The sequence below is a fragment of the Crinia signifera genome, chromosome 1 (assembly GCF_055691185.1).
Source record: "Crinia signifera chromosome 1, ASM5569118v1, whole genome shotgun sequence".
Lineage (NCBI taxonomy): Eukaryota > Metazoa > Chordata > Amphibia > Anura > Myobatrachidae > Crinia > Crinia signifera.
Window position 1 is genome coordinate 340,940,939 of NC_139217.1, and position 57,703 is coordinate 340,998,641.

The 57,703-nt window shown below is 43.2% G+C and overlaps 1 protein-coding gene across 1 annotated transcript; it reads right to left on the reverse strand.

The window, feature by feature from the left end:
* Positions 1-1,780: 1,780 nt before the first annotated feature.
* Positions 1,781-57,260, reverse strand: ANKRD13A (ankyrin repeat domain 13A). The gene is made up of 15 exons (XM_083146328.1): positions 56,669-57,260; positions 51,988-52,120; positions 50,740-50,864; positions 46,589-46,634; positions 37,792-37,935; positions 36,170-36,359; positions 35,497-35,563; positions 35,295-35,376; positions 34,433-34,494; positions 30,029-30,159; positions 19,129-19,286; positions 11,578-11,688; positions 10,707-10,867; positions 4,858-4,925; positions 1,781-3,592 (listed from the first exon to the last, which is right to left on the reverse strand). Exons 1-15 carry the CDS (start codon positions 56,762-56,764, stop codon positions 3,397-3,399), a joined length of 1,770 nt encoding a protein of 589 aa, XP_083002454.1. The 5' UTR covers positions 56,765-57,260; the 3' UTR covers positions 1,781-3,396.
* Between the last annotated feature and the right edge of the window lie 443 nt (positions 57,261-57,703).

Below are 57,703 nucleotides of genomic sequence, written 5' to 3' on the forward strand. Positions count from 1 at the left end.
GTGTGATCCGATGAGTCACTGTTCCAGTTGTTTTGGGTTGATAGTAGGGTTCAGGTGTGGTGCAGTCCCCAGTTGCCAATAAGGCACAGTGCAGGCGGATAGTAATTCATAATAGTGTTGGGTGTGTTCACGTGTCCTGGATTAGGTCTGCTTCTCCGCCAGAAAAGGTAATTGACCATTAACATATACATTGCAGTACTTGGTGACCATTTGGACTTGGTATACCCCACAACGATGGTATATACCAGAATTATAATTCACAGTGTCATCTGTCTCATGTTGACAGAAATTGAGTTCACGAACGTTATTGAGAGTTCAGATGAATATTGTGACCATCATGTTAGTTCCAACATGAACCCAACTGAGCATTTATGGGACATGGTGAGAGGTCCATTTTCACCCAATATCCTGCACCTAATAAACATCAAAAGGCATGGGCCAATGTACAGTATCTATAGAGATCATCAGTTGACGTGATGGCATGCCAAGCTACAATTCATTGTTGTAATGGGTGTCTTACACAATAGTAAGCACCTACCATATGACTTGGCACTTCATTGTATGATCCACTCTCTCTCTATATCTATCTATCTATCTATCCATACACACACCACATTACACGCTTCAGAAATCTACATACATCAACGTACACACACACACACACACACACACACACACATATATATATATATATATATATATAGACTGAGGCGTGCGGTCCGGCACTCTCCCCTCCTGCCAACAGCCCCGGTGCCTTCCAGGCATAAACGATATGAACATACAAGAAATAGGCGGCACTCCGAGGTCTTTGTAAAATAACTCTGTATTTGGATCAGGACACCAACGTTTCGAGGCTTACGCCTCTTTGTCAAGGTGAAGTAAAACAGTGAATCAGTGGATCAGTTCACTGTTTTACTTCACCTTGACAAAGAGGCGTAAGCCTCGAAACGTTGGTGTCCTGATCCAAATACAGAGTTATTTTACAAAGACCTCGGAGTGCCGCCTATTTCTTGTATGTATATATATATATATATATATATATATATATATATATATATATATATATATATATATATATATATATATATACACATATACATACACACACACACACACACACACACACACACACACACACACACACACACACACACACACACACACACACACACACACACACATATATATATACACACACACATACATATACACATACATACACACACACACACACACACACACACACATATATACACAAATATGCACACAAGTGAGATAATTAATATTTTGATTAAATACAAAATATTCATAAAAAAAAAAAAAACAATTTGGGCTGAGAATTAAAGGTGGTTACACACTATAAGATATTTTTAAACTACTGTATATTTCTTTTGTGTACAACCTGTATCTGTCACCTGAACATGCCATAAATTTTTGTCTATATTGACAACAACTGCATGATCAGTGTGGGCGTCTGGGAAGATTACTGAAAGATCATTATCAATACTGTTCAGTTTGTATGCACAATATTGTTTGCCTGGAGGTCCAGCGATATAGTTAACAATATCACTCAGTGTATAGAGTGAACCCAGCTCAACACTTGATCTGTTTGGGGACAGGAAGGGAAAGCATTTTACAAACTGGGGGTTGTAAGCCCGTGTGTGTGAGGCGTGCCAAAACCCATGGCTGCAACCATGCACACTCACCAACGTAGCTTTGGTAGGCACGCTAAGCAACTAAGCACAGGTATTCACAAACAGACACCGCGATATATAAAGAGGTCTGTAACACATTTTGTAGCTTTAAAATGTTATTTGTTTTATTTTCAACCCGCTGAGTAACAGAGTCTGACATTAAATGGGTTAATATGCATTGAGTCTTGCAAATATATAATAAGCTTCTCTTTTTCCCTACTTAAAAAGGTGCAATCCACCAGGATTTAACAAATGGAAGAAAAATAATAAGAATAAAACCTTCAAGGAATTGTAAAATATGTTCAAAAATTCAATCACTGAGATGAAAACATCTATTCTGTAGCACCACAAGTCAACAAGGGGGAAGCCACTAATCTACCCCCTACTTTTAAATGACAACTCCTATATATACACACCAGTGAGCGGTTAGTGGCAGAGCAGAAGAGCCACATGTTGGTGAAGCTGGAATACGTAACATTCTTTTAAAGGAAAAAAACAAGCAAATGGTATATGGCAAAATAATCCAATAATCACAATTTCATCTGGTGCTTCAGATAAAGGATAACAAACTGGATGAAAAGGTATTACAATCTACCTACAAAATAAAGCCACTGTGGTCGTAAATACTGCTGTAACTGGACCAGTAAGTAGTTGCACTCGAATAAAAAAATATGTAGTCCATTTGGGAATCTACATAGGTGAAACCACAGTCTACTACTACTACTGTACCTGAGGTATTCAAGGCGGCTTCTTTTATATCCACATACATCAAAATATCTATGAGACTTAAAGGATACCTCCATCCATCACTTAAAATTCTATGAACATGCCTAGTTAGACCCAGAAGTCAGAGGAGTGTGTGGCACACATGGGCACGTATCCCTCCAGCTGGCTTAGGTCTTATTCAGACAGGCAGTGGAGAAAGTCCACAGACAGGAACAAGGGGAGTAGATGTGGCATTATAAGTCAAGGCACCAGGCAGAAAGCCCAAATAGGTACCAAGGTTCATTGAGGATATTCTGCCTATAAATCAATTTCAATTTTAAGAAATGGAAATTAATATTTAAAAGAAAACGATATACTTCTGGCATGTTGTGTGCTCCACACTGAGTGAATGGTTTATGATCCAAAATAGAGGTCTGGAAAGATGTGCACAAGCCCCAGTATTATTCACAATGTGTCATCTATTTGTGGCAAGTTTTATCTCAATAAATACCATCCTTCTGCACACACAGCGGATATCTGCCAGTGCCTCAATACCGTAGGCATCCCTGCTCTGCATGGAGTGTTGGTGCAAAGAAAGTTGCTACATCTGTATTTAGAAGGTTAAACAAACAGTTCAGATTCACCGGGTGCTAAAAAGGAAAAAAAGAAAGTCTATATAACAAAAGTCAAAGCCATATACATCTTGAATTTTAGATCAAATAGTTGTTCATTACAAACTCGCTGACATTTACGATGCTGAAAGTGAGAGCCCAAGGCAGAGTACCTGGCTTGCAAGTCTTCTGTAAAGCAAAGGAAAAAAAATATATAAAATTAAATTAAACAGTATCAAAAGTTTATAGTTCTTTGGTAGATACAGAGTCTGTGGAGTGATCTCTTGCCCTCACATGGTGGTTTCACTGCTGGTATCAGAAAAATGAAGGCTAGACCCGTATCATAGGACATTCTTTAACCAAGGTGTGGTTCTTCACAACATGGCTTATTTCTCCATAATGGAAAGCCTCAGGATCTCTTCCAGCTCAGCCTCTTCCTGCAGACGTCGCTTTTCCTGCTCTTCTAGCTCCTTGGCAGACAGTTCCATGGCAAATTGTAAGTCCTTATCAAAGCTCTGAGAGTGGCTGCTGAGACTGGAGTGGGCACTTTGAGAGTTGGCAAGAATGCTTTCCTGCAGAGCCCTGGAGAAGGATGAAACAGGTTTGCCTTTAACTATTCAGAAAACCGCTATTTTGTCTATTATGACACGTAACATTAGAACATTTTCCATAATTGAACAATAGAATGAATGAAAATCTGTAAATTGTGTACCAATTGGCTTCAAGAAACCTTAATTCATCAGACACATAATTCATCTTTGGTTTGAATGAACTGGAATACAGATACCCTCAAACTTCTAGCCACAATACAACAAACAGCAACTAAGATGCATTTTTTGGAAAAAGAAAAGCCAAAAAGATGTCCAACCATAGCAGTCTAACAGGACTTGACAAGCCATGTGACGCAACTGCAGCAATGATGTACAAGGACATGCACAAATCAACCAACAGATCCTTGCTGAGAGAGGCAGCTTATCCTGGTGTTGCGGTGATGCACACAAGTCTGCCTTCCACAGCCGGCTGCCTGTGAATGATTGAGGGGAACATGGTCGACACAAGTTTTTCATGTTTTTTTTTTGTGCAGGTCCACTTGGTTCATACTTCACTATTCAAGTGGACAGAGTGAGTTTATAATAGTGTGCCGAGCATAGCGAGGCGCCATGCCTGAAGAATGGCAAGCTCAGACATCGATCTCTAGTCACTGTCTAACTAGACGCCTTCGACCACTAGTGGTTCACCTAAACATGATTCATCCTATAACCCAGAACTGACTGTATATACCAGGCAACTTGATCACGGGCCAGTATGGAAGAGGACCCATTTGCATATGTCTATGCAATATGGCACTGTACAACAGATGAAAAAGGCTATTAACCACTTCCACTGGTACAAGTTAAGTAGCCAGGAAACATTCCCTAGGGTTCCTAGCCAATAGACTACTGTACAGGCCATTCAAATGAGCGTGATAATGAGCTCATTAAGGAAGCATGGACTACACCCATTCATCCATTTTGGTAACAATTCTTATGTCACCAATATATATACAGTATAAGCTAAAACAAAACCAATAAGTAACCGGGGTACTTTCTACATATTTTTTTAAAATATTGCAATAATCCGACATGAAATAATAACTGAAAAATAAAACAACCCTAAACCCCAATTAGTGCTATAATAAAGTAAGCAGGTAGTTCAGGAGCACAGCATTTCGTACATGGTTGCATGGTCTTTGTATGCATATTACTTGGATCAGCCCTGCTCAGCCTTGTTATACAAGGTAATACATTTACCTAGAAGTCCAACAAAAATATTAATCCCATTGCAAATACATAAAAACACCCATTTACCTTTCATATTGAGCATCATAGACCTGATGTGAAGATATACTTCCATTTGAATGGCTTTGCGACATAGGCTATAAAGAAAACGAAAAAGGAGAGAAAACCTCCGAATAAACAAGTTTGCCCAATAAACATAGCCAAGCAATGTTAAATATTTATTGTTTCATAGAAGGTCTCCAACAGGTTCTGGACCAAAAACTCCACAACAATATAGAGGAGAAAAGGAGTTCTCATGTAACCTAGGCTGATAATAACAAAACTGCTCTTAAATAAGATGCTTATGTAACTTATTTTACTGTATTTTTGTTGAGTGGTACCACAAGCTTAAAAATAAAACACTAAACGTACAACAAAAGTTAAAGAATTCTGGACTAATGAAATAGAAGCACGATCACGAAGTGTAATAAACTCAATGTTGTTTAATCAAACAACATCCTAGTGCCCCAGCATCCTGACACTAGTACCCCAGTCTTTTGGATCCCACTGTCCCTAGTAGACCTATCACCTGGACACTAACTGCCATCAGGAGCCCTGACTAATGGGAGAGACTCTGCTTTAAACCCAGCAGCCAGGTGCTGGCTGATTGAAGCAGCTTCTTGGGCTAAGAAGCCTATAAGATCTGGTCTGGGCCCAATGGATGGGAACCCAGTCCATGCACACTTTCCATCTACCCCTGGGATCCTGTGAGTAGCTTCCAACAGGCACTCTATCAGTGGCACAGGCACTAGTAAGTCCCTAGGCTTGTTTCCAGGTGGCAAAGTACCTCTCCTGCCACAATATATAAAATTAATTTTCAGATAGAATATCTCACAATAATACACAATAATATATATTAAAAAAATTGTGAGGTGGTTTGAATTTTAAATATGAAAAAAAAGTTAAATATCAATGCATTGAAAAACTGTTTAAAAAAAAAATTCTGTTATCCCTCCTGATAGGATTATCCAACATTAGAAATGTCTTAATGTAGTAGTTACCTGTCCCGGATAACAATAGATATTTTGTGCTGGTTACCGTGCTCAATTGCAGGTGCACCGCTGGGTGGGAGCAGTAGAACTTGCAGTAAAAGGTGGGCTCTACATAGCTGCTGATCAGTGCTGGGAATGTGGGTTTCAACAAGTGTGGTTACAGACAGCGTGGAGTCCCGCTCCATGCAGAAGGGCAGCAGTACCCTGGAGCTCTCACCACCGAAGGAGCAGATGACCGTGGTGATGATAGGTGGACTGCAGTGGCTGTAATAAAGACCGCTATGGAGTGTCGCTACATGTAAGGGAGCAGCACCACTCTGGAGGAGCTTTTATTCGTCAAATATTTCAGCGTAGTGGATCTTTTAAATGAGCTTTATGAATAGAGATGAAGTGGAAGCTCTTAATGTCCGTAGCGATCAGCAAATTGAACCCAGCACTTCATATTCTGATAATATAAACATGGATTGCTGATAGCCGTGGACATTAAGCGCTTCCATTCATCTCTATTCATAAAGCTCATTAAAAAGCTCCACTGCTCAGATATATTTCTGGACGGCAACAGATCCAGCACACGGACAGTACACATCTGTACCTCCAGAGGTGAGTGCTCCTGGACGATTTGCAGAGTGGCAATTCACGGATCTAGAGTACTGCTGCCCCCTCTGCACAGAGCACATACATACACACACACACACACACACACACACACACACACACACACACACACACACACACAGTGGGTATCGAAAGTTTGAGCACCGCAGGCAAACATTTATTTTAATGTGCAAAAAGAAGACAAGGAAAGATGGAAAAACCTCCAAAAGGCATCAAATTACAGATTAGACATTCTTATAACCTGTCAAAAAAAGTTTGATTTTATTTCCATCATTTACACTTTCAAAATAACAGAAAATAAAAAATGGCGTCTGCAGAAGTTTGGGCACCCTGCAGAGTTTATAGCATGCACCGCTGAGACCTGGCTGTGTCATGGATTGTTCTCAATCATCTTCTGGAAAGACCAGGTGATGTCAATCTCAAAGGTTTTAAAAGCACAGACTCATCTGACCTTGCCCCAACAATCAGCACCATTGGTTCCTCTAAGCCAGTGGTTCCCAAACTGTGTGCCTAGGCACCCTGGGGTGCCTCAGGACACTTGCAGGGGTGCCTTGGGTTGGTGGACCAAGATCAATTCATATTATTTATGGACAATATACAAGGCAAAACTAGTGCTAGTGGCTGCCAATCATAATATATGTGGACAAACAGAAGCCAATCCTGTCCCTCACCAGATAACTGTGATATATAAACACAATGCACTTCATTTAATATATTTTTTCTGAATTTCTTGATAAGAAGCATTTGGCCTAGGGGTACCTTGAAAATATTTTGATGCTCTAGGGCGCCGTGATTCAAAAAAGTTTGGGAACCACTGCTCTAAGCAGTTGTGTAGAACACTGAAACTGAGAATAGTTGACGCTCATAAAGCAGGAGAAGGCTATAAGAAGATAGTAAAGTGTTAGCAGATGCCCATATCCTCTGTTCGGAATGTAATTAATAAATGGCAGTCATCAGGAACAGTGGAAGTTAAAGCAATATCTGGAAGACCAAGAAAAATATCAGACAGAACAGCTTGCAGGATTGTGAGAAAAGCAAGTCAAAATCCATGTTTGACTGCATGATCCATCCAGGAAGATCGGGCTGTTGTGGTACACTATTCCACTATAAAGAGATACTTGTACAAATATGGTCTTCATGGAAGAGTCATCAGAAGAAAACCTCTTCTACGGCCTCACCTCAAAAATCAGCGTTTGAAGTTTGCAAATGAACATATGGACAAGGCTGATGCATTTTGGAATCAAGTTCTGTGGACCGATGAGGTTAAAATAGAACTTTTTGGCCGTAATGAGTAAAGGTACGTTTGGAGAAGGAAGGGCACAGAATTAAATGAAAAGAACCTCTGTCCAACTGTTAAGCATGGGGGTGGATCAATCATGCTTTGGGGTTGTATTGCAGCCAGTGGCAAATGGAACATTTCATGAGTAGAAGGTAAAATGGATTCAATAAGATTCCAACAAATTTTGGACGCTAACTTGATGACATCTGTGAAAAAGCTGAAGCTAAAGAGAGGCTAAAGAGAGGCTGGCTTCTACAAATGGATAATGATCCACAGTGGATTACATCAAGAGTTGTAAACTGAAGGTATTGCCATGGCATTCACAATCTCCTGACCTCAACATAATTGAAAATCTATGGATAAACCTTAAAAGAGCAGTGCATCACAGACAGCCCAGGAATCTCAAAGAACTGGAAGACTTTTGTAAGGAAGAATGGGCGAAGATACCTCAAACAAAAAATTTAAAGACTCTTGGCTGGCTACAAAAAGCATTTACAAGCTGTGATACTTGCCAAAGGGGGCAGTACAAGGTATTAACTCTGCAGGGTACCCAAACTTTTGCAGACGCCATTTTTTGTTTTCTGATATTTTGAAAGTGTAAATGATGGAAATAAAATCTAACTATTTTTTACATTTTATAAGAATGTCTAATCTGTAATTTGATTCCTTTTGGAGGTTTTTCCATCTTTCCTTGGCTTCTTTTTGCACATAAAATTAATTTTTGCCTGGGGTGCCCAAACTTTCGATCCCCTGTATGTGTGCGTGTGTGTGTGTGCGCTGTGCTAGACCTCATAAATGTTAAGTCACATGAGTACGGTGCTGTTTTTTTCCAATTAGCCGATCCCACGGATAAGAGTTTGTATGCAAAAAGATAGGAGACAGCGCACAATAAGCAATATGTTCAAATAAATTTATGAATAAATAGCAGCTCACGTACACATTAAGTTTAAAATAAACAGCTTGCCAGCATGTATAAGGAAGGAGCAACAGGTGGATATCTTCTCACACAACGCTGAAGCTGCAAAGCCTCCGGCGTCCCATCAGTCAGACTTCCAGCTCCAAATATGTCACAGCAGGAACACGCCGAGGGTAATTAATTTGTGGCAGTCTTGTGCCATAGCTTTGTTTTTTTGCTTTAATGAGATTGTTTAGCGGGTAGCCTCTAAAGATGAATTTGTGGACCATATCTTCAATTTGTTTTTTCCCTTTCTGCTGGGTCATCGACAATGCGGCATACCCTGAGGAATTGGGAATATAGGAGGCCTTCAACTGTGGCTCTCGGGTGGAAACTATTGGTGTCTCAAGACCGTGTTTTTAGAAATGAAAAGTAGAAAGAGTCACAGTGGGCTATGAGTAAATACACAAATGTATAAAAAAACTTAACCCTACGGGCATAACAACGTAAATACAGAAAATAAAATAAATGTTTCAATACAGCATTGGATGAAAATCTTTCAGATGCTTAATATTTGTAGACTTTAAATGAGTATATCGAGTCCAACGCGTTTTGTCATCACTATGACTTCATCAGGGGAAGTGAAAGCATATTACAATGAATGATTTGTGCTGTAAATCACAGGTACTTAACCCAGCCTCACTGCGTTACCTGCAAGATATAACTGATGGCTCAAGGCACTTAACTCGGAAGCTAAAAATGCACAGCAAGTCCCAGAGCTAATTGAATTTCCCCTTGGTGGCAATAAGAAGTTAAATGTAATTTATCTGGGAATCATCTAGTATCCTGAATAGCATTTAACAAGACAACAGTTGTTAAATCAGAGACATTTTATAGAAATAGGATATTGCTAAAGAATATAAATACAACTCTTACCCTAATCATGACTAGACAGCTGATGGTGTCACATTCAGTGTAATTAATAATTGAATGTTTATGTATTATGCTAATCTACTTTTTGGCTGCTAAAAGCACTTAGCCAATAAGACAATTTGACATATTAGAATGTCAAATTGTGCTGATCGTTTAAGGTGTACACGGGATTGTGTGCTCCTGTGCGTTTCAAGCTACTGTACATCTTCTAGTAGGCTGTGCTGAGTAATGTGAGACAGTGAGATGACATTCATTACATTGCTTAGAGTAGAACAGCAATCTGGCATGGCCGTCCTGACCACTGGCCCAAATGCTGATAGTCCTAGGGAGTACCCAGCCGTAGGGGCAGCTGAACTAATGGGGCATACACACGGAGCAAATTTGTGCTATTTTCTAAGCAATATGACTAGATTGCTTAGAAAGTAAGCACAGATCTCTCCGTGTGTATGCTCCAAGAGATTAAATATCTCTTGCATACTAAGTCAGTGCATGCAGTCAAAATCTAGTCAGATTGCTTAGCAAATGACTGCAAATCTCTCTGGGGCAGGTTTATTAAGTTCGGTGAAGTGATAATGTGGCTGGTACATTATCACTGGCCAATCAATTCCTAACTGTGAAGTTACAGGCTTGGATTAAAAAATGAAAGGTACAAGCTGATTGGCTGGTGATAAAGACCAGACATTTTATCACTTCACCGAGCTTAATAAATCTACCCCTCTGTGTGTACAGAATGAGAGATACTGATAGCTATCTCTCATTCTGATCCACTACCCTGCTTTTTTTTGCTTAAGCAAAATTGCTCAGCACAGATCTCTACGTGTGTATGCTGCTGAAGACTCAACGGTGTAATAAAGTGGAGAGAGAATGTACAAAACAGCTTCTGTTAGTTTTCAAACAGTCTGATAAACCAACCAATTTGTCTACTAGTTGATCCAAGTAATCAGACTCCAAGGCTTACTACATCTCTGCCTTAATACCCTATTACCTGAAATATAGGTACATTTTACAGATTTTGTAACCCACTGAAATCTATTATGGAGTGCGGTCCTTCTTTGGTAAGGTTAACTATTATTATATAAAATCACACACACACACACACACACACACACACACACACACACACACACACACACACACACACACACACACACTAGGAGAAACTCACCTGGTTTCCACTGCATTCTAGAATACTTTGCTGAATAGCAAACTGCATGATTTCATCATCTTCATCACGAATATGCAGACTCCTCCCATTCTCCTGGATGTGGTAGGATGGTGGAATATCGAAGACTGACTGATCCACCTCAAATTTTGGTGCAGCTGTGGCTGAAAGCAAAAGCGTGGGGGAAAAGAAACAAAAGAAGACCCAATGATAATTAGGACATCATTTACAGTTTACGTCTACATAAAAATATACTTGTATTGTTAAGCACAGACATCAAAATCGGAATTAAAAAAACTAAAGTTCAGATGTCGATTTTTTCCACTGTAAGTCATTAAGCGATGGTATGTTCAGGTGGTGTGTGCAATGTGGCGTTACAAATGCGTATGTAAATGCTGTCAGAATGTGGAAGCCAGATCACACTGTGCCCCCTCTTATTCGTGGAAGATGGGAGAGGTGGAGTATGTCATTTTTAGAATTAATTTAAGTGTTAATTTGCTAGTCCTTACCATAATCATCTGAGAATTATTAAAGCAGCTTAGTCCATAAAGAACCCTTTACTACAGAAAAACTCGTGTGTGCCGACACCTATTTGCATTTATGTCCGCAGTCCATCGTTAAAAGTTCAAACCTTATTTTTCTAACAAATGATAACTATTTACAGAATTTTGATAAACTGTTCCCTTTAGTTATTTAGTAGAACTTTATTCTATCTGAAAGAGTGAAACTATAATTCTTAGCGGTAGGGTCATTTTTAAGTTTTTCTTAACAGGATGCTCAACACACAGACTGGAAGCTTTCAACCAGTTATATCATGAGATTTGTTTACTGACTATTTAATTTTAAGCAAGTTAGAGAATCAGTGAATACTCACCCTCATCGGGTGTCCCTTTTGGAGTGGTGGGCGTAGTCTCCTCTGCCCTGGTGCAAGTGTTCACATTCCCAAATGTAATTCTTGCATTCAAAACATGAAATAAGGGGATTTCTGTGGAAAGGAAAAAAAAAAAAAGTGATCAATATTTACGGACAAGTTTTATGCAACAATCCACGAGATGCCATACTGTCGCAATGGTCTGCATTTACTATAAACAAAAGTAACAGGTTTTCTGTATGTTCCGAGGGCTGTTTTGCTAAACAGGCCCACTCTGTACACTGTAGATCATCTCATACTGCAGCCCACAGTCTTTTTTACGTAAATCAGGATTACCAAATATTTACAAAATCCGAAGTTGCCAATCAACCCTTTTTTGACTTATGATTTGGCAACCCGGTCGGTACATTGTGTGCATGGCCGGCACACAGGTGGCTTGTCCAGGGACACGGTGGCACAACAGAATCATTGTGGCTCCGCCCCTCTTTTAAAGTAGCGAGGAAACAGGCACGGTACAGCTGGAGACGGGTCTATGACTCGATTAGCGCAGGGGGTATGGGAGACCTGCTTTTTTTCAGAACAAGTTATCATAAGCTGATACAAGGGGATATATATGGATGACTGGTGGTGGGGACTACAGCATCCCAATGGAGGGGTCTATACATTAAGCAGTGAAAAATTATAATCAAAGAACGAAAATAACTTGCCAAAATCTATTTACACTACAATTCAGATTTCAATATGAACACACCCCATCCAAATCTTGCTTTCTCTGCACAGGTTACATTTGCCCCACCTGCAGTGAACATTGTTTTGTCCACTGGAGAAAAAATGTGCATTTGCAATCAAGTCTGAATCAGGCCCTTAATGCAATGGCTATATAAATATACAAAAGCCCTATAAATATAAAAAAATGTGCATTTGCAATCAAGTCTGAATCAGGCCCTTAATGCAATGGCTATATAAATATACAAAAGCCCTATAAATATACAAAAGCCCTATAAATATACAAAAACTAGTGTTCCCGCTAGGCTGTTTTAGCGGGGCGATGTGCCCTGCCCGATTTTTAAAGGGCAAAATGCACCCTGCCCCGCTAGCAGCACCCCACTAAAACAGCCTGGTGCCTGCCCCAACTGTGTGCACGGGGAAACGCAGCGCCGCCTTAGACGGGGATTCCCGTCGCTTCCCCAGTGGCACGGCAACTTCGGCGGGGCCGGCCCGCCCCCTTTAGTGACAGCGCCGGGCCCGCCCTTTTTCATGTCGTCGAGGCCCGGGCACGCCCCTTTTGTGACGTCGGCAACCCAGGACCGCCCACAACTGTGATGTCGGCGGGCCCGGTCCGCCCCCTTGCGCTGCCCCTGTGCAGCAGCGCCCTGCCCGCATTTCTAGAGTGAACACTAAAAAACATTTTTCACTTTCGCATTCTTGCTCCTCTGCATCCAATCGGTGACATGCCACACACCAATTTCATAAGGCCTTTTGGTCACTACACTCTTTTCGTTAATGCAATTGAGAAAGTCCAGTTGGAACTTCCTGTTATGTGTATCACCTTCAATGCAACTAGATTGTTTTCTGCCAAATTCACAAGCAATATCCTCTGTCAAAGTCGAAATTATCTCCCTGTGTTAGAATGCATTATGGCGTTTGTTAGCAGGGTGCGTGCGTGCACATTTTGCACAATACGGTACTTTGCGCATTAGCGCAACCATTGCTTATTGCGGCAGAATGCGTACTTGCTGAGAAAAGCCATAATGTTACACATATTTACCTTCTTACATAACACATAATTTACACAGTCAGTCCATTCAGAGCACTGTCTTTGAAAACATTAGACTATCAGCTACAATTCAGCCCATTCTGTAACACATGATTAGAGTAACATAGGACCTTATTCTAGTTCACGCTTATGGTGTGTACACACGGTCAGATGCGCCTTAAGATCCTATCCATGATCCGATCAGATCGTGGATAGGATCTTAAGGCTGACCAATGTCGACATTAACACAAAAAAAAGTGAAAACCTCCTGTCAACCTTTTCATGTGCCGACCCTGTCTACCTTTGACTGTACCTAGACACTGTCTATATAATAATCCACAAAGATTTTTTTATTGGTAACCTACAAGGATATTTTCGGATTGTGGTAGGAAACCAGAGTACCCAGAGGAAAACCAAGTAAGCATGGGGAGAATACAAACTCCACACTGGTAAAAATGTAAACTATGCTAACAATTACACCATCTGCACTGCCCTTATGAATTCCATCCTGACCATGGGAGCATAGATAGGCCAAATCAGACAGCTTTGATCCAGACCCTCCACAGTGCTTTTCAATGCGAACAACTTATTGGGCTTACCATGACCTACTGGCCTGACACACATGATGACATTATTGTATTACTACTATACTGTCAGACTCCATTCTTTGTATGCATGATAAGTGCAGAACTGCTGTAGATCGCACATGGAACCTCAGGTATATCTAAGTAAAGGCTGGTTTTCCAACCTAATGCCTTGGGAAAAATCACCAGGAACTTCAGGAGAGACAGCGTTCCTGAGCCATCTCCTAGTAAACGGGGGTCAACACCCTGAAAATAAAAAACCTGTGTCCTGCAATTAGACTAAAGGACAGTAAAAGATGACATACAGTAGGTGTTCTTCTACACCTGCAGTTCCTGTCTCTATATGACATGAAAGAGGAGTGATTAACCCTATATCTGGCAGTGTGGTGGACAAAACAAACACATACAAAGCATTTATTTACAAGTATTTGTTGGTTTACAATAGACTATTGCCAGGCATCAGTCAGAAACATTACTATCTGCCTTGCTCCCTCAGTTCATTCCTCCAAGCATTTATGCTGCAGGATTTATTCATTACATGTAAGAAACTGGCACCAGATAGTACTGAGGCACTGAGCGCATCTATTGTAGTAACTGTAAAGATTTATAGTTGGGACCAGCTGTATAGGGGAAACTGGAAAATATTTCACCAATTACGCGCACCCAGTAAACTGTAAAAAAAAAAAAAAAAAAAAACACTTCTGCAAACCTCTTCCTGTCTTAACCAACAATATCTTGCCTACACAGACCAGCAAAAAAACTGAAATCTTTTTGCACCTAATCATTTTGATGCATTCTGAATGAAAAAAAAAAAAAAAAAAACAATCCTTAAATAGGCATATTTGTTGTCAAATGCTGTCAGGATACCAGAAATAAAGCTAGACTAAAACAGGAAGACAGGATGTAGCTATCTGTAGATTTCTGCTGCACGCTAAGCAGCCATCTACATGTATCCTCTCTGCAGGGAACGCATATTATATGTACAATACATATTAGCTTCAAAGTAAAAGAGGATTTCCCCAAGTACAAACTAGAAATCTTTAGGACATTTACTTACACAGCATTTGTTTTAAAACAATTTAAAATTCTGTAATACCCTGTTTATAATGTTGCCATCGCTATGAAGTTATTTTCACCTAAGCCATATCTGGTAGCATAAATAAAGGAAAGGAGCCTTGTATTTCCACTAAAATTAGCTTTACTACTGTTCTGACAGCATAAGCAGGGTTTATTGACCTTCTAATCTTTACATAGTTACAACCAGTCATTTGTCATCTGGTGCATCAGTCCCAGTAAATTGAGAAGTCATTCTTTACCCATGCCTAGTTCATACCATACTTGCCTATTTTTGAAAACCAGTTTCAGGGAGATTATAGTTGGTATTCAAAATCTGCTCAGCGCCCCATTGAAGGGGCGCATCATGCTCCACCCAAAGGGTGTGGCTAGTTACATATATGGAGAGATTGTAAAAAGAGATTGTGAATGTGGCACCTAGAAGCGTGGGTGTGTACTTCTACATCTGAGAGGAATCTTTTAAAATGACTTATATCCAAATGTAGATGAGCCCCAAAGCAGTTAGTAAGAGCTACTATACTTGGTAACGTGCTCATGATTCAATATAAATGTATCGGTCTCTAAATTCCTTTTTTCCCAAAAAATGTAACAGTGTAATGTGGGCTAGATGAAATGAGGGAGATAGCTAGACTAATGAGGGAGAGAGGGAGATTGCTGCTATTTCAGGGAGTCTCCTGCAGAATGCAGGAGGGTAGGCAGCTATGGTTCATACACCTCACTACAATCTGCCCATTTATTTCTGTCCCAGTCTGAGGGGCAATTTCAAAGTCACCACATATGCCAGACCTAGTCAGCGGGGACTCACTGGCAGTTGGTGCTGCTCCCCTATTTAAATTCTAGACTGCACTCCAGTACCACCTCTGGAGTCACCATTGGTCTCTAGGGAGAGTATGTCAGGGAGAGGGGATCGAGAGGGTGTTTGAGATGGAAGGCATGGGTGTCAGGGAGGGAGAGGGGAATGAGAGGGATCAATACCTATGACAGATGCCTCACTGTGTAGTAGCCAGTTGTTACCTGCATTGGTCTCTCTCTCCAGATGGACGCAGTTTGAGGGGTTAAGGGTATTAATACCATAGGAAAATTGTATAAAGCTCTTCTAGCCTTTATTCTTTTCTATAGCTATGGGATCTATCTTACTGTAGGTGTGTGATACTTTCTTTTTTCTTTCAGATATCTGCACCTTAGGTATCCAGTTTTCAGAGGGTCCTCTAATTCTAGTTTACTCCTCTAAAGCTTTTGCTCTTCCTAGGGAAAGAACATTTCCTTTATATAATTCTACCTTTGTGGAAAGTTTACATCCAACAAATATGGGTATACTGTCCACAACTTGGTTGCTGTTATCCTGCCTTTTGCCTGAATAGCTGTTCCGGAAAATTTCATTGGGACAATTGCAGTTAAATGTTTTAGAAGAATTCAGCAGTTTAAGGCAATACTAGAGCCCAGAATCACATTGGGATATGCCATTATACAAGGTGTCTGTATTACTGAGCACCTATAGGGACAGTGACACTGCAATGTTCTCAGTGCAATGCCGGGGCTCCTGCGTGGTCCCAGTAAACCCTCTCATGGCAATGTGTAGTCCATAAGTGGATGATGGCTGCAGCTATTTTACAGAATGCTTTGTGTTTTGAAAATTGAGAAATCTGGTAACATTCCATCCCCAATAACTATGGGGTTGTGGCTGACAGAAATATGGAGGGATATGTCAGTGGGAATTGGAGATATCTACTGCAGTCTCTCTGTAATACATTTAGGGGAAGCTAAATATTTGTGGCCAACCCTCATACATGTGTCTTCAGGGATTAAGCCGCAAATATTCAATGATAAATGAGCCCCTATAAAAGAGTTTGTGATTTTCTGCGAACATTAAAGAGAAGTGACTCTGGGGCAGATGTATTAAGCCTTAACAAGAGATAAATGCAAGGGTGATAAGGAGAGATAAACGTCCAGCCAATCAGCTCTTTACTGACTTTTTTCAAACACAGGCTGTAGCATGGCAGTTAGCAGGTGATTGGCAGGGCGTTTATCTCTCCTTATCACCCTTGGATTTATCTCTTGTTAAAGCTTAATACATCTGCCCCATTATCAGAACTGGTGTGTTAGTTCCTAGGACACGGTCATTGCATGCTGCTGTAAACTCAATACCACAGACCTTACACCCCCATTACTGCCAGTGCAGAGGGAAAAAATTAATACAAAGCATTTCTTTATAGGACTTTCCCCCTCATACAGTTCCTGATTATGCTCAACACCGTCCTAATGCCTTTCTTTATTCTTATATGTGAGTGCTGCTGTCCTTTTATTTTATTTTTAATCAATCCTGTAAAGGTATCCGCGTCCGCTCGCCACGCTTCGGGCTCGGTGGCTCGCTGCGCTCGCCACACTATTCTATTCTCAACTCCACGCCGACGTGGATAGTGGGGGTATGAAAAGGTCGTAGGACGCGTACCGCCGCGCTTCGGGTTGACGTTGATCGTGGGGTGGCGTTAACAATTGTGGGGGCCATTTCACACTTTACGGTGCCTATTTGGCCTCTGTGGGCCATTTAACATTGTTTCCTATGGAAAAATCGGGTCAATTAAGGCATTGAACTTACATTTCAATGCCTCAATTGACCCGATTTTTCCATAGGAAACAATGTTAAATGGCCCACAGAGGCCAAATAGGCCAAATAGGCACAATTGAGATCAATCGGGTCAATTGAGAAATTTAACATTGATCCCTATGGGAAATCGCGATTTTTAGTGCATTCAATGGCCGCGATGCCCGCGATTTTTTTACCTGCGATGCCCACGATCAAAATCGTGGGCGTCGTGCTAGGTAAAGAGTACCAACATGGATAAATAAAACAATGTGAATGAGCCACAAAGAATTAGGAAATGTGAACAAAGCAACCTCTGGATGGGTTTCCAACAATGTAAATAGAACAAAACAAGTGGAAAAACAAGAGCAAAACACAAATATTAAGTAACTAGTACAATAACCCTTTTTCCTATGTAATTACAGATCAAAGGTCTGCACAATGACAGAACAACGAAGTCTGATCTCAGATGGTAAACTAAATGTGTCTCTTGCCCAATTAGTAGTAGTTTGTTCGTTTATATTTGCAATTCATTACAAATTAATAAAAAAAAAAAAAAAAAAGGTACTTGTTTCCTAGCACGGCCACAACGATAATGATCTTGGGCATCGTGAGGAAAAATCGGGGGCCCGCGATTTCCCCATAGGGAACAATGTTAAATGCCTCAATTTAGCCGCGATGCCCCTGATTTCCCATAGGAAACAATGTTAAATGGGTCAATTTACCCAAATCATCATAGGGAACAATGTTAAATGGGCCAGAAACCCCCCCAAACACCCCTGAACAGTGAAATGTCCCCCCAAAAGTATTTTACGCCACCCCACGATCAACGCGAACCCGAAGCGTGGCGAGCGCAGCGTGCCCGCGAGGGGCGGCGGTACGTGTCCTCCGACCTTTTCATACCCCCACTATCCACGTCGGCGTGGAGTTGAGAATAGAATAGTGTGGCGAGCGCAGCGAGCCACCGAGCCCGAAGCGTGGCGAGCCCCGCGAGAGGACGCGGATACCTTCACAGGTAAACGCGTCCCTTCGCGGGCTTCACAGGTATCCGCTGCGCTCGCCACGCTTCGGGCTCGGTGGCTCGCTACACTATTCTATTCTCAACTCCACGCCGACGTGGATAGTGGGGGTATGAAAAGGTCGGAGGACGCGTACCGCTGCGCTCGCCACGCTTCGGGTTCGCGTTGATCGTGGGGTGGCGTAAAATACTTTTGGGAGGACATTTCACTGTTCAGGGGTGTTTTTGGGGGTTTCTGGCCCATTTACCATTGTTCACTATGATGATTTGGGTAAATTGACCCATTTAACATGGTTTCCTATGGGAAATCGGGGGCATCGCGGCTAAATTGAGGCATTTAACATTGTTCCCTATGGGGAAATCGCGGGCATCGCGTCGGGACCATCGCACCGAATTTTTAGTGCATGCGATGGCCGCGATGCCCCCGATTTTTCCTCACGATGCCCACGATCATGATTGTTGTGGCCGTGCTAGGAAACAAGTACCAAGATTAATTTAAACTCCCTCCCAACACACTTGCACGAAAGCCATGTAGACATACCTATTTTGACTGGAAATCCAGGAGGAAATTGTAGCGTGATGAAGTCTCGGAGATGGGCAAAGTGAGAGCTTGTTCTGGCCATTAGGTCTATAATGGGGGTAACTTGCTCCACAAGGGAGAGAGGAAAATCTTCACACATCCAGAGAGTGCCTTTAAATCTGTAGAATTGGTTGTAAGTTTTTCATTGCATAGTTTACATTTGATAGAGAAAAACATCATCATCAAAATATACTAGAAAAAATAAAAAAACACCATACTAATAATAAAAATATTATTATGAATACTGCTAATAGTATTAAGACTACCTAAGTACCTGTACTAATATAAAATATATTAAAAATACTTTGGGTACTTGTGTAGTTTCACAGCGCCACCGCGCGCACAGTCTGTGTCTGAAACTTGGCAGCCTGCCAGAGGCTCTGTTTAACTTTGCGCGTGCCGCTCTAGCTGTTCTCAGCGCAGTGCGTGGCTGCTTTCCTTATGTAAGCTATGTTATCAGCGCTGCCCAGCACTGACAGGTCACTGTGGTACTTGTAGTTCCACAGTGAAATAGGCAGTCCTGCGGACCGCTGACAGCGAGGGCACCCCGGCAATTTAGACGCTAAAGCATCTAAATCCAGACTCCCTGAACTGTACACCCTGGCGATTTAGACGCTAAAGCGTCTAAATCCAGACTCCCTGCAAACCACTAAGATGGGGCATCTAAATTTAGACGCTAAAGCGTCTGAATTTAGTAGGGTCTAGGGGTACACTATTACACCTGTTCACAATGACACTAGTCGACGTAACAGCTGTCGACCTTGTTAATTCCGCTATCCACGCCAACCGGAAGCGCGGCGAGCCCGCGCGGGGCGGCGGTACGCGTCCTACGACCTTTTCATACCCCCACTATCCACGTCGGCGTGGAGTTGATTTTATAAAGTGTGGCGAGCGCAGCGAGCCCGAAGCGTGGCGAGCCCCGCGAGGGGACGTGGATACCTTCACAGGTATCCGCGTCCCCTCGTGGGCTTCAAAGGTATCCGCGTCCGCTCGCCACACTTTAGAAAATCAACTCCACGCCGACGTGGATAGTGGGGGTATGAAAAGGTCGTAGGACACGTACCGCTGCGCTCGCCACGCTTCGGGTTGGCGTGGATAGCGGAATTAACAAGGTCGACCGCTGTTACGTCGACTAGGGTCATTGTGAACAGGTTTAATAGTGTACCCCTAGACCCTACTAAATTCAGATGCCCCCATCTTAGTGGTTTGTAGGGAGTCTGGATTTAGACGCTTTAGTGTCTAAATCGCCGGGGTGTACAGTTCAGGGAGTCTGGATTTAGATGCTTTAGCGTCTAAATTGCCGGGGTGTCCAGTTTACGTGCCCCTGTTGTCAGCGGTGCGCAGGACTGCCTATTTCACGGTGGAACTACAAGTACCACAGTGACCTGTCAGCGCTGATAACGTAGCTTACATAAGGAAAGCAGCCATGCGCTGTGCTGAGAACAGCTAGAGCGGCACGCGCACAGTTAAACTGAGCCTCTGGCAGGCTGCCAAGTTTCAGACACAGACTGTGCGCGTGGTGGCGCCGTGAAACTACACAAGTACCATACACAAAGAAAAAATATTTAGGACTTACAGTACATAATTCAAGTAAATGAGACAGGCTACAGCAAATAATTAACAAATACAATCATAAACCTAAATTAATACTAGGCACCATAAAAGAAAAGCTGGAGTATAATGCCCTAGGTGTTAAGGTGCCCATACAAGTTACAATTATTGTATACAATATCGCATCTTAGTTTTGCGATGAGATTTAGTACAAGGAGTAAAGGTGCCTGGCGGTGCGATGCTATGCGGCACCTCATCGCACAGTACAAAAAGTATGTGCTGCACATACTTTTTGTACTAGCTTTTTATCGCATAGCATCGCATGCACATGGCATGCACAAGGCATACGATGCGATGCTATGTGTGCTAGTTAAGCACAGAATGCACGCCGGGATCGATGAGTCTGTGGGCACCTTATGTGCTGCACATACTTTTTGTACTAGATCTCATCTCATAACCGAGATGCAATATTGTATACAATAATTGTAACGTGTATGAGCACCTTAAGGAAACATGGAAAGGTGCATGCAAGAATAAGCAGACTTCCAGATCAACAAAGGTCACATAAGAGTTTTAGCGCAAGAGATATCCACAGGGTAGGCAACGCATTCAAATAAGGAACCATGTGCTTAGCAGGTGATAATAAATGATCCCTATACTATTACCTAGGATACTCTATTCCTAACCGTGTCATAGGGTTGGATTTCAATCCCAGAAGCAGCCGTTTCCGACATTATCAGGTCGAACATCAATGTCAGGTAATTTCTTCCGACTGGCGGATTATTTCCAACAGTTGGAAAGGCCCTGCAATGTGTGCCAATAGTCTGAAACGGCAACGGATTCAATAATCCAGTGGCCGTTTCCGACAATACAGATCCGCCTCCATAGGGAGGCGAACCTGTACCAGGCGTGTCACAGCAGTGACTCAATACCGACGGACACTTTTTCTGTGATATAATGCATTTTTGTGAATTAAATTCCATCCTAGATATAAAATAAATGACACTCGCAGACCACAAGAACAAAGGACAAATTCGTACTACATGACAAATACGGATGACCGGCGGTCCGAATACCTAAGCTGGCATCCTGGAGGGAATTCAGAAAGGGGTCAGGTAAATATACGTACCCCCCATAACTCTCTCTCTCAAAAGAGACCACATGGGATATGCGCATGTGATCCTGGGCGGCTCAACAGGAATCGATTGCGACTTCTCCCCTCGTAGAAGTCTCCGTAATGTATCAGAGCCTTTACAGTGAACAATGTGCAGGAGAAGTGACCTATGATGTGTTGAGTACGTGGGATGTCCCGACCTTTCACCCCGAGAATGATGACCTTTAATGGTGTTGTTTACAGCAGTGATAAAGCCTTTTTCATTGTGAAACTGGTTTTTCATACTTTAATATCCAAGTGGGCAGCGAGTCATGGCAAGCACAGCGAGTCATGCGAGGGGGCACGGTACACTTATATGGTGTCCATGTCTACTTCAGTCAACACACAAAAACAAATAAACATGAAAATCTTAAATCAACCTTTATCATGTGTCGAGCTAGTGATGGGCATTAGACTGCCAACCCCGAAAATCCAGGATTGGAAACTCCAATTCCGGGATTGAAATCCAAGCGATTTTGGGGCCATCCTGCTCTGTTAATTCTCCTCTGATGTTTGGTCACAGACACTTGTGATAAGCACATGCCTCACAAGTGAACAAGTTATTAAATTATAGTTGCGGTGCATGAATACCATGGAATCACAGTATAAATGTGTTACTCAATGCCCGAAACATACTCTTAAAGATGATGGTACTTGTGTATTATCTGGGCGCCCGATATATCGCATCGCCACTAATTAAGGCATGCGATGCGACCCGATTTGAGGGTTTCCCAGGCGGAGTATAAAATTTTAATAATTATAATGGCATGCGATGCGACGCGATTATACCCGATATTACATTGTACAGGCACCCTGATTCCAATGTTAGATGCACCCCCAGACCCGATTTTTCATTGTACACCCACCCTGATGGGTGATTACTATGCGAAATGCCCCCCCATTGTTAACGCCACTCCAGTATCAACGCCAACCCAAAGCGAGCGCAGCGAGCCCGCGAGGGGTTGCGGTACGTGTCCTCTGACCTTTTCATACCCCACTATCCACGTCGGCGTGGAATTGATATTATATAGTGTGGCGAGTGCAGCGAGCCACCGAGCCCGAAGCGTGGCGAGCCCCGCGAAGGGACGCGGAATATATGTGAAGTAATCTGCGTCCCCTCGCGAGGCTCGCTACTACCCACTCGGCTTCAGCTGTGATCAGCGAGCCTTTGATGTTTGTGCGGTGAGCAGGTTGTAGCGAGCCTGCACTCGGAACATCCTCCCAGGCTACCGCAGGGATCATAAAACATACAAATAAGGAGGTATTGCCACAATTTAATACAAAAGTATAACGTTCTCTTGAGTGACTGAGGACAGTACCAATATTATGCAATAGTGGATCTTAACATCTATACACCCCCTGTGAAGGAAACAAAAGGATTACATTCCTTTTCATCAATTTATTCCATCTACCCTGGTTTGTACAGGGATTATTATTTACTTACTTTTATACAAAAATAAGGTCTTTTTCTTTCCACTAATCTGATATTTTGCAGGTGCCATACCAATCTAGAGCTGGGTTCAATTAATGTTTACTATTACTATTACTATTTACTGTTGCCCTTTTTTCCAGAATATACTGGGCATATTGGTCTTATGTTTATTGTTTATTTTTAATTCTAATTATTTTTAAGCTAATAAATCTTGAATAATTTTTTCAGATGTGTGGCGCTCTCTTTTATTCAGATATATATAAGTACATATGTGTATAAGATTGATTGGTTTCTATTATCCAACTATCTACCATTTTCATTAGCAATCTCCAGAATTGCTTCTGGGAGCAGCCAGTATATATTCTTTTAAACTAACACATGTTAGTATATTATATATTGAATAGTGGAACAAACACGTGACTATCGCGCCCGATTGTTTTCCTTATATTTTGTACTGTTATATTGTGACTTACTTTGCATGTACCCAGCAATGTCCTGATAGAGCTCCAAAATATTTATACAAATATATGCTTAATACCACAAATACCTCTTGAATAGGATATATTTAGATGCAATTGGATGTAGCTGATGATAATAAGAGGTCATAGGGCAGTGGTTCCCAAACTGTGTCCTGTGGCTCCCTGGGGTGCCTCGGGACACTTGCAGGGGTGCCTTGGATTGGTGGTCCAGGACCAATTCAAATTAATTATGGTCAATGTAAAAGGCAAACACGTTGCTGGTGTGCGGTCAATAATAAAAAATGTGTACAAACAGAAGTTAATCCTGTCCCTCATCCATATTAAAGCTGTGTATGACCTATAAAACAATTTGCTTAATCTTTTTCAAAAATTCTGAATAAGAAACTTTGGTACTTGTGTAGTTTCACGGCGCCACTAGATCGCATGCGATATTGCATGCGATTTACTATCCAGTTCATAACCCCACTATCCACTAGGGCAGGGGTGGCCAACCGGTCAGAGGTAAAGAGCCGAAAAATATCTGTAGTCAAGCTAAAGAGCCAACAACATGTGTGCGCCTTCGATGCGCGTGCCAAAAAAGGGGCATGGTCTATTGGGTGGGTGTGATACACATATGCCTCCAATAGTGCAGTGCCATATATACATAAGCCCCCAATAGTTCCAGATACACATATGCTCCCACGGTGCCAGGTATGCCCCCCACGGTGCTGGGTATGCCCCATGGTGCCACAAACTGCTATGCCCCCACAGTGCCAAAAAGCTGGTATGCCCCCACAGTGCCTCAAACTGCTATGCCCCCACAGTGCCTCAAACTGCTATGCCCCCACAGTGCCACAAACTGCTATGCCCCCACAGTGCCACAAACTGCTATGCCCCCACAGTGCCAAAATCTTCTATGCCCCCACAGTGCCACAATCTGCTATACCCCCACAGTGCTACAATCTGCTATGCCCCCACAGTGCTAATTTCCCAGCAGCAGCACTCACCATTGTTGCTGCTGCTGCCGGGCGTGGAGAGGACAGTCTGGTGTCCCCCTGCAGTCCTGTCATGTCACCGAGGGGAGGAGAGCACAGCACACTGCGCGTCTCCTTCCCCCTCTCACTTCCCTGTGACTGGGCCTTCCACCAATCAAAGCTCGCGGGCCGGCTCCTGATTGGCTGCCGGCCCGCGACCTCTGATTGGCGGATGACCCAGTCACAAGGATGCTCAGTGAGGGGTAGGAGAGATAAGCAAAGAAGGAGAAGGGATTCGAGGAACCAGCAGCGTGTGATGGGGACGGGGACAGACGGTGGGCGGCGGGCAGCAGTGGGAGCAGGAGCCACACCCCTGCACTAGGGCATGAGTTGATATTATATAGTGTGGTGAGCCCCGCGAGGGGACACGGATTACACTACTTGTGTTGTTTCACAGCGACTCCCGATATCACATTGCATGCAATTCCGTGGAATACATTCCGTGTCCGCTCGCCACACTATATAAAATCAACTCCACGCCCTAGTGCATAGTGGGGTTATGAACTGGATAGTAAATCGCATGCAAAATCAGATGTGATCTAGTGGCGCCGTGAAACTACACAAGTACTAAATCTTTTGACCTAGGGGTGTCATGAAAGAAATTCTGATGCTGTAGGGTGCCGTGATTTGAAAACATTTGGGAACCACTGCCATACGGTTTTCAACCTTTATTAAAGTACCTAAATATTATTACACAGTACACTGCCAGCCTGCCACCTAATTACTACTTTTTCTATTAATAAATCACATTGTTGCTTTTATATTTTGCAGTCTTCATCATTTCAATAAAAGTTTAATTTTATTATCCTGAGGAACACCATGTAAATTACAGCTTTCCCTCCCTTTTTTCTCTGAATATGGTTTGACAAGTAGACCCTCTAAATAAGGTATGACCACAATACCTTCTTTGTGCAGTAAACTTCCCATCAATAGGATTGAGGTGAAAACTTGCAAAGCCTTCCTTACTCCGAATGGTAATGCCTGGAATAAGTAGTGATCGGAACAGACTGCAAACTGGAGGAAATAAAGACTACCTGTCCAAATAAAAAAGTGAAGATATATGTCCCTGATGTCCACTGAGGCAATATATTTATTGGCCTAAATGCTGTGGATCACTGAGCTAAGATATTTCATCAGAAAATTATCTACTGGCAACCTAGTGTAATGCCTGAATAAACTGTTCAGTTTCTGAACAAGGAACAGTTTCTATACCAGTGGAGATATCAAACCATACATCTACAGATCGATTGTCAGATTGGTAGTATCTGAAAGGCAGTTTGGCGGTTTTCCAGCATTTCAAAGCAAATAGTCAACTGTCATTTGCTCTCATCCATTACCAGGATTTTGTTCCATCTAGCCCAATCTGACAATCGATCTGCCCTGGTGGCGTTCCCTGAGGTTGATGAAATGAGGCCTGCATCCAGGTGTCTGCAGGAAACTCCAGGTCTTTAAACCAGAGCAACCGTCTTCCGACTGAAGAGAATACTGGGGCAGAGTCTTGGCTCCTGAGTGACAAATGGATTTTGTAACCTAGGTTACCAGGAGCGCTGGTTCTACGTAATATACTTATAAAAATTATAACAAGGACACCTTTTTTCCCTAGGCACAGCTGCCGCCTCTAGTTGGAGGTTGTGAGCCGCACTCCAATTTAGACAGAATGTATAAGGAAAAGAACATGCAACCAAAATTGCATGTCCTTACCAAGAGGCGCTGCTGTGCTTAGTATATAGACAATAAATCATGATTTTGTTACAATAGCCAGTTTATTAAAAGTTTTTTAGCAGCATACACATAAGAAAAATTTTATGAAGTACACTGCAATTCACAGTAATAATAATATAACATACAACATAAAACATACAGAGGCTTCTATTTAGCAAATGGCTGGTATGAGGCTGAATATAGGCTTGGATCATATAGGCATGAGAATATTATATTATATTCATAGGGCATATAGTATATTTACCAGTCCCGCACACTTTATAAGGTCATCATTGGTGGCAATAAGATGGTGTTCCCCTGGGATGTCAATCCTCTATGATTGGGGTGAAGAATCAATGTCCTCCCTCTGTTTACCAGAGGTGCTTCTCCGGCCAGTTTGTATGGGGGAGGTGTCCACAGTCACAGATGCGTTATTAATTAGAGTCCTTACAGCGTTTCTCCGGGCGGTAATTGCTGGTATAAATCAGTGCAACCACAAGACGCGTTTCTCCGCTTGTATAAACTCTCGGCGGCTTCCTCAGTTGAGGAAGCCTATATTCAGCCTCATACCAGCCATTTGCTAAATAGAAACCTCTGTATGTTTTATGTTGTATGTCTTGTATGTTATATTATTACTGTGAATTGAAGTGCACTTCATAAAATTTTCTTATGTGTATGCTGCTAAAAAACTTTTAATAAACTGGCTATTGTAGCAAAATCATGATTTATTGTCTATATACTAAGCACAGCAGCGCCTCTTGGTAAGGACATGCAATTTTGGTTGCATGTTCTTTTCCTTATACCTCCTAAGTGACAGTTGGCAACAGCAAAGCTTCCCCTTGATGCCAACCTGCTTTCGAGGGAAAAAAAAAAAGTGGCCCCTGAGTTTAGTGAATGCTCTGTCACGAAAACAGAAGCAAAAAGCTTGGAAACAGAGCACGCTGATTAGGGACAGCCATTTGATGAAAAGTGTTTTTTCCTTCAGTAACCTGGGTAAGAAAGGTAGGGTCAAAAAAGAACGTCCCAATCAAACAGAAGAGCATCCAAGGAACTTTTGGTTCTGGAACCGCAGTCCAAACATGGAGCCAAATAGCCATAGCTGAATTTCTGGATGCTACCTGAGTGCCATCTTGCATAGCCTAACACACATTCAGCTGCACCATGAAGCTATTCCACCAAGTTAAAAATCGTTCTTTGAAGAATCGTTGTAAAGGCACTCAATTTTGTTGGCCGAAGACTCCACGGCTCGATACATGCAAGTCGATTCTAAAAAAGTTTATAATGACCCCAGAGCTTATAAAATGGTCTTGAAGACAACATTTTAACTTTTATCTAACAGGTCTTTAAAGGATGCAGTACCCTGAACAGGAAGAGCCATGTGCTTAGATAAACGCGCAAGCATCAACCTGGGAAGGCAGTTCCCACTTTGATACATAATCTAAGTGCAGTGGATAAACCTAAGCAAGTCCTCACCCTGTGGGATGACTTTATTCTCCTGACATTCACCCAAAGCTATGGATTCTCGAAAACACATTTAAATAAGAGTACATTTTTTCAAACCTTTATGCCTAGTACAGCGATTGGGGAGACGCCTCTCCTCAGAGCAGGTGACCAAGAACCGCGCACCAAGGTAACAGACGTAGTTCTTACTCCTGAAGTGCTACAAGCAAGTCAAGAGACCAACTGACCCATAACCTGTGCCCACGCCAGCTCCACTAGGATGGACAAGGAGGTCCTGGATGTTCGCACAACACTAGACTAGACCCTGCACAGCTCCCCCAAATCCACAATAATGTACTATTACAATGTGGGCAAGTGAAATACATAGTAATAGTAATGATTTGCGGGTTAACCTTTTTTTTTACTTTAGCCGTCATATTCCCTGCAAGAAAACATACGGTGGTCAGAATCCGGACAGGTTCTCGGTAAGTATACTTACCCTCCCTTCAAGATGCCTAACCCTAACCTCCTTTTTACAGACTAAAGGCCCCCATACACTGAGCCGATTTGGTCCAATTTCGACCAATCGGGCCCTTAAATCAGACCAAATCTGCTGTCCCTGACATGCAGTCGGGTCCGATGCCGGTCCCGTGTGCATCAGACCCAAGTAGGTGGTCGGACCTGCTGGCCTTCAGACCACCCATCCTGGGACCTACCTCCTGGAGGCGGGCGGGAAGCAGGGACACATGCGATCCTTCACAACAAATTGTGAAAGTCCCGGGTGGCTCGCAGGGTATCTGGTGTCCGTACACTGCTGCGAGACATTGCAGCAGTGTATGGGCACCTTGAGTTTAACCCTCCCTGCTGCTTAAAAATAAATAAAACACACACTAACCCTAGTGACTGAACCTAACTAAAAACCTCCCTCCCCACTAACCATCCCTGGCATACTTACAATAGGGATTCCAGAGTTGGCATTTCCAGTTATGTTGAGATTCAGATACTGGTGATGTGGCCACGGGTTGGGATTCTGGCACCTGGATTTCAGCCGCAAGGCGGACAATTGCTGAGGTACAGAATTTTTGGCACAGGTCACTGAGCAACTGCACAATTCTGTAGAACAGCAGATCACATGCAAAGTCCAACAAAGTTAGTTTTACTTCTCATGGAGATTAGGGTGAATCAGGGATATCTCTACCACTGCATGTTGAATAGTGTAGAAAAGCAGCGTTAAAGCTGTGACCCTGACTGCAGTATCTGAGGGAAAAGCACAAGGTATGCCCCAATAGTAAGGCTACCTGTCTGGGGCACACACTGATTAGTAAGGCACCCTATAACAAACGCTACAAGATGGCGCCGCAGGAACATGGCTGCCACACCTGCACCCTCTATAAGCTTTACAGCGGAAACGGTCTACTTTACAGCGGACACTGAAGGGAGTTCCCGCTGTTAAAACACACACACACTTACAAAAATGCACATATTCAGTGAATCCTGTGTTTTCACAAAAATAAGCCACATTTTCGCTCAAAACCAGGGCTGTTTTCTGTGATTTTTTTTGCCTGCTGGAGGCAGGAGAAATAATCCCAGATAAACCATGGTTTGTGGCAGCTTAACAATGATCGCTGAAATCCCTTGGCAAAGCAATTACCCGCTTTTTGATCCAATGAATGAGGAGATTTACTTTAGCCGAGGTTTGTACATTTCAAGAATTCAGGCAGCTACTTACTAATGGTTTATAATGTTTAAAGAAAGTGTTTAATGTGAATAGAATTTTGTTCTTTCATTCGTTGTTGGTATTCAATGTAATTACTATTTAATCACAGTGGAGGATATTCTTGGATATTCTCCCTTTGGTATAGGGAGAAAAAGTATTGTAGTCTACTCTTCTACCAACTACCAGGATTGTTAATTATAATGAGATTGTTCTGGCTACAAGTGGAATCACCAGACTGAACAGATAAGTTCTACCTGTAAGAAAAGGCTAAATAGCACACACACACCATATAAAACATTTGAATTTTAAATGTAATTTATTCGGAAACACTGCAATCTTTACACACACAAAATATACTGTACAGATTTTACTCACTTTTGAGTCCTGATGGCCAATTCCTTGGGCCTTCCAATATCCCTGTTTTTAAGATCAAAATCTGGGTTAAAATATTCCTCTTGAGTGATAGCTGTGGGATTGTTGGCTGTTGCAAACTCTGTGGTAAGGTCCTAATAAACACCAAAGAACAATAACGTTAGTCTAATATAATCTTTGCAAGCAGATGGGGAGAAATCTTGAAAGCAGACACATGCAGTCAAAGGGATCTTTCTTGGAGCATTAGAGTATTTTCAGGACAGTTGAGGTTAGCACAGAAAGTGTCACACTTTCTATTCCTAAAATTTTATACAAAAACTACATTTTCATTTTTTGGGTGGACATCCTTTTAGTGTTATAAAAGTATGGATCCTAAATGGTTACTCTGCAAACTGAATTTAACCCCTTCCCGCCGCAGCCAGTTTTTGCGTTCCTGACAGAGCCATTTTTTTCAAATCTGACATGTATCACTTTATGTGGGGATAACTTTTTTTTGCTTTTACTTATCCCAGTGATTTTGAGATTGTTTTCTCGTGACACATTGCACTTCAAGTTAGTGGTAAATTTGGGTCGATACAGTCTGTGTTTTTTTGTGAAAAATACCAAAATGTCGTGAAAAAATGGAAAATTTTGCAATTTGCAAAATGTCACATTTTCTGCTTGTGAGACAAATAAACATACCACTCAAAATAGTTAATAACTAACAAAGACCATATGTCTACTTTATGTTGCAATCATTATTTCAACCTCCTTTTCATTTTTTTGGACACTAGGAGGCTTCAAATATGAATAGCAAATTCTCAAATTTTCAAGAAAATTTCAAACACTGATTTTTTTAGGGACCAGTTCAGTTCTGATGTGACTTTGAGGGACTTGTATGTGAGACACCCCCATAAATGATGCCATTTCAAAAACTGCACCCCTCACAGTATTCAAAAAAGCATTTTGGAAGTTTGTTAACCCTTTATGTGTTTCACAGGAATTAAAACAAAGTGTAGGTGAAATTTCAAAATTTCTTTTTTTTTGCAGAGTTTCAATTTTAATACATTTTTCTAACGAATACAGTAGATTTTACTAGAGAAATGTGACCGCAAAATTGATTCCCCCAATTCTTTTGTTTTCATAAATATCCTATACGTGGCCCTAGTGTGCACGTTGACCAAACCACAGGCTTCATAATAGAAGGAGCACCTACTTGATTTTGGAGCCTCCTTTTTATGAGATTTTTTTTTAGGCACCATGTAGGTTTCTAGGCACCATAAGTGCTAAAAGTTAGGAACCTCCCCCACAAGTCACCCCATTTTGCAAACTACACCCTTCAGGGAATTCATTTAGGGGTATAGTGTACATTTCAAACCCCCAGGGGTTTCACCAATTTTGATACAACTGGGCTGTGAAAATGAAAAAAATTAATTTTTCATTTTCACAGCTCAGTTGTATCAAAATTGGTGAAACCCCTGGGGGTTTGAAATGTACACTATACCCCCTGATGAATTCCCTGAAGGGTGTAGTTTGCAAAATGGGGTCACTTGTGGGGGGGTTCCACTGTATGGGTGCTTCAGGGGTCATTCAACCAGAATCTGTGCTGCAAAATCCAAAAATCACTCCTTCCCTTCTGAGTCCTGCCATGCACCCAACTGGTATTTTTTGGTCACATGTGAGGCATTGCCATACTCGGGAGAAATTGGGGCACAGATTTTGGGGTGCTTTGTCTCCTTCATTCCTTGTGAAAATGAAAAATTTTGAGCCAGATCTGCATTTTTGTGTAAAAAAATGTAATTTTTTACACAAAAATGCAGTTCTGGCTCAAAATTTTTCATTTTCGCAAGGAATGAAGGAGACAGAGCACCCCAAAATCTGTGCCCCAATTTCTCCCGAGTACGGCAATGCCTCATATGTGACCCAAAAATACCATTTGGGTGCATGGCAGGACTCAGAAGGGAAGGAGTGATTTTTGGTGGTGGAATGAATGGTGGGTGCTATGTCGCATTAGCAAGACCCCCGAAGCACCAATACAGTGGAACCCCCCCCACATGTGACCCCATTTTGCTCACCAGCTTTGGGAGGGGGGCTGGCGCTGCGGCTGGTGGGGGGGTGGGAGGGGTGCTGGCGCTGCGGCAGCCGGGTGGGTGGGAGGGGGGGCTGCCGGGTGGGAGGGGGGGCTGGCGATCGGTGCTGTACTTAACAGCACCGATCACTGTGTGTGTGTGTGTGTGTGTGTGTGTGTGTGTGTGTGTGTGTGTGTGTGTGTGTGTGTGTGTGTGTGTGTGTGTGTGTGTATATATATATATATATATATATATATATATATATATATATATATATATATATATATATATATATATATATATATATATATATATATATATATACATATACATATATACACACACACACATACACACACATACATACATACATACATACATACATACATATATATTTCATAAAAAGTTCATATAGTTCATAAAAATAAATGCTGCTGCTGGCGGGGGGGTGGGAGGGGGGCTGGCGCTGCGGCTGCTGGCTGGGTGGGAGGGCGGGCTGCCGGGTGGGAGGGCGGGCTGCCGGGTGGGGGGGGGGGGCTGGCGATCGGTGCTGTACTTAACAGCACCGATCACTGTGTGTGTGTATATATATATATATATATATATATATATATATATATTTTTCATAAAAAGTTCATATAGTTCATAAAAATAAATGCTGCTGCTGGCGGGGGGGTGGGAGGGGGGCTGGCGCTGCGGCTGCTGGCTGGGTGGGAGGGCGGGCTGCCGGGTGGGGGCTGGCGATCGGTGCTGTACTTAACAGCACCGATCACTGTATGTGTATGTATATATATATATATATATATATATATATATATATATATATATATATATATATATATATATATATATATATATATATATATATATATATATTTCATAAAAAGTTCATATAGTTCATAAAAATAAATGCTGCTGCTGGCGGGGGGGTGGGAGGGGGGCTGGCGCTGCGGCTGCTGGCTGGGTGGGAGGGAGGCTGCCGGGTGGGAGGGAGGCTGCCGGGTGGGAGGGCGGGCTGCCGGGAGGGCGGGCTGCCGCTCGGTGGTGATCGGTGCTGTACTTAACAGCACCGATCACCACTGATCTCTGTGTTACCGAGCGGCTTAGCCGCCGGTAACACAGAAAACGCTGCAATTGGCTGTTCACTTTTGAACAGCCAATCGCAGCGATCGCCGACCGGGGGGGGGCACCCCTGCCCCCCCTGGGCGGCGAGGGGGGATGTCTGCTGTCAGGGACAGCAGACATCTCCAAACTGTCACCGCGTCTATAGACGCGGTGACAGTTTAAATCCATGACGTACATTTATGCCATGTGTCGGGAAGTACTTCCCGACCATGACGTAAATGTACGTCAAATGTCGGGAAGGGGTTAAACCAATTTAAAATAGTTCTTAGATAATTTCATTGCCTCTTCTAAAGTGGAGGGTTGTAGACACATTTGAATTATACAACGTTTGATAAGCTAAATGGTACATTTTGACAAGACTCTTGACAAATATGCCCCATCATTTGTAATGTAATGATCTCCTAAGAGTTGTTTAGATAGCACTAGAAAACTTGTCATCTTCATATCGGTCTCCCAAGTTGTTCTCATTGATCACCTGTATTTTCAAAGCAGACGCTCACTATCTAATACCCCTTTCACACCAGAAAATGCAGGGACTTACCCAGGAATACAGTCCAGGGATCATGCAGGGACATTACCGGGTTGGCCCCTTTCACACCAGCCCAGTCCCTGCATTTTCTGGTGTGAGGGGGAGAGTAGAGGCAGGGTGAGTTGATGATGCTGGCTCGGCCGGCCTGGGATTGGCTAGGAGCTGTGAGTGGGCTGCGGGGGGAAGTTGTGCGAGTGCCTGAGATTGGTCGGACCACCCGCCTCCTACAGGCTACCCGTCCCACCCCTACACGGACGCGATTCATGTGGACACCGGGGACTGCCTCCAGGCACCAGGACCGTCCCTCCTCCTTCCTGCCGAAAGGGGAGGGGGGGGGGGGGGGGAGGCACACTTTATCCCCAGCACTCACCGACTGCTTCCTCAGTGGCACAGAGTGTGAATCACCCACTTTCAGCACTGCGGCCAGCGACAAAGCCAGGTATGTAGTCTGCAAAGGGCCTGGGAGCAACCCTGCTAGCTAGGGTTGAAATCCCGGCCCAACCCGGGAATTTAGGCAGGAGTGGAAGGGGTATTGGTTGTAGTTGAATTATAGGAACAATTTGGTTTGACTTGCGTATCTACACCTGAGCTTCTATGCACCTCCCCAGCAAATAACATTCCACAATTACATACAGTATTGATACACTGCAGATATTTATAGAAACTTATATTGGGCAGTCAATATTAGAAGAAAAACACACTTACACCTTGGGCTCCAAATTGGTGCTCCACAGTGCCCAATAAGGACTCCAAGAAGTTCCTGTCAGCTAAAGAAACACAATAAGAACATTAGAAATAGGTGTCCTCTGGTCTGACATTAATTTCCTTAGAACACATTTATAACCAGACTATACAACCAAAAAATTAAAAAGATTTGGAAACATTCAAAGTGGCACTCTCAACAAATGCAATACTACCAGCACAGGCACACAGCCACCCACAGGTTTGGTTTTCATCCAAGACTCACACAGGAAAAAAAAAACACACCTAAATGTACTCCAAAAAACGTAGTCTCATCCAACTTTGCAGCTTACCAGACGTGTTATAATGCATGGATGTCAAGGTAAGGACGTTGTGATTTATTTGCCATTCCCTGTTACCCCCTGTCATCCCAGACTCTCCCAGGTCAGCCACTGTGTAATATTATTTGCTGTCAGAAAGGGTCTTGGAGCCAACTATTTAGTTAGAGAACGACTGGTGTACACAGTAGGCCAGAGTGCTCTGGGGATTCTGATGCAGCTGAATTCAGCAAGATGATCCAGCTCACACCGCTGCAGCAGATGTGTATTGCTGAAGCAGCACACAGACATTAAACTAAAAATGTTAATAAAAAAAAATTACATACATGTAAATATATATATATTATACATACACATACAATTTAGAACACTGGAATTCTGAGGTTGTATGGGGGGGACGACAAGTTTACTTTTAAAGCTACAGTTTAATTTAGGTGCCAGCCCTAACCTTCAATCCATAATCAAGCGTTCCCCAGCCTTGCTGAAAGCAAAATGCATTTGAACGCGACAAATAACCATATAATAAATATAAAACTGCTCATAATTACCTTTATACCGAGACTTTTCATCTTCTGTCAAATGTTCAGTCCGCGTTTTAGTCACAACATTAACATTATTTGCAGAATAAACCTTGGGGATGGAAAAGAATAAACAAGCTATTTATGCACCGGAAGTAATTCAGATATCACAGAATAACGGAACACAAAATGCTGGTGTAAATACTGAATACAGACTCCTCCTAACACCTACTTTTGCTTCATAATTATTCACAGCTTCTGCTTTATCAGTCCTCCAGCCCCAAAAACCAGACTTCGTTCTGAAAGATGTACAAGTAGTAAAAATCAGCCACAAACACCCATAATGCCCTGTTTTACAAAGATAATGGCAATACATGTGCCCACTTTCACCTCTGCTCAAATCATGCCAAAAAGCCTTTTTTTCAAAGCCACAGACTTTGCGATTTGAGGTGCCCATACACGGTGCGTTTGCGCGATGCGCGCTCCCACGGGCATCTCATCGCACAGTACAAGAAGTCTGTGCTGCACATACTTTTTGTACTGCCTTCTGATCGCATCACAATGCGTTGCAATGCGATCCAGCCCATAACGGGTGCGATCATCGCACTGTGTATGGGCACCTTTAGCTACATCAGTATATTTTTCATTAAATCCGAATCTTTGGTGCATCACCAACTAGGGCTAGTAGTACATGTACCTTAGGTCACAAATCTGGGTACAAAAGTTAAGACCCAGTACCAATATATGAAGCCTCGCCACGTATTTTTATACTGATTCTGCCACTGTATACACACTACGTGCCAATTCCTATGGTGCTAAATTGGTGTCCATCGTACACTGTGTGGCCCTGATACGACCAATGACACACGCGTGACAGAATATTGCTACCCTTTTGCTGGAAATACCTTTCAAATGCAATGGAGGTCGTATCCAAGGAAGTGTTGATAACGGGAGATGTGAGCCTCTTGCTGACTTCCCGATCTGCTGGCTGCATGGAATCCAAAGAGATTCCCTCTATCTCCTGGGAGATGTCAAAGCGCTCCTTTGTGACCGTCTTGTCATCATGGTTTATCTCCATCAGCTCAGCCCAGTTATCTGTGGACATTGGAAATCCATTTATTTCTACATAGCATTGACTGGTAAATTAGATTTAAGAAGCTCTTCAACAAGCAAAATGTCTTTATCTAGAATGATTCATCAGCCCTGAAACCGGATTTCTGCTTTATTATAAGCAATAAACCAGAAATAAAATAAAATAATTTTTCTAGGTGACATTACATCTTAGAATGGGTGATAATGCTACACTGCATCCAATGCATTGGGCCTACCACTGAAATAGGTCAAAATGGCTAAGGTCGACAGGGTTGGAAGGTTGACACAAGCATTAGTTCGACAATGAGAAGGTCGACAGACAGAAGGTCAACACCCCTTTCAGTTTTTCGCCCTGTGTTGACATAGTTGACACCGTCAAAGTGTACTGCGTCCCCTCCCATGCCTCGCTGCGCTTGGCACACAATTATATTCTCCACGCCGTAGTGCACGAATAACGCCTGTCAGCACGTTGGCTAAAAAAAAAAAGTGGAACACTCATGTCGACCTTATGACTGTTGAACTTCCCGTTATTAACCTTCAGTGGTCGACCTAAGCAGGGTTGACCTAGTGACGTATCGTGCCTCAACATGTGTGACTGACATTAAGGGGGTATTCAATGTGTCGCCGCTATTTCCGACGTGGGAAATAGCGGCGGCTCCCTATTCAATGCTGTCTTTAGCGACAGCATTGAAGCGGGATCACAGCAGAACGGGCCCGACTTCAGAAGCTGGCAGGCCCGTTCTGCTGATAACGGCCGTGGATTGTCGCGATCCCGGCTGCAGATCGACAATCCATGGCCGTTTTCGCGGCCACGCCCCCTTTGCGCCGATCGGCAGGCGGGACATTGAATCCCGCCTGTCGTTCAGCTGTCAGGCTGACCGCAAACGGGCCAGGATCACGGCTGTCGGCAGGGATCGACAGCCATGATCCTAGATTGAATACCCCCCTAAATAGGGAGAACGGATCGACTGAACATGCAGAATATATTGGGCCAGAAGCACTAAGCTTCAAAAGTGATAAAATGTATAGTGATCAACAGCCAGCCAATCAGCTCCTGCCTGACATGTTTCAAACACAGTATGTAACATGGTAGGTAGGAGCTGGCTGTTTATCACTCTCCATTTTATCACTTTTGAAGCTTAGTACATCTGGCCCATTATCAGATGTACGGTAAAAATACGTTTGGAAAAAAAAAATGAAAAAGTGTTTTTTTTGTAGATTTAGTACACTAACAGTCCACATATACACATTTAATTCATACCAATCTAAAACTATCTGTACTGAATGCTTTCCCAATGAGTGTACCCTTGCATAAACTGGTAAAGCATTTGCCCTCTGTGCCCACTACACAGAAGTTTATTTCAAATATTGAATTCTCCTGGAGTACATTATAATTATGCCACATTTGAACTCATACAGTGAAACGATTATTCACCTTCTTCTTTAAATATAAAGCTATGCTTCCCTCGGATCCAGCTCATATTCTCAAAGCCTAGCAAGGTGGCATCAACTCGAAGCTTGGCACCACTTTTCCATATACGGCAGACATCACTGGGGCACACCCTTGACAACAATGGAACTGCAAGAGAGTAATATATGTATAAGTTTCTCACTTTTCATACCACTAAGACATGACATGACATGACCGGGATCACCAGGAGGACACTGCAGATTTCTGATAAACAGTAAATGCTGTGTACACACGGTGAGATTCCCTTGCTCTTCAACTTAAGATGCTATGTAATCTTTGCCAACTCTGTACTCTTTACATACAATTCATACAATTCATACAATCTGCATTAGATTTGCACTATACAGTCATTGCTGCTCTGTCTATCTGGGTTTCGATTTGTGCTGTCACGGGAGCGCGCATCGGGATCGCAAGTTATAAAACCTGTGCGATCTGTATGCGATTTTGACTATATAGTTAAAATCTAATGTCAAATCTCACCGTGTGTACACAGCAACACTTGAACATTTGTGTATAGAGCACAGCAGAAGTAGTAATGCAAAAAAGCTGCAGCTGACACATTGTAGTACTTTATATAGATATTCAGAGACCCAGTTACACTCAGATATACAATAGACCCCAGACATTTATACGATTTGGGCCAACTTCACCAGATTCCGATGGATCAGACCGAGAAGTCGGGGTGAAACTGGCCCAAATTGCATGTGTTTCAAACTGCATTTGATTTTGATGTGCGGTCCCGTGTGCATCGGATCGGAGGTCGGACATGCTTGCGCATCCGAAATCTGAACCCCTCCAGGTAGCGATATATGCCCGCCTTTACACATCCAATGAACAAATACAACATACTGTGCAACCTTGCTGCACAGTGTTGGGCCTAAAAGCCCACAATAGACTATGCGATTTAGGCCCAATTACATCCGATTCCAGTGGATTGGGTCATGAAATTTCACAGCCCAAATCGCATGTGTATGAGATAGGATCCGATAAGCGGTCCCGTGGGCATCGGATTGGAGGTCAGACGGGCAACAAGTAAGATTAAACTTATGTGCAGCTGTATCGCATAACATGTGGAGGGGGGACCCCAAGATCCAGGCAGGGGAGAACGCAGAGAGGCAAGCAGAGAGAGCTGGGCATCAGGCGAATTAAAACAATCCAACAAACAAACCAAACAGCCACATACAAATGAACTGGCAGTCACTGTTTGGCTGAGAGCTCTCTCAGCCAATCAGTGGCTGCCCATTCATTTGTATTTTTTTTTATTAATTATCCTGCAGCCTGGCTCTCTGCCCCCCCCCCCCCCCCCAAACCAGTTACCGGTTCTCTGCAATTTATCACATGCAAAACTTCACATCAAGTACCTAATCATATTTGAGCCCCCCCGGGGAGCTGTCGAGGAAATCAGGTCCGACTTGTTCTTCAGACAAGTTGGCCTAATATAGAGGGGCCTTAAGACACATTACAAAAAAAACCTACACCTGACACTAGCAGAGTCTCGAGGAACCTGAAGCACAGAGATGGGCTACAGTAATGGCTTATAAAGACATCTGCATAAACCTCTCTGAAACAGTTCTGGAATTATCTAGTTTGCCTTAATGATGATCCTTTAAATCGATAAAATAATCTTTTTTTACCAATTAGGTAGGTTAGCAACAATATAAAATTGTATTGTAGAAGTACACAGTGTGAGACAGAGGGGTATGAAATCTGGTATAATAGATGCAATGCAGACTGCCCATCAAACAACCTACTAACGCAGCAGTGCACAGCAGTAACCTGATAGAGAACTGTGGCTGAAGAAGGTAGATACGTAGGAGAAATCAGAAATTGTGCTATGAGGATTGAGGAAACACTTCATAAAATGTATAACCTACTCTACAGTGGGCCATATTCAATGAGAAAAATTCGCCGTGCATGGCGAGAGATTTTTTTCTCTCACCATGCACTCGCCCTGTTTCGGAGGGCTCGCTGCCACTCCTGCTCCCACTATGCAATGCGGCGAGTCTTAACCCCTGCAGCGGACGAGCGTCCGCGGCAGGGAGCTGGGGGACGGTGGCAGCCAGGGAGATTAAAGTCTTCCTGGCTGCCCCAGAACATATGTGGAGGGGAGGAGGGCTCCCAGGGACCCAGGCAGCACAAGCTGCCCCCCCCTATAGCCAGCGGGGGACCCAGTATTCACTGCACCCGATCGTGCATATGTAATGATCGGGTGCAGTGAATATATGAATATCTAATGAGCGGCTCGAGAGCTCCGGCCCCCTGCTGGCTGCTCTGTGTAAATAATAATAATAAATATATATATATATATATATATATATATATATATATATATATATATATATATATATATATATATATATATATATATATATATATATATATTTTTTTTTTTTTTTTTATTAACCCCTTCCCGACATTTGACGTACATTTACGTCATGGTCGGGATGTACTTCCCGACGCATGGCATAAATGTACGTCATGACTTTAAAGTGTCACCGCGTCTATAGACGCGGTGACAGAGGGACGATGGCTGCTGTCCCTGACAGCAGACATCTTCCCTCGTGGCCCAGGGGGGGCAGCGATGCCCCCCCCATCAGCGATCGCTGTGATTGGCTGTTCAAATGTGAACAGCCAATTGCAGCGTTTTCTGTGTACCGGCGAATAACGGCGCTCGGTAACACAGGGATCGGTGGTGATTGGTGCTGTTAAGTACAGCACCAATCACCACCGGGTGTAAAGGGGTCACTGGTGGTCACCCCACCTGCCCCCAAGGCTGTGATTGGTCCGTCGGACCGACGGACCAATCACAGCCATTACACCTCAGAGGAAATAACGGAGACAGCCCTGCAGCCGCCATTCCGGTCAGGAACAGCGTGCAGAGCGGTCTCCGTGCCCAACTGTCCTCTTATACTGACCTGATCAGCGTTGTGGTGTGGTGGCATCCGTGCTGCCTGCTGCTGGTGCTTCCTGGTTGTTGGTGCTTCCTGCTTGTTGTGCTGCTGCTTGTTGTGCTGCTGCTGCTGCAGCGTCATTGTGTCATATAATATAATATTGTGTAATATAATTTTGTCTCTGCTGCCCCCCTTTTGTGCTGATCAGTATAAATTAACTGATCAGCAACTTTTTTGGGGTGCAGGTTTTTGTTTTTTTATATATACCCCGTCAGGTTGCACCAAAAGTTGTGTGCCTGCTGCCCCTCACTGCTAATCAGTGTTGCATCACTGATCAGCAGTTTTTTTTTTTTTTGGAGGGTGCTGTGGGGTCTTTTTTAAAAAAAATTTTTACACCCACGGTGATTTTGTGGGTGTCCTGTGGCCGCTGAGCGCTGATCAGGGACGTACATCACTGATCATCATTTTTGGCACAGGGTTGATCTAATTTTTTTTTTTTTGGATCAAACTCCTGTTGCCTTTGACTCATCAGCAGTTTTTAAAAAAAAAAATTTTTTTGGAGGGTGCTGTGGGGTCTTTTTTTAAATTTTTTTTACACCCACGTGATTTTGTGGGTGTCCTGTGGCCGCTGAGCGCTGATCAGTGACGGACGTTACTGACCAACATCTGTGCTCAATTTTTGGCGCAGGAGCTTTTTTTTTTTTCTTTTAACCCCTTCAAGGTTGTACCAAAAGCTGCTGCCCCTTAAGTGCACTTACACGTGTTAAAGCACTACATACACACTACATACGTATATAGTGTGTATGTAGTGCTTTAACACGTGTAAGTGTTAGTGTAGGGGGGGTACAAACTTTATTTCAACACGGGGGGTGTTGAAATAAAGTTTGTACCCCCCCTACACTATACACGTGTTGAAACACTACACTTACACAAACACAAAAATAATAAAAATGTCCCAATCATCCCAAAGACTGTTTTCAGCGGAGGAGGCATATGCCCTTATTGCCTCTGACACTGACACAGCCAGTGAAGTAAGCGATGAATTTGCATTCGTCTTAAGCTCCTCTTCCTCCTCTAGTGATGAGGGACCCCCTCAAAGACGCCCCCGTAGAGCAGCTGAGACCCCCCCCCAAATGATTGATCCCGTATGGACCCCACCACCAGACAATTTTGAGCCCCAGGTTCCTGAGTTTTTGGCCAACCCAGGAATCCAATTTGATACTACAGGCCTCAAAGAAATTGACTTTTTCAAAGTCGTTTTCTCTGATGATTTTATAAATTTAATGGTGGACCAAAGTAATTTATATGCCCAGCAGTTTATTGCCCAAAACCCCACGTCATCATTTGCTAGGTGGACTCCTGTAGATGCAGTAGAGATGATGACGTTTTGGGGTCTGGTGTTACATATGGGCATAGTTAAAAAGCCAGAAATTAGGCAATATTGGAGTACATATGTTCTGTACAGCACCCCACTTCATCGTATGGCCATGACCCGGACTCGTTTTGAGACGATCCTTAAATTTTTGCATTACAACGATAATGCACAGTGCCCACCCAGAGATGATCCCACCTTTGACCGGCTATTCAAAGTCAGGCCGGTCATTGATCATTTCAGCGCCAAATTTGCTGAGATGTACATCCCCGAAAAATTCATTTGTGTAGACGAGTCACTTATACATTTTAAAGGAAGGGTTAAATTCCGCCAGTACCTTCCCAATAAGAGGGCAAGCTATGGCATAAAAATGTATAAGCTGTGCGAAAGTACCTCAGGGTACACCCACAGGTTTAGGGTATATGAAGGGAAGGACACAAGAATTGAACCGCCAGAATGCCCCCCCTCCCTCGTAGGTGTTAGTGGAAAGATTGTCTGGGATTTAGTGCACCCCTTCCTGGATAAGGGTTATCACCTCTATGTGGATAACTTTTACACCAGCATCCCCCTGTTTAAGGCCCTTGGTTCAAGAGGTACAGCAGCTTGCGGTACTGTGCGCAAGAACCAAAGAGGCCTCCCAAAAACGCACGTTGCCCAATTACTGAGAAAGGGTGAAAGCAGGGCACAAGCCACCGAAAATATGTTGTTGGTCAAATATAAGGACAAGAGGGATGTCCTTATACTGACAACAATTCACGGAGACAGTACCACCTCCGTCCCTGTACGAGGTACCAGTACCCACACCTCAAAACCGATTTGTATCCTAGATTACAATAAGTACATGGGCGGAGTGGATCTTTCAGATCAGGTACTGAAGCCGTACAGTGCCCTGCGGAAAACAAAAATATGGTATAAGAAGCTGGCCTTGTATATCATCCAGATGGCACTGTATAACGCTTACGTACTATTCCGTTCTACCAGCCAGACGGGGACATTTATGCACTTTCAAGAGTAAGTCATAAAGGGCCTAATATTTGGGAACCAGCAGGCAGAGGGCCCCAGTACTTCTAGTACTGGCCCCAGTACTTCTAGTACTGGCCCCCGTATTGTATCAGGGCAGCATTTTCTTAACGAAATCCCCTCCACTGGAAAAAAGGGCAGGACACAAAAAAGGTGCAAAGTTTGCTATAAAAAGGGAATAAGAAAGCAAACTATTTTCCACTGTGAAACTTGCCCCGACAAACCCGGCCTATGTATGAAGGAGTGTTTTAAAATATACCACACATCTATGGATTATTAGGTTCATCATTTCACCGTGCTTCGGGGGTCTTGCTAATGCGACATAGCACCCACCATTCATTCCACCAGAATCTGTGCTGCAAAATCCAAATATCACTCCTTCCCTTCTGAGTCCTGCCATGCACCCAAATGGTATTTTTTGGTCACATATGAGGCATTGCCGTACTCGGGAGAAATTGCGGCACAGATTTTGGGGTGCTTTGTCTCCTTCATTTCTTGTGAAAATGAAAAATTTTGAGCCAGAACTGCATTTTTGTGTAAAAAAATGTAATTTTTCATTTTCACAGCCCAGTTGTACCAAAATTGGTGAAACCCCTGGGGGTTTGAAATGTACACTATACCCCTAGATGAATTCCCTGAGGGGTGTAGTTTGCAAAATGGGGTCACTTGTGGGGGGGTTCCTAACTTTTAGCATCTTATGGTGCCTAGAAACCTACATGGTGCCTAAAAATAATCTCATAAAAAGGAGGCTCCAAAATCAAGTAGGTGCTCCTTCTATTATGAAGCCTGTGGTTTGGTCAACGTGCACACTAGGGCCACATATAGGATATTTATGAAAACAAAAGAATTGGGGGAATCAATTTTTAGTCACATTTCTCTAGTAAAATCTACTGTGTTCCTTAGAAAAATGTATTAAAATTGAAAATCTGCAAAAAAAATGAAATTTTGAAATTTCACCTACACTTTGTTTTAATTCCTGTGAAACACCTAAAGGGTTAACAAACTTCCAAAATGCTGTTTTGAATACTGTGAGGGGTGCAGTTTTTGAAATGGCATCATTTATGGGGGTGTCTCACATACAAGTCCCTCAAAATCACATCAGAACTGAACTGGTCCCTAAAAAAAATCAGTGTTTGAAATTTTCATGAAAATTTGAGAATTTGCTATTCATATTTTAAGCCTCCTAGTGTCCAAAAAAATTAAAAGGAGGTTGAAATAATGATGGCAACATAAAGTAGACATATGATCTTTGTTAGTTATTAACTATTTTGAGTGGTATGATTATTTGTCTCACAAGCAGTAAATTTAACATTTTGCAAATTTTTCAATTTTTTTACGACATTTTGGTATTTTTCACAAAAAAACACAGACTGTATCGACCAAAATTTACCACTAACTTAAAGTACAATGTGTCACGAGAAAACAATCTCAAAATCACTGGGATAAGTAAAAGCAATAAAAAGTTATCCCCACATAAAGTGATACATGTCAGATTTGAAAAAAAGGGCTCTGTCAGGAAGGCAAAAACAGGCTGCGGCGGTAAGGGGTTAAATATATATTCATGTGCTATAAGCACATGAATAAAAATAACATGCCCCTTCACAGAAAAAAAATCCTGATTTTTTTACACCAAAATTAAAAAAAAAAAACCTTTTAGTTTATAAGTTCACATTCCAGTTCTCCATGAAAAGATGGAGAATTGCTACACGGAGAGACACGGCGAAAATCACTTAGAAAGACGGCGAAAATATCACATTGAATAGGGTGGTTCACTTTTGGAGAGCAAAATGCTCCTTCCAATGCGAAAATAGCACAAACTCGCCATAAAACACAGTGAATTTTTCTCATTGAATATGGCCCAGTATGTAGGATAGGACCAACACATCAGGAGGCTGTATTCTAAAATGTCCTCTCCCTAATAAGGAAAGCTTTAGAAAACATCATGTTTATAATGTATTTACAGTGTAGGATAACAGGGGCGGAGACAGGAAACTGTGGAGTGTATTCTGTGCCCTGGCATATATGTTCCAAGGAGCTATTATGTTCACCTTATACTTGCACACTGGAAGAACTGCAAGCCCCAGATTCCTGTCATATAGGGGTAGGTGTAAGAAGCAGCAATCAGGGGAATATACGCTATTCCTTCCTTGTACAGCCCCCTCGCCACATTTTTCTGGCACTGCGGTTCTGCAGCCTTCTAATGCTCCGCCTGCTTGCTGGTCTTTGATGTATTCAAATGAAAAAAAAAAAGTGCTGTTTTAATAAAGACGCTGGAGACCAGCAAGCGAGACCAAGCAAGCGGTACGAAACATTAGAAGGTTGGAAACCCAGCCAACATCCGTTATGGGTGGGACACATATCTCAGACGGGGGAGGATAACGCACTCTGGTTGCTTAAGGAACATTAAAATGATGATAAATCTACAACATAGTCCCTTAACACACATCCCTTGTAGTGATAAAGAGATTGCAGTGGCTACAATTGTCATAAGCAGGGGATAAACAATGGATTCTTGGAACATTTATTTGCAGATCACAGAAAGCGTCTCTCTATATACTGTACACAGGAGGCTAAAGGGTAAGACCTACACAATTAGGGGACCATTTCTCAAGAACAGCATATGCAATAAGACCTGGGTGCTATTTTAGCAAATATCTGACTCTAACAGTGGAGCCTGTCACTGATGTGTTTGGAGTGCTGCCGGGGGACCTGTGCATGCCACAGTCATGCTGGCTGCTCTACACACGGCAGCCACTGCCGAGATCTAACTATGCGAAGTGTAGCCTACAACGGGCTGCCGTACCCCTCCTCAGAGAGAGAGAGAGAGAGCTGAGGGGGCCAATCTATGGAATGAACTTGGTAAATCTGGCAGCTTTGCATCCCCCTGTAGAAACCTATGGGGGTTGAAGCAGGAATGGAGGAATCGCAACAGCTACTGAAGTCCCTTAGTGCTACATTTGAGAGCAAATATGCAATGAATTGGCCTCTAAAAAGACATACCATGGACACAAAGTAATTATTGAAGCACTTTGTTATGCTGGGTATACATCAGATGATGCTCAAGCAATGCAAATTAGTCAAGGATTTCCCCTATACTCCCAGAATAACCTAACAATAGATTGTGCATAGTTAGTTCATTGGAGCATTAACGATCTATCAGGTAATAATGCAGGTAATGCATACACACTGTGCAATGTGCTGTAAGTCATTGGCAATATCATTAGATTGAGCTGCATAGAGAAATAACCTGAAGATGATATGAATGACTCAGGGGAGCATGAGATAGTAGATAAACACTTGATGATGTGAACAATTGTTAAAGACCCAATCCATAGGAATCAGGATATAGTTTAAAAAAAAAAAAAAAGTCTGATGTGTACCCAGGCTAAGTACAATTGTTTGATATCCTCCTGTAATACATTTACATATTCTATTATTATGCTTAGGACTCCTAGTAAAAAAGAAGGTTTCAACTCACCCCAGCTCGTAAACTCCCACTTCATTTCCACATAAAAATCAGATGCCTATCGCAAGTAGAAAAAGAACATGCAACATTAAGGGGATAAATGTGCACACACATATGCACCCACACAATTCTGTGCAAACATTTGAAGCAGGTGTGTAAAAATGCTTTAAATAAAATAGAAGTGTTAATAGTCTATTTTATCAATTAAAACGAAAAGTGAATGAACAGAAGAAAAATCAATTCAATATTTGGTGTAACCAGCATTTTGCCTTCAAAACAGCATCAATTCTTCTAGTTACCCTTCCACAAATTTAAGGACTTTGTAGGATTATAATTGGGAGTATGATTAACCATTTATACCAAACAAGTGATAATGATCATCCTTTTCACATGTAGGTTGAAACAGTCACTGAACCAGAAACAGCTGTTTAAGAGGCTTAAGACACAGCCAAACTCTGGTGAAGGTGAAGTTGTGGAAGACAGTTTCGAGTCAGAAGTCATACCCCATGGCAAGACCAAGCATGTCAACTAGCCACAGCGTAGGTATACTACATCAGCAAGGCCTATCCCAGGCAAAGATTTCGGTACTTGTTTCCTAGCACGGCGCCCACGATATTCAGTCATATGGCATCTTATGCATTGTATCGCCATATACCCGCATGCGATGCGATGTGATTTTAAATTGTATAAGCACCCTAATGGGTTTTTTCAATGTTAAATGGTCCCCCTATACGATTTTTAATTGTATAAGCACCCTAATGGGTGCTTACAATGTTAAATGCACCCCCACTATAAACGCCAACCCGAAGCGTGGCGAGCTCAGCAAGCCTGCGAGGGGCGGCGGTACGTGTCCTCTGACCTTTTCATACCCCCACTATCCACGTCAGCGTGGAGTTGATTTTACATAGTGTGGCGAGCGCAGCGAGCCCGAAGCGCGAGGGGACGCGTATTACTTTACATGTATTCCGCGTCCGCTCGCCACACTATCTAAAATCAACTCCACGCCGACGTGGATGGTGGGGGTATGAAAAGGTTGGAGGACGCGTACCGCGTTGATAGTGGGGGTGCTTTTAACATTGGACACAAGAAAAAAGAAACTCGGGTGGGGTGCACGCTTGACCCCTGGAACTTATTGCCTACTTGCAGTTAAAACATTTTATTTAGATTCCTTTCATATATGTATTCCCACACAAAAAAGAAAAAGGAACATTTTTTTTCCCAAATATTGATACGCCTGCCTTGCGTTCGCAAAATATTTAAATGTTTTATTTTTGCCGGTCAGATCATCAATTATGCACATTCCCACATCCAATTATTGTACAGGGTTGTGCAGAATAATGTGAAAAGTGTGAAAAATGACCATCATATTTCCTTACACCCGATTAACCATCGGAGCTTTTTATATTCACTCATTAGATGGTGGTAAGGATTACTGTGCTTACACAATTAATAATCTTATAGGGGGCCCATTTAACATTGAAAACACCCATTATTTTATATATGTGTATATGGCATACAATGCGATGGCATACGATTTAAAATTGTATAACATCGGCTGCCATCACGTAACATCGCATACCATAGTATGGCTTATGGTATGCGATGGGCGCCGTGCTAGGAAACAAGTACCAAGCCCTTTCAAAGCACAAAGAAACAGGTGATGATGAGTGGTGTAGATGCGTTGTCGGTCAAGGAAAATAAGTAGTATCAAATGAAAAGACATCATACTAACTTCCCATTCAAACACAGGAAAAGTCTATCAGTGCCATCAGCTCAGAAATGGCTGAAACCAGTGGGACCCAACAGTTCTGAAAAGTTGTCTTCATAGAAAAATGGCAGCCAAAAAGCCATAGCTTCAATGTAGAAAGAAGGCAAAGTGACTCAACTTTGCACAAAAACATGGAAACTGGGGTGCAGAAATATGGCAGCAGCACAAGGGAGATTCTTTGGTTAAGGGCAGGAGAATGGTTCAATTTGAAGTGTCTATAGGGACCAGTGAGGCATGGTGGAGATTCTTTGAAAGTTAAGGGTTACATTTCAGCCAATTGGGGGTTTGGTCAGGATTAATGGTGTACACAATGCGGAGAAATACAAACAGGTACTTATCCAACATACAATACCATAAGGAAGGAGTCTAATTGGCACCAAATTTATTCTACAGCACAACGACCCCAAACATACAGCCAGTATCATTAAGAACTATCTTTAGCACAAAGAAGGAGTTCTGAAAGTGATATGATCACCACAAAGCCTTTATTTAAAATAGAGTCTGTTTGGGATTACATGAAGAGGCAGGAAGATCTGAGCAAGCCTACATCCACAGACAATCTGCGGTTAGTACTCCAAGATGTTTGGAGCACCCAACACAAATACCTTCCAGAATATACATTAAAAACTATTAAAATTTACAGGTCAATTTGCATACAAGATCAGTGTTAAAAGTAGCAGGGTCCATGCGAATTGTATACAGTATACACAGATATTCCTCTTTGTGTATCATCTCTGCATCATCACTAGCAAACAGTGGGGTATAACCACTACTATTAAGCAATAGACACTTATTCATAAAGATACAACTTTTTTTCCTGCACAATATTTATATCTTCCGAAATCCTGTGACCCATAGATATTAGCTATCACTCTAAACTGTCACTTGGCCAGTATGTATTGAACCCAATGCCCTGAGTCACCAGTATGCCTGCTACCCTGCAATAGGTGATCCTACAAGTAAGCAATCAGGAGAAAGCAACCCCAGTCATGAGCATAAAGAAGCTGCTGCATCTACACACAAGACCCAGAAGACCCAGGTGGGGAAGCAGCATGGTTGTATAAATGGGACAAGGTGGGAGAGTAATCCAACCGGTGACAAGGATTTAGCCATATATACAAAGAATTGTAAGTATGTTCCACTTCATCCTGATTGTATCGGGGGATTGGAGGAAAGTAGGCCATGAGACGTAAAACATAAAAAGTGATAAAGAAAAGCTTAGACCAACCAAGGCATTCCTTGAACAGAATTGTGAGAAAAGCCAGGTAGTCAATGTGCAAATTCACCATGTGCAATTGACTAATGTGTACTTGTATAATAGCACGGTGCCCGTTACGTAGTTAGCGTAGCGGCCCTGTCAGAATCAGCGTAGTGTTTGCGCGGCCAGCGTAGTTAGTCAGAAGTAGCGTAGTGTTCCCACTAGCATAGTCAGCGTACCTGTCAGAAGTAGCGTAGTGTTCCCACGGGCAGCGTAATCAGCGTCCCTGTCAGATATGTGTTCCTGAAACACCCCCACTATCCACGCCAGCCCGAAGCATGACGAGCGCAGCGAGCCCCCCCCCCGACCTGTTCATACTCCCACTACTATCCATGTCAGCCCGTAGTTGATTTTATAAAGTGTGGCGACCACAGCGAGGGGACGCGGAATACATGTAAAGTAATCCGCGGGGCTCGGTGGCTCGCTGCGCTTGCCACACTTTATAAAATCAACTCCACTCCGACATTGATAGTGGGGATATGAACAGGTCGTGGGGATGCGTAACAAGCCCGCTCGCCACGCTTCGGCCTGGCGTGGCGTGGATAGTGGGGGTTTAAAAAGGAGCCTCTACCTGAAGCGGACACGGGCAGGGTTGCCGTACCCTGACGCAATAATACTGAGACGCAGAAATGTCTGAGACGTGCCTCTCCACCGGCACCCGCATGATCCCCTCTCCACCGGCGTCCGCCAGTGCATGGGATCTGGCGGTTACCCGCGCTGTGTGAGAGGCGCTCACTAAGCTTGCCATGGATGCCGGGGACAGAGCTGGGCTGCCGAGGAGTCACTACACTAACTACGCTAGGCAGCCGTTGGGCTGTCGTGGAGTCACTATGCTAAGTACGCTAGGCAGTCGTTGCGCTACGCTAACAGCATAGCCTACGCTGAAAAACGTAGCGTAGTCGAGTGCCGCGCTATTACACAAGTACCGATTACTGTAATAACTTTAAATCTATAAACCTAATAGGATTGCCCACAAAAAAATATTGGCTAAACCTCGAAAATACACAAAAGAATACCTGATGATTTTGCAACAATAATTGGATACCCCCTTCAATGTTTGAGGCTACCAAAGGTGGCAAAGTTTAAAATATATGCACTTAAGTCTATAGTAAAATGTTAAGAATTAGATTCAGTCACCTCCAATGTCTTCTTAAGCAATTCAGGAACTCCTCCTAGTGCTGTTGCTGTCTTGTGAAACTCTCGATACTGCAGGACCATCTGAACCATCTCTGGGTCCCCTGTGCTGACTGCCTCATGGAGAACTAAATAAATGAACACAAAATGATTGACTAAATGACATTTAAAGTCTTTTTAAGCTGAAAAGGAATGGTGACACATTTAGCCCATTAAATATAAAATTTTAAAGAGGTGTAGAATGAGATCTCACCTACCTCCATAAGAATAGATATTGAAGCACCAAAAAATATATAGTATTTGCCACTACCATCCCTTTGTTCCATGATTCTTCATCAAATGACCAACTAGTGTTTTTGGACATTTTAACACCCCGTCCTTTTCAACTTACCCTTTCCCCCCTCAAATAACTCTCAAACACACACACCACTTATTTTTACCTTTCTCTCTCCAAACAGGACACATAATGGTTCAATGAATACTCTTCAAACTCCTCACCCTCACATGCAAGGCCCTCTAACGCCACCACTCCCTACATCTCCGACCTTATTTACTTACACACTCCCTCCTTGCTCAGCTAATGGTCACCTCTCCTCTACCCTGTTCACTGCATTGCATTCGCATATCCAAGATTTTGTCCATGCTGCCCCCTTTCACTGGAATGAGCTACCTCGCTTTATTACTCTCCCGACCTTGCAGATCTTCAAACGAGCACTACAAAAACTACCTGTTCGTGAAAGCATACCCTTCTGCTTAACCTAGTACCGAGGCTGCTCTCCCTACCTGCCTCCTCGTGTCCTGGCCATTCCTGCCTTCGTGCCTCCTCCTCTGCACCTCATGTTGCCTCTCTGTCTCCACTGGCCTCTAGCTTGGAGCAGGATCCTCTTCCCTTCTGTTCTCATAGCCCTCCTCTCTTGCACTTCAATTACAGCTCTCTTACTTAGCTACCATCTATATCCATACCTTTCTAAGTTCTGTTCATTCATCTTTACCAACAACAACCTGTCCCTGGTAGAAGTGTGTACCAGTGTCAGTAAAATAGCCTCTAGTGTAGCCAAACACAAAGTTTTCTGAAAATGCTCTGTACTAAAGAAAGGTGGCATAATGTATTGTACAGATCTTACTTTTCATTGACACCCAGATAATAGAACTAATTTTTCTTTGTTTAATACATTTTACATCATGAGTTAAAAGGGCAGCAATTCCAAGGAATGATCTATACCATGGTAAAAACATATGAATGAGGTTTACCAGTCCATCCATCCTTATTTTCTTTTGTGACATCTGCCTTGTGTCTTAGAAGAACCCTGGCCGATTCTAGATGTCCTAAGGAAACGGCAAGATGCAATGGGGTCCTGCCCCGTGGATCTAACTCTTCAATATCCTACAAGAAGATAAAATAGTTGCATTTAGTAACGTTCATTAGTAGACTAGCATTTGCCATAGAGTACTCAATTCTTTTCTAAAAATAATGTGACGTACAGTAGTTGGATGAGAAGTATGTTCTAAAAAGCTCTTATTTACACCCTCTTGCTTAGTACTACCCACCTACCAATGCACCAGACACAGATGTTCTGTGTGTATATCGGGTATGCCTACACCCAAGTATACCAACACCCAACCAGCTAAAGTACATTTGGTTTACATTTGTTCTGATCACAACAAAGTTAACACAACTGGCAGTGTGTATTTGCACCAGCTCTCTGGCACCTACAATTGTTGCAGCCTCATTTATAACCAAGTTAACACGTCCTTTCTATGTGCTTCTACTTCCCTCATTTCACTACTCCTAATGTAAGAAGGAGCAGGCATCAAACCTGCAGACAGACATAGGCACACACCATTACATTTTAAGTTTACCAATTTTCATTAAGCAAATAGGCATACACCCAACACAACTAGTGTGATTTTGCAGTGTAAATGATTGCCGCTTTAAAAAAACCTGGAGCTTTCTTACCAAATCTCTCACTTTGTGATCCTCTCATCCCATTACATTTTACCCATCAAGTTGGCCGATATATTGGCACATCTGGCTGTTTGTATGGGTGGTCAGACGATCGCCCGTACACTTACTGCTAGGGGCCGATGCCACAGCTGGGCGAACAAATTCAAATGCCCATCCAGCTGGCTGTCCTGGTCAACACATTAAGTGGCCGATCAGTAACTGTGTATACTTACCTGGATTGACTGACATGTAGGTCAGGTGTGTACCTAGCCTTGGTGTGAAAATATATTGTTTGAGTAAAAGGATAGTGAAGAGACAACAGCGGCACTCTGGGGATTTTTTGAAAAAATATATTTTCAGCAAAAAAGCTTCCAACGTTTCGGGGTATATGACACCCCTTTGTTTGAGTAAAAGGTATATTGTTTATCAGATTTTCAGTGTAGGAAAACTATTGTCGCCATTATATTGTATTTTTTTACAATTCTTTACAATTTATTTTTCACTTACAAAATAACTGGACAGTGGCCAGCACTGAAGTGACATGCTTGCCAATTAGAACTAGAATGGTGATTACATGTGGTTAATACAGAACAATTAAATGCTTTTTAATTATAAGAGTATTACAATAAGTAGGAATATTACTGCAAGATTATACAGTAGACTTGAGGAAATTTTTTTTTTTTTGCTTACAGAAAAAAATAAGTCAGTATTCACATTTACATACAAATGTAGTTAATACTCTTTCAGAAGAGGCCTGGTATACCAGGTCATGGCTCTGATGTAACAGGAATCATTGTTATCATCTGGAAGCGACCAATGCAGAAATGAAATAATGGCACATCACTCCAAAATTAAGTGGATACCATGTATGTCAATGTAAGTCTTCTTACACAATTCATAAACATTCCCCCACATTTCTCATGCCCCCTTTTCGAGTGAGCGCCACATGCATGCTGCCCCCTGCCGCACCCACATCAAGGATGACACCTAGACAGCGAGCTTGTGGGAGAGGGTTGATTGATCAGCACAGATGGTGTAATGGTTAGCATTACTGCCTCACTGCACTGAGGTCATGGGTTCGATTCCCACCATGGCTCTAACTGTGCGGAGTTTGTATATTCTCCCTGTACTTGCGTGGGTTTCCTTCAGATACAAAAATATACTGGTAGGCTAATTGGCTCCCAACAAATTTACCCCAAAATGTATGTGTGGTAGGGAATATAGATTGTAAGCTCACTGGGGCAGGGACGGATGTGAATGTTCAAATAGTCTCTGTAAAGCGCTGCGTAATATGTGTGCGCTATAGAAGAAACTGTTAATAAATAAATCACCAGTGGTAGAGATATCAGGTTGGTAACTGCTTGTGGAAATATTATGTTTGAAGTAGCCAGATGAAAGCCAAGATAAAATGGCAGAAAAGTTACTTGTGATGCGGACCAATACAGATGGGGATACATATTTCCTCTTCTCATTGCCATCCACCTTACAGTGTATTACAAAATCAACAAAAATAAATATTCATTCATATCGCAAATGTCGGGTCGCAACGTGAATTGGACACGGGTCGGTCCTGGGAGCATGTCAGACGGGGACAGGGGAGGAGGCAGAACGGAGGTGATGGTGCTGTCTCCTTCATCGAAATGAACGGGACCTGGGAATAACACTTCTTTTATCTCGGGTCAGATTGCTGGGTAGCTGGACCCGGGATCGACATGGCACTTTTACACAGCATTAACATCAGCTTAACTATACAAAAACAACATCATCATCATCAGTTCTACAGTATCTATGTTCCAGCCTGGGTGCAAATTAAATTATTTCAATACCATGGACAGTATGAAAGATCAAAGATTATTATCAGCAACCTGAACTGATGTCCATGGTGCTAATTATTGTGCAACAGCCTACAATTCCTATAGCAGGGTTCGCAGAAAAAAATGCATTCTGGAATGCAGCCAGGCATCAGATTTGTGGTCATGAAGGAACACCGCTACTTTAAAAAGGGTGAAAGATGCATCCACAATATATACACACACACACAATAGAAGCCACACTAAGTATATTTGGTATGATCCAGCTTTTCTGAGTTATACATGTGTTTAAATTTATTAGGGATCCAGCTTTTTAAAAATATACTTACAATGGATTGTTCTATTACCCTCTTCCCTTTCAGAAGGCTGTCAATGAAACCGCAGAACAAGCCGTTGCTTTATTTTTGATATTCTGTAAGACTACCAACACATACACAGTGCTATAGAGGGATGGGTAACCTGGCACAGCCACACATACACAGTGCTATAGAGGGATGGGTAACCTGGCACAGCCACACATACACAGTGCTATTAGAGGGATGGGTAACCTGGCACAGCCACACATACACAGTGCTATAGAGGGATGGGTAACCTGGCACAGCCACACACGTACACAGTGCTATAGAGGGATGGGTAACCTGGCACAGCCATACATACACAGTGCTACAGAGGGATGGGTAACCTGGTACAGCCATACACATACACAGTGCTATAGAGGGATGGGTAACCTGGCACAGCCACACACATACACAGTGCTACAGAGGGATGGGTAACCAGGCACAGCCACACACAGTGCTACAGAGGGATGGGTAACCAGGCACAGCCACACACATACACAGTGCTATAGAGGGATGGGTAACCAGGCACAGCCACACACATACACAGTGCTACAGAGGGATGGGTAACCTGGCACAGCCACACATACACAGTGCTATAGAGGGATGGGTAACCTGGCACAGCCACACATACACAGTGCTATTAGAGGGATGGGTAACCTGGCACAGCCACACATACACAGTGCTATAGAGGGATGGGTAACCTGGCACAGCCACACACATACACAGTGCTATAGAGGGATGGGTAACCTGGCACAGCCATACATACACAGTGCTACAGAGGGATGGGTAACCTGGTACAGCCATACACATACACAGTGCTATAGAGGGATGGGTAACCTGGCACAGCCACACACATACACAGTGTTATAGAGGGATGGGTAACCTGGCACAGCCATACATACACAGCGCTACAGAGGGATGAGAAACCAGGCACAGCCATACATACACAGCGCTACAGAGGGATGGGTAATCTGGCACAGCCACAGAGATACACAGTGCTATAGAGGGATGGGTAACCTGGCACAGCCACACACGTACACAGTGCTACAGAGGGATGGGTAACCTGGCACAGCCACACATACACAGTGCTACAGAGGGATGGGTAACCTGGTACAGCCACACATACACAGTGCTATAGAGCGATGGGTAACCTGGCACAGCCACACATACACAGTGCTATAGAGGGATGGGTAACCTGGCACAGCCACACATACACAGTGCTATAGAGGGATGGGTAACCTGGCACAGCCACACACATACACAGTGCTATAGAGGGATGGGTAACCTGGCACAGCCACACACATACACAGTGCTATAGAGGGATGGGTAACCTGACACAGCCACACACATACACAGTGCTACAGAGGGATGGGTAACCAGGCACAGCCACACACATACACAGTGCTATAGAGGGATGGGTAACCAGGCACAGCCACACACATACACAGTGCTATAGAGGGATGGGTAACCTGGCACAGCCACACATACACAGTGCTATAGAGGGATGGGTAACCAGGCACAGCCACACACATACACAGTGCTATAGAGGGATGGGTAACCAGGCACAGCCACACATACACAGTGCTACAGAGGGATGGGTAACCTGGTACAGCCACACACATACACAGTGCTATAGAGGGATGGGGTACAGCTACACATACACAGGGCTATAGAGGGATGGGGTACAGCTACACATGCACAGTGCTATAGAGGGATGGGGTACAGCTACACATACACAGGGCTATAGAGGGATGGGGTACTGGGCACAGCACTAAGACAGGTGACAGCAGATGTCATAACGCTATGCCAGGTACAGAGACATAGGAGGCCGCCCTTACCCTCCCTTCCAGCTCCCTCTCCAGGGCACGGAAGTCATTCTCCCAGACCAGGGCATGTAAGGGGTACTTGGCTTGGGGCTCCCCCTCGGAGCTCATCCTATGAGGCAGGCTTGGAGCTCGGTGTCGCCAAGCAGATCACAACTCCGGGATACCGAACACTCAGATACAACTTCTCGGAGCTGTTGCCGGGTGACAGCTGGAGCAGAGCCGGCTACGCGAGCATCGCTGTACAGCTCAGCAGATGGCGATGCCGGGGGCAGACACCCGGAAACATACGTGCACCACACCCCGCCGCCGGCCGCAGCAGCTCCCACTGCGAGGAGGAGCCCGTACACTAGCGCAGCAGCTGGGTGCCCCCCAAGGGATGAGCCGCAGATGGTGCGGTCCGGGGGCTGGGAGCAGCCATTGTCACAGTGGGGGGAGGGGGGGGGGCGCTGTCACTTGAGGAAAAAGCGGAACAAGAATGCGGGCTCTGGACTGGCTTTCTCCCGGTGATCACACGTACAGTCGCCGCCTGGTGGCTGTTCTAGGCACACTGTGTATGTAGACGGGACCGGACACGGACGGCGCAGCCTTGCTGCATCATCTTCTCCCGGCGGCAGGGGGCGCTGTGACCGCTCGTGTCCCACGAGTGGTCACAGCGCCCCCTGCCGCCGGGAGAAGATGATGCAGCGGGACGCTGCGAATATGCATATTGCTTGAGAGCTGACGTTATGTCCCGTGAAGCCTAGTAACGGCCGGGCTTTCGACAGTGACGTAATAACGTGGCAGCAACAGCCGGGTACTAATGCAGAAGCCGGGGAGAATGAGATGAAAGCCAACGCCGGGGTTTGCACACACCCAGTGTCGCACCTGCTGCTGTGCCCACATTATACCTCAGTGTTCAATGGGTTATAGTAAAAATCTGGACCAAGGGACATAGGGGCCCATTTATCAAACCATATTTGCGGCTAAATCCCCGAAAACACACGTTTTCGGTGTTTAGCCGCAAATATTAAGTATCACCCAGATGTAGTAAAGAAGGACCGCAGCAGG

Excerpts from the sequence above, each read along its gene's own strand:
- ANKRD13A (XM_083146328.1), bottom strand. The coding sequence starts at position 56,764 with ATGAGCTCCGAGGGGGAGCCCCAAGCCAAGTACCCCTTACATGCCCTG. Across the intron at positions 11,689-19,128 it reads TGGATTTCCAGTCAAAATAG|AAATCCCCTTATTTCATGTT; the intron begins GTATGTCTACAT and ends TCCTTTCCACAG. Across the intron at positions 4,926-10,706 it reads TAGAATGCAGTGGAAACCAG|CCTATGTCGCAAAGCCATTC; the intron begins GTGAGTTTCTCC and ends TTTTCTTTATAG.